The sequence below is a fragment of the Protopterus annectens genome, chromosome 7.part0 (genome assembly GCF_019279795.1).
Source record: "Protopterus annectens isolate FY-2018-M chromosome 7.part0, PAN1.0, whole genome shotgun sequence".
NCBI lineage: Eukaryota > Metazoa > Chordata > Ceratodontiformes > Protopteridae > Protopterus > Protopterus annectens.
This window is the reverse complement of record NC_056739.1, coordinates 1897485168-1897557256: the sequence shown is the minus strand read 5'-3', so window position 1 is coordinate 1897557256 and position 72089 is coordinate 1897485168.

Below are 72089 nucleotides of genomic sequence, written 5' to 3'. Positions count from 1 at the left end.
TCCATGAAGCATCTGCAGTCTTTCTATGAATTCCCTCTAACTAATATAGTAACATTCTTCTTCAGCTACATCATGCAACATCACTACTACTACTACTACTACTGCTACTACTGCTGCCATTACTGCTACTACTCTTACAACTACTACTACTGCCACTGATATTGCTACTACTGCTACTACTGCTATTTCTATCACTACTGCTACTACTACTATTACTGCTACTACTGCTGCTATTGCTATGATTAATGCTCCTTATACAGCTACTACTACTACTAGTACAGCTACTACTGCTATTGTTACTGCTGCTACTACTGCTATACTGCTGCTACTACTGCTACTACAGCTACTGCGTCTACTGCTACTGCTGCTATTACTATTGCAAGTACTACTGCTAATACTATTACTGCTACTACTACTGGAGCTCCTTCTATTGCTACTACTACTGCAACTACTGTTATTACTACTACTGCTACTATTACAGCAACTACTACTGCTACTACTGCTGATACTATTGGAACCTCTGCTACTACTGCTGCTTCTACTACTACTATTACTATTACTACTACTACTACTACTACTACTGCTACTACTTCTACTGCTACTAGTGTTACTACTGCTACAACCACTATTACTACAATTACTATGAGATTTAGCCCCCTTTGCTAGGTATAAATCTGAGTTCAAAGTACACCTGCATTTCATGCTATTGTAAATGCTTCAGACAGCAAGCAATAACACAGGCTCCAGTATAAAACATGCATGCCACTGCACCTTTCATCACAGTCACTACAAAGGGCCCACTCAAACATTCAGTCATAAATCTCAGAGCCTTCTCTATACACATTACCTGAATAAAATAATTCATATCTTGCACATTTTTTATCTCCCCAGCATAATGCATATAGAAACAAAGATAAATTAATATTTTTCATTTCTTGATCTGTTTTTAAGTTTGTTGTAACAGGCTGTATCTGCCTTAGCTTAAATATTTAAGCCTACTTTAGCAATTCCAGTAAATAATTGCTATGCATTTTAACATTTAAGAGGTCTAATTACCAGTACTAAACTCTAGTTTCTTTCTTGTGTGGTGAATGACAGGCAGGTAACTCCAGGACTTGCTTTTGCTTCAAGGCAGTTTCAGGCCAGTCATTTACAGAGATGGGTCTAAAAAATGTTTCCATCATATTGTTCTAGCATCGTACATTGTTATTGTGGAGTTCAGTTGAAAAGTTGCTGATTTGTGATTCAATAATAAAGAAAATGAAGATTTTGTCATTTCTTGATCTGTTTTCAAGTTCATTTTAACAGTATGTATCTAATTTAGGTAAGGTATTTAAACCCATAGTAGTAATTTCAGTAAATAATTGAACTGCATTTTGCCCTTTAGGTTGTCTAATTGTCAGTATTAAACCTTAGTTTATTTATTTTATTGTGAGTGACAGGATAATTCAGGACTTGCATTTGCTTTAGGGCAGTTTTAGGACAATCAGTTACAGAGCTAAGTGACTCAGAATGTTCTGCCACAATATACTGTCATTGCTCTATTCCATTAAACCACTGTTGATTTGTGAAAGTTCCAGTGCATACTACAGCCATAAAAACTACAACAACAAAAAGTAAAGATTTAACACTTCTTGATCTGTTTTATGTTCGTTTTATCAGCCTGTATCAGTTTTAACTAAGGTTTTTAAGCCTATATTAGTATTTTTTGTAAATAGCTGCACAGCATTTTGCAATTTAAGTTGTCTAATTGTTGATATTTAGCTCTAGTTTGTTTCTTCTGCGGTGAGTGACAGGCAAGTTCAGGACACGTTTGATTTATAGCAGTTATTCTTCTAAATTTCTAAGAATTTTCCTACTCTGCCTCCCTGTTCTAGTTATGCAAGTTCTTTTACTAACTGTGTCTCTTGTTAGGGTCTATATCAGTTCAACGAAGCAGCACATCATCGAATACAACAACCTCAGACTTCTAACCACGAAATCTAAAAGCATCGAAAGCTCAGAATAGCAAATTTTTTATCTCCCAGCATAATGCATATAGAAACAAAGATAAATTAATATTTTTCATTTCTTGATCTGTTTTTAAGTTTGTTGTAACAGGCTGTATCTGCCTTAGCTTAAATATTTAAGCCTACTTTAGCAATTCCAGTAAATAATTGCTATGCATTTTAACATTTAAGAGGTCTAATTACCAGTACTAAACTCTAGTTTCTTTCTTGTGTGGTGAATGACAGGCAGGTAACTCCAGGACTTGCTTTTGCTTCAAGGCAGTTTCAGGCCAGTCATTTACAGAGATGGGTCTAAAAAATGTTTCCATCATATTGTTCTAGCATCGTACGTTGTTATTGTGGAGTTCAGTTGAAAAGTTGCTGATTTGTGATTCAATAATAAAGAAAATGAAGATTTTGTAGTTTCTTGATCTGTTTTCAAGTTCATTTTAACAGTATGTATCTAATTTAGGTAAGGTATTTAAACCCATAGTAGTAATTTCAGTAAATAATTGAATTGCATTTTGCCCTTTAGGTTGTCTAATTGTCAGTGTTAAACCTTAGTTTATTTCTTTTATTGTGAGTGACAGGATAATTCAGGACTTGCATTTGCTTTAGGGCAGTTTTAGGACAGTCAGTTACAGAGCTAAGTGACTCAGAATGTTCAGCCACAATATACTGTCATTGCTCTATTCCATTAAACCACTGTTGATTTGTGAAAGTTCCAGTGCATACTACAGCCATAACAACTACAACAACAAAAAGTAAAGATTTAACACTTCTTGATCTGTTTTATGTTCGTTTTATCAGCCTGTATCTGTTTTAACTAAGGTTTTTAAGCCTATATTAGTAATTTTTGTAAATAGCTGCACAGCATTTTGCAATTTAAGTTGACTAATTGTTGATATTTAGCCCTTGTTTGTTTCTTCTGCGGTGAATGACAGGCAAGTTCAGGACATGTTGGATTTATAGCAGTTATTCTTCTAAGTTTCTAAGAATTTTCCTACTCTACATCCCGGTTCTAGTTATGCAAGTTCTTTTACTAACTGTGTCTGTTGTTAGGGTCTATATCAGCTCAACGAAACAGCACATCATCGAATACAACAACCTCAGACTTCTAACCATGAAATCTAAAAGCATCGAAAGCTCAGAATAGCAAATTTTTTCCCTGGGAAAAAATTAACGTTTATGAAAAACACACACACAATGCAAGCACACCAAACAAACAGCAATCCACACACATACACTTAAAATCCTACATCTAACCCTTCACTAAACTGTACATATAGTACTATCTATCTACTATCCTTAACCCAAACCCTAACCCTAAGGTCTGTCACTATCTCACACTCACCTCACCCGTGCCCTAACCCTAACTCACATACCCTGCCCTAACCCTAAAGTCTATCACTATCTACACTCACCCTCAATCAAGACCCTAACCCTAACTCACATACCCCCTAACCCTAACGTCCACACAATCGCACACTTATCTGAACCCAACTCAGAACTTTCTCTGACAGTGCTGAAAATAGCGAAGCCACAGAAACGGACAACCGAATTCTTTCCCTAGGAAAAAAATGTGGTTATCTGCAGCTTTGCTATTTTCAGCATTTGCTGTTTTCAGGTCGATATTAGACCATTTGAAGTATTAACACTTCGATGATCTAATATAGACCCTGTTGTTATCCACCACTTATGATAATTTGACAACAAAATGTCCTCATTCTCCTTGTTTGTTGCTTGTTGTCAGTGAGCAAACAAGTATCATTTTGTGAAGACTGTCCCCTTCAGCTACTTAAGTACGGTTACCATCCTGCTGTATTTCTTAAGAGACAGAATAATGAGTGTCCACCAACTAACCTGTGTTGCTCTTTTAAACTTGAGAACTCTTGAGTTGCCTGACCTTACTCTAATTTTATCTTTTGTAGCTCCACCTGGCTTCATCTTATATGCTACTAGTCAGCAGTGGAAGATCAGATTGGAAAGTTCTTCTTCATATAGATCTCTCTCTCTCTGTATATACATGTATGTATATAGTCAAACATTATTACACAAAACATTCCATATCAATTCTCTAGTGCAATATTCATGCAAGATGCACTTTGCCACCACCAGAGACTGGCCTGTTTCATTTACATCCTTAGCTACAGTTCATCTTATTTTTCCATTAGCTACACCTTAAAACTGGTGTTTAGATTTGAAAATGTAAGTTAATTCCATGCAGTGTATTACATTCTTGTATAGTCCATGATTTTCCTTATCTCATCAGTGACTGACTGCTTCATTTCCTATCCTGTCTCAACCATCCCCCCTTTTCCTTCTGAGTTCACTAGTTCCTTCCTCCTGGTGGTATTTTCACTCCGGTAGTATTCTGTTATCTCTTTCATTGTTGTTTCATTTTTCCTTCCCTTCTTTCCTCATTTTAGTCAGCTTCTGACATCTTCTTCCCATGTCCATGAAGTATTATAATTCTTGACCCATATTATTTTGTATCCTTCTAATTTGGAATGATGTTGGCTTTAACTTCATAGTCAGCAGTCTGATAATGTTCATTGCTCTCTGTTCGCAGATGCTGTCCTCTTTATTTTAAGCCCTATATACAGACTCTCAAAGTATGCTTTCATTCTTTTTGAAACATGTCCTTTCGCATTTGCTGTAGCCTTTTGTCCCGGGGGTCTATTTGTATATTGCACAGAAGGTGGGGGATTATTTCTAGAATCATCATTTCTGCTAGATTAATTCTACCAAACAATGTATGAGTCTTTCCCTTCCTTCTTCCAGAGAATTCCTTATATTTTTTCCAACTTCCTCTAGGTTTTTCCTGATTATATCTCACATCTTGTTCTCTAAATAAAGCCCTAGACACTCAGGAAACTCTTTTCTCTCACCTATTCCATCATTTTCCTTCTCTTTTCATAATCTTATTATCACTGTCTTTTTGTTGATGCACCTAAGTCCCATCACTTCATTAAACTTTTTGAATGTCTCTCTCATAAGGTCCCATTGCTGCAGCCACATCCTCTGCCATTAACATGTAGTCATCTGCATTGTATTTGACTTCAACTGTCAACTTTTAAATTCCAAGCATGAATAGCCCTGAGGTTAGTGCAATACCCCTTTTTGATCACCTTCTTCATACTTGTCTTCTGAGATACTCCTCCATTCATACCTCTCAACCTCTTAGAGCAAGAAATCTGGACAGAGCCATAAAAATTGAGGGACAAAGGCCTAAAAATAAGTTGATAGAATGAAAAGTATTGTATTAGTATGATTTTTCTAATGGGTATAAGTCTGAAACTCAAATGTATGTCATTATTTTTGAATTCAATCCTCAAAAATTAGTCAGTGATTCACCAGAAAAACAAAATTTTATGAGGAACAGATATAAATAGGGTCTATATTGAATCAGCGAATGCTGATTCATCGACCCTATTTCAGCGAACGCTGAAAATCCCAAACACCCGAAACAGCAAATTTTTTCTTAGGTAAAAAAAATCACTGGGCCAGTTTCAGGAGTTTGCCATTTCCTCCACTGTGGTGCAATCTCGGAGTTGGTATATTTAAGTGGGGGGTGTGGGGGGCTTAAATACTGTTTTAAGTTTTTGGGAAAAAAATCGCTGTTCCGAGTGTTGGGCATTTTCAGCAATCACTGAACTAGGGTCAATGAATAAGCTTTCACTTTTTTTAAGCGTTCGCTTATTTAATGTAGACCCTAAAAATATAAGTCATAAATTTGGACACTTGAAAACTATCCCTCCATTTATGAGTATTTCAATTTCTGGGTCTTGGTATATGACATGTCTCTAATATGTGAACTTTTCCCCTACCTGCACTTCAGGCAGTGTCTTCCATAGCAATTTCCTGATCACCATATTAAAGGCCTTCTGTAGGTCAAAGAGCAAAATCCCACCTTTCTTTTCCTGCTTCTTTATTTCCTTGTGCATAAATTCCAGTAGGTGCACCATTCTTTCCTCCTTTCTTTCCTTCACAAAGCCATTTTTCCCAGCTCGTATTATTTTTGGAAATAATTCATACAGTCTTCTTACCAATACCTTTGCTAAAATGTAGGTATCTACATTAATGAAAGAGATATGCCTATAATTTCTTACTCCCCACCCCCTTCTCCTTCCCCTTTATGTATTATTGGTACATTAGCCCTTGATACTTTTTGCCCACCACTTCCTGCCTACCCTGTTGATGCCATCCAGCAAAGTCTTCCCTGGGCCTGCTCTCTGAACTGAACATTGTGTTCTTTGGCAGCTGCCTAGGCTCGGACCCTCTTCCCCATCCCTGGCATCTGGCTCCCTCCCTTTTAATTTTGCAAGTTCATGGGCATGCTCTGGACCTGGAGCTTTTAAGACTTTCTTTTGCTCCCTTCCGGTGCCTCTCACACTAACAGATCACATGCCAACCCAGTACTGATATCATAATCTTTTTAAATTGCAGCATTCCCCTTCATTAGTCTCCTTTCCTCACTGTTGTTCACTCACCTTTGTGATAGCCAAGCAGCTCTCTCTCTCTCTCTCTCTCTATATATATATGTGTATGTATATATATATATATATATATATATATGTGTATGTATATATATATCTCAAGGGCAACCCCAGGCAGGTGCAAGGGGACACACTTGCACCCCCCCTGGAACCGGCTGGCTGGGAGATTAATTTTCTTTTAATTAAAAAAAATATATATATATTTATATATATATATATATATATATATATATATATATATATATATATATAATTATATATATGTGTGTGTGTGTATGTGTATGTGTTTTTTTTTTTTTTTTGCGTCCAGTCACACTGGTGCAACAGGTGTTTGTGACCTGTTTTCATCTTCTGTGTCTGTGCGACCGATGGTTTGTGTGTGTGTGTGTGTGTGTGTGTGTGTGTGTGTGTGTGTGTGTGTGTGTGTGTATGTGTGTGTGTGTGTGTGTGTGTGTGTGTGTGTGTGTAAGAAACAGATAGGTAGGGGTGTGTGGATGTAAGAAGTAGGTAGGTAGGTAGGTAGGTGTGTGTGTGTGTGTGTGTGTGTGTGTGTGTGTGTGTGTGTGTGTGTGTATGTGTTTAACTGTTTAAGAGGTGTGTTTGTGGGTGTGCGTGTGTGTGTGTGTGTAGGTAGGTGTGTGTGTGTGTGTGTAGGTAGGTGTGTGTGTGTGTGTGTGTGTGTGTGTGTGTGTGTGTGTGTGTGTGTGTGTGTGTGTGTGTGTGTGTGTGTGTGTGTGTGTGTGTGTGTGTGTGTGTGTGTGTGTGTGTGTGTGTGTATAAGAGGTAGGTATCATACCCCTCATCTGTCCAGGTTTTTGCAGAATGTCCAGATGTTTGCCCCATATTCCTCCTAAAAAGGATTGAAGTTGCTAAATAATGAGACATTTGAGTTTTAGACATAATATTCTTTACAAAAATGCATATTAACACAAATCATGTTATTCTAGCAATTTTCTAAGTTCATGAGAGCAATATTTATAATCTGTCCCTATTTCTTTTAGGCTTTGTCCAGATTTATGGCACTAAGAGGTTGAGGTGTGTGTGTGTCTGTGTGTGTGTGTGTGTGTGTGTGTGTGTGTGTGTGTGTGTGTGTGTGTGTGTGTGTGTGTGTGTGTGTGTGTGTGTGTGTGTGTGTGTGTGAGTGTGTGTATGAGAGAGACACAGTGAAATGCCCTAGTTAGCAGGTGGAATTTATTTTCAAGTGCATTTTCAAGGAAATGTCAGCTTCAACGGAAGATAAATTTACTGTTGCTCATGCTAGGTCTGCTTAAAATGTGCAATTGTTTTGTTTAGCAAATTGTATCACTACAGTGGTATAGAGTTTTAAAGCAGTATTAGTAGCATAGCAGGTTGCATACAGGGGCTGTAGGTTCTACTCCCACATCATGTAGATTTGTATTTTGTATTTTATAGGGTGAGGTGCTGCAGTCCTGAGTATGTCCTCCTTTGGATGAGATGCCTAGTAACTATGAACCTATTTTTCAGCATGCCACCCGTTCCCTATTGCAATATACCAGCTTACATTTTTTAAGGTAACATAGGCAATTTATTCTTCAATTGCAGCAGGCACTAAGTTTGTAGATGAAACACTGAAATATAAAGTTGTTTTTAGCAACAACCTCTTCATTAGTTTTTAATCTCATTAATGTGGAATTATTCAGATGACTTTTACTTATGCAGAGATTGTGCATAGTGACTGATATTGGTAGATTGCAATGACAGACATTTGAGTGGCCTTTTATAGTTGAAATGTCCTGAAATGGGCAGTTTGTCATTATTGGTTCGTATGTTTTGTTTCATTGCTTACTGGAAAAATGTTCAAAATTATCATTGTTTTTTTCCAAAAAACATTTTTATTTTGTTTTCATTTTAAACATACGCAAATGTTCACATAACAAATACAATAAAACAATAACAAACTATTTACAATGAAATGACAATCCCAAGAGTAAGTCCCAACAGGTAAGGTGAGTAGATAAATACAAAAATATCCCTCCAAACCAAGTAGAAGGCAGCTGTAGCAAGTAATAGTAACCAAACAACTCGAATCAGAATATAAAAAACCTTTAATAATGTAGCGTAAGCGCTTTCATAACATCAGTTACTTCCTCAGATGCATAAAAACAATGTATAAGCATCACATATATACATCGAGCACATATAAAGAAAGCAATCATGTTCCACATATTTCCTTCCATGTTTTAAAAACCTATAGACCAATTAAGATTTAAAAGGACAACAACTGAAACAACAAATGTGCATGTAAAAAAACTGGTATATTAAAACACATTGGCAAATCATTCTGTCATGCTATAAAAAACTTGTATTGATTTATACATCTATATATATATATATATATATATATATATATATATATATATATATATATATATATATATATATATATATGAAACACATGCAAGTCATCTTAAAAACATATTGATTCATCTTTTGATTCTCCTTCCTTTTAACACAGGTTTCAAGGGAACCATGTCATTCAGTCCAGAGCTCCTATGGGCTCCCATGCGTAGGATTCATTTTAACTCTTGTGTTTCTGTTTTATTAGTTATGTCCCTTATTCTAAAACTCTCCTGTGTAACTTGCAAGACCTGAAATTTAAATCGATGACTCCTTCTTCAGTCAGTACATGTTTAGCTATAGCACTATGTTCACGTTTCATCCTTGTACAGTAATCATGGTTCCCAATTCTTTCCCTCAACCTGTGATTTTTTTTGCCTATATAAAACTTAAAACAGGTGGTGCAATGGGCAATGTATACCAAGTTTTTTGTGTTGCAATCAGCTTTACACCTTAGCTGCCACAAATATCCAGTATCAGGGTGTCTAAAATATCTAGATCCATCTATAAATGAACAATAACTAGATTTCCCACATGCCAGAGTTCCATAAAAAAAACATGTCCCTATGGTAAGGATACCCTTGGATAACATAACTGCTGCTTCAAATTTAAACCATTCTTAAATGTGTTCCTAGGTTTCGTGCCAACTATCTTGACAGTTTCATCGTCAGTTAACAGAATATGCCAGTTCTTCTTAATCACTTGCTTCACAGCCTGTAAACCCTGTGTATAAGGTAGTACAATTGGAACCGTGTTAACCCCAGCCACTGTTCTATCACATCTATCCCCTCCTCCTAATATATAAGGTCTACTTCTCCCTCTTCTGTCTCTTTTCACGCATGCACAAGCACACTTAACTTCATTACTAGAACATCCTCGAGTGGTGAATGCTATTTCTAAATACTCAAGTCCAAGTTCAAAATCCTGCTGTAATGATGACAATCTGGAGACCCTAAGAACTTGTCCCTCAACGATGTTGGGGAACATATGTGGTGGATGCATACTACTCCTCTGTAAGAAAGAGGGTTGATAGCAATCCTTCCTATGTACACTAGTTTGTATCTCACCATTGTTCCTTGTAATAGTTACATTTAAAAAGTGGATCTCATCAGGAGAGCACTGATATGTAAACTTCAGGAAACTATTGCTGTTATTAAGATTGTGCACAAATTCATGCAAATATTTGCAGTTACCCTCATTCTTAGGCTCAGTCATCCATCCAGCCCCAGCTACTATAGGTCTAAATTTAGGTCTTAAAGGATCCTTATAGATCTTAGGTAAACCATGAATTTGGGGTACCACCTGATTTTCCACAAGAAAATACTCAGAAATCTCTTTACTTATGTGTCCTAAACTTAAACTATCTTGCAAAAGTGAATAAATCCTGTAATGCATATTCAAAACACTTTATTTATAACTTGGTAAGTTCTCAAATCAGATAACATCTCTGTCATTTCTGTATAATAATAGTTGGCATCTAACACAACCACTGGCCCACCTTTGTCAGCAGGATGAATAGCTATTTAACTGTTGTTCTGTAAAGAACTAATCGTTAAATGTTGTTGTTTGGTTAAATTATCCATACACCTATTATGCACTAATCTATGACCATCATATAAATCCCTTTCACATGCCTTAATAAAAACATCAATATTAGCTGGCATTGAAGGAATAAATAAACTTTGCTTCTTATACATATTAAAAACATTTGCATCCTTCATTCCATACAGTTTTTTACAAGTCACATTACGTGCAAACAATCTGATTTGTGTTAAAATGTCAAAAAGAGCAATGTCAGCATTGGGTATAAAACTCAAACCCTTACATAACAGTTGAGTTTCCGATGCATCTAGTTCATATTGTGAAATGTTCCATACGAGTCCCAATCTCCATAGCTCCATATTTTCTTGATAGTCCTGTTTTGCGATAGAATTGGCGGCTCCTTCCATTTCTGACTGTTCACCGGAGTCCCACCATTGAATGACCTTTTCTGCGTTGGCTGAATTGGTAAAGGAAACCCAGGAAAAAGCTGAATCAGGCTGCTCAGTTTGCCCAAGTAAAGCTTTGCATCTTACCACAGGCCCTTCCTCATTGGTTATGGAGTTCGTATTCCCACCACTGCTATTGGACATTTCAGCTACAGGGGTGGAGCACACAGGACCAGGTAGTTCACTCGATTCGGTAGAAGGTGCTGCCTCCCGACTGGACGGTGGAGAATGGTCAGTCCTCTCATTGGATAAACTAGTACTCCTAGGTGGCTGATTGGCTGTGGAGCTCGCAACTCCTGGTTGGTGCCGTGGCCAAGTGAATACATGCTGTTGAGAGAAATCATTAACATCTCTCACCAGCTTCTTCATCTTTTTGCAAGCAACTTACTCCCATAAGCATTAACTTTCTCTGTTAACTCACAGAGATAGACATCCGCTCGCTCATCACCTAACAGACATTTGATTTCCGTCTGCTGTCTCACCACGTTGTCAGAAAGATCTTTCTCTATTGGTTGAAAAAAAGTCAATCAATAGTTGTATGTACTGGTTACTAGTGGCAAGATTAATTTTCTGCCACTATGCTAACAATGACGGATACACATTGCCATATGTAGGCATGTTCAAAACTCTAAGCCCCCTAGGATCAACACCTTTTTTGAGGCATGCGCCAAAATGATAACGTTGGTATTGCAGTCTTTTGTATTTGTAGACATCATTTTCTAAGTTCCGTTTCAATTCACGTACCTTCACATTAGTTGTCATGTCCTGCAAAGCATCATCGGGTAGCTCAGGTATTTCACCAACAAGCAATAGCTTATACCTGTCAGTTAGGCATTCAGTCAGTCTCTTGTTATTAAAAACTTGCTTCATTGAGTTACCATTTTCACCAAACATATTTTTGGTGCCTTCAGCCATACTCACACAATACCTGTATAGCAAATATGAAATGACAATCCCAAGAGTAAGTCCCAACAGGTAAGGTGAGTAGATAAATGCAAAAGTATCCCTCCAAACCAAGTAGAAGGCAGCTGTAGCAAGTAATAGTAACCAAACAACTCAAATCAGAATGTAAAAAAACTTTAATAACATAGCGTAAGTGCTTACATAACATGCATATATAATCGATGCAAGGTTTTTATAGCATGAAAGAATGATTTACCAATGTGTTTTAATATACCTGTCTTTTTACATGCATATTTGTTGTTTCAGTTGTTGCCCTTTTAAATCTTAATTGGTTTATAAGTTTTTAAAAAATGGAGGGAAATATGTGAAACATGATTGGTTTCTTTATATGTGCTTGGTGTATATATGTGATGCTTATACTTTGTTTTTATGCATCTGAGGAAGTAATTGATGTTATGAAAGCACTTACGCTACGTTATTAAAGGTTTTTTACATTCTGATTCGAATTGTTTGGTTACTATTACTTGCTACAGTTGCCTTCTACTTGGTTTGGAGGGACATTTTTTGCAAACTATTTACAATATTTACATTTATCCATGATAAACAATCATTTTATCTATGAGAAGTTATCAGTATTTGTTCAAAAGGTTTCCCAGTTTTTTTCCATGGTATTTTTTTATGAGGGATGTTATGAGTTCTATAACAAATGTTTTGCGGTTCTTTTTTTACAAACAACTTTTGCTAAATTAATAAAATTTTTAAACATCAAATATTGTTTACTTTTCAAGTTCAAAGTAATAAATTTTCTAGCAACTGCAAGAATTGACCAGAGTAACTGATTCAGAGATTTAAGTATTACATTAGGTACAGGAACATTGAATAGGATTAGTGAGTTAAAAATGTTACAGTTATCAGACCATAAAGCATTTACAAAATATCTGAAGTCTCTCCAGTATTGAAAAACATTTCTACATTCAATGAACATGTGAATCCAGTTGGCCTCTAGTAATTCATCATCATATGAATTACTAGAGGCCAAGTAGTTAGTAGTTAGCATGCCCAGAACTTAGTAGTTTATAGGCCATTTTGGGCTAATTTCTATCTCTTTCATTTCCCTGCTGTAAAAACCGCATTTAGGTTCATAGGTTAGTACTAGGCTAACTGTCCTGGTGAGCCATTTTAAGCCTAGCCAATTATGCCCTGTGAGATTCAAACCCTGTACCTTGTGTTTGCAAGTCAAACACCTTAACCATTAGGCCACCCTCCCAACCCACGGTTTTGCACATCTGGGCAGTGCCGGTTAGCTAGGGCTAAATTATTCCTGGCTCCACCAAGTCTCCTCTTCAGTTTTTCCCTTGAAAGTAGTCTAACTCTCAACCTAAGCACTTAAAAAGCATCCTACAGTCCAGCACTTGCTCAGACCTAATAGCAAACACTAATATACCCCGACACTCGATTGCCCAGCAGGGCAAGGCTTATTATTCACCCCTCACCAACCAAGTGACTAAGCAGCTCACCCTACTATTCAGGCATGACCAAAGGGCAATTTTAGGTATACTCTCCAGTCCAGCTGGTGAACCTGGGTATCCTGAGGCAATGTTACAACTGCCACTTGTACACAGACAACACTCTCCCCCTACCACAAAACAGTGACATATTCGAGAGATGCAATTATATAGCTAAATTGGAAGCTAAGCTCTCTCCACCCAAGACTGGAACAGGCAGTCATGAAGAGAAGGTTAACACTTGCACCACACCTCCAGCCTCACATAGACATACTAAACCAGCACTGGCAAAAAATGCACATAAATATACAAAATCATACTCGGAGGCTCTAAATAAAAACCTGCAAAAGCATCAGAGACCGCCAAAGCAGACAATCAAAAAACCTGCACCTCCTGTCACAAACCAGACAACACGTAAAACACAAAATCAGTGTGCCACACAATCACAGCCCTTAAGGCAAAATACCATACCTAACACACTAGTAATAAGTGACTCTATAGTTAGGCACATTGACGTCCCACTCACTAGGCTGGACAAGGAGAAGGTTACTGTTAGCTGCCTGTCATGAGCCAGAATCTGTCACATAACACAAGCACTCAGGTCACTCCAGAACAAGTACAAATATGACTGTCATTGTTCATGTTGGTATGAATGACCTGAGACGTACCGCCCTGGACTACATGAAAAGAGACATGGAAGAGCTCTCTGATCGTGTAGCCCGGGCGGGTATGATCCTGACCCTGAGTAGCATCCTGCCCTCACCTAGAATGATACTGCAGTATAAAGAAAAAATGATCAATTTCAACAATTGGCAAAGCTTCTGGTATCATTCAAAGGGGATCCAGTGTCTATCAGCCTGGAACGACATGCTCGACAAGCCTCGTTGCTTCGCAAGAGATGGCTTGCACCTATCACCTCTAGGCTTTTGAATACTGGCCAAGGCTCTTGCTGCCCCCATAGTGCCTTTTTTAGGCAAGGCTCAAAAGTCAAACCCATCTCTGTAAGCAGCACAAATAAAAAAATGAGGGTTATGCTACGCCAGGAGTTTAAATCTCAAAATGCATGTGCTCAAAGCACTCCTCAGTATGGAGAACGTCGACATCTGTGCAGTAACTGAAACCTGGTTCAAGGCTCCACAAAGCACCCCAGCACTACCGGACTACAACTCATACCACACATTTCATCCTCAGAACATGGACCGAAACACAAAAGGACGGGGTGTATCCATATTCATCAAGGATACCTACACCTCCATGTTAGTGGCGCAGCATGACACCTCTGATATCATCCATGTGAAACTAACATCGGGCAAATCTACAATGCAAATTGTGGCCTAGTACAGATCACCCTCCATGACCCAGAACCACCACTCCACCTTTCTGGAGACACTGGAAAACATGAAGGTCCTACCAAAAACCCTGATATTGGGCAATTTCAATTACCCTAAAGTTAACTGGGAAAACTACTCAAGTACAAACTCCCAGGTCCAGCGCTTCCTGTAATTTATCAACTCAAATGCCGTGGATTAGTTGGCAAACTCCCCTACCAGAGGTGAAAACATATTGGACCTGGTCATCACAAACATGGGCGAAAGGTGTTCCGCACCCGAGGTCAACCTGTCACTGGTTGTATCACACCATAAACTAACCACTCTGGATGTCCACACCACACCACCACCCCCAACTAAGGAAACCACAGTGAAAAACTTTGCTATAGCAAACTTCACCTTACTTAAGACAGAGGTGGTAAGTTTCACAGCCCCCATGCTAAAGGATAACAGTGTCCAAGATGCAGGAACCTTCACAAATGCACTCTATGAGCACCTACAAGGATGCATGGATCATGCCATCTCTAGCAAAACCAAGACTCACTCCCCTAAGAGAAGGAAACCAGTCTGGTGGACCCCTGCCATAAACAGGCTATACAATAGAAGGAGGAAACTAGTTCAGAAAAAATGCAAATCCCAAGAAGGAAAGACATCCCTGATCAGTATCAGTAAGAAACTAAGGTCCCTCATAAAATCATCCAAGGCTAACTTTGAAAAAAATAGCCAAGGATTTGAAAGATAACCACAAAGCCTTCTTTAGCTATGTCAAGAATCTAAGTGGCAACTCACAGATATGCTCTGAGATAGTGCAAAATAGCACAAAATATACTGAACCTACTGATATTGCCAACATCCTGGCAGATAGATTCAGTGCAAACTTCACACCTCTCTCTCACCCAGAAAAGGGCCCACAACAATACCGGAAAAGTTTAGTATCCTGGAAATCACAGATGTACAGGTGAAAACAGCCCTTTCAAAAGCCAAAAGCACAGTGTCAATGGGGCCAGATGGTGTCCCAGGCTGTGTTTTGCACGAACTACAGAACGAACTAACCCCTCACCTAAACACACTGTTCAACCTCAGCCTCTCCACAGGCTACATGCCCATAGAATGGTGCACAGCAATGGTTATTCCACTCCACAAAGAGGGGTCACAATTGACCCTGGTAACTATCGCCCTATAAGCCTGACTAGCCTAGTCTGTAAGGCTATGGAGTGCATCATCATGGAACTCATTAACAAAGACATTGGGAACCTCCAAACACTTGACCTGACCCAGTTCGGCTTTGTTAAGGGCAGATCATTCCTACTAAACTTGGTTGACTTCTTCAAGACGGTCACCAAGGCAATAGATGAGGGGAAGGTGGTTCAAACAGCCTACCTTTACCTCGCCAAGGATTTTGACACCATTCCCCACTCAGGAATTATAGAAAAACTCACCAGCCTGAACATAAACCCATACGTCACGAGATGGGTTGCCAACTGGCTTACAAACAGAACTCACACGGTAAGAATAGCGGGCTCCAGGTCCAACTCTAAACCAATCTCAAGTGGTGTCCCACAAGGCTCGGTCCTGGGACCCCTACTGTTCGGCATATACTTCTCAGAAGTACAGGCAAACACAGGAGGACTATGGCTAACCATGTTCACCAATAACTACAAACGGGGAGCCATAATTCACTCTCAGGCTGACACAGACATTCTCCAAAAGGGCCTTACTATGACGGACACCTGGTGTCAAAGTCATGGTCTCAAGCTAAATGTCAAAAAATGCATAGTCATCCCATTTGGGAAAAAGAAAACACCCATGAATTACCACATAGGTGACAGTCTCCTTAATACAGAAGAGGTAATAAGAGATCTGGGGACCCAGGTAGATAGTAATCTCTCCTTTGAGAGTCATATTGCCAAAGTAGTTAGGAAATCCTTCTATATAGCCCATCTAATTACTAAAGGGTTCGCATCTAGAAATAAAAAGGTTATAGTGCCCCTCTACTCATCACGCATCAGACCCATCACAGAGTACAATGCCCCATTTGGGATGTACCTCACAAGACACTTCCAACAGCTGGAAAGACCACAAAAGTACCTCACCAAGAGGATTATTGGCCTCAAACATATGTCCTATGCAGCCCGACTGGAAAAACTCTGGCTGTACTCAATGGCATATCGCTTACTCAGTGGTGATCTCTGCCTGACTTACAAAGCCATGTCCAACTCAGAATTGATGTACATGCTCCACCTAAAGAAATCCAAGTCACTGCGAGCCACTCACTCTAGTGAGCTAAACCTCACCCCAACAAAAATAGAACATGCTGGAGGGATAGATTCCTGTCACAGAGACTCCCCATGCTTTGGAACAAAATTCCTAACTACATTAGGCAGAGCCCCTCACTAACACTCTTCAAGAGAAACCTTGACTAGTGGATGGGTAACAGAAAATACACCCCTGGCATCACTTCATTGGCTCTTCTTGACAGACGCGCAGTTAATTAATCAATGGGGCGGTGAAAGCTGACACACTCTGGATAGGCTTATAAATGCCCTTGGGCAGATAGCCTAGTACCTACCTATGAATCTATGAACATTTCCAGCATTTACTTTCACTGTTTTTGAGTATAAGATTTATTTTATGTGGAGTATAGAAACTTCTATTCATAAATTTCCATGTATACAATCTCCAATATAATGAAGAAGAGGTACCATACATAGAATTTAATATATTTTTGGATTTATTTGATATTTGTTCTCCATTAATCTTTACATAGTAATTCCAAAAATCTGAGTATCTTATAGACAGGAGAGATACTTAATTTTTGATTATCTGACTTTTCAAGACATCTAATAAAAAGACAAATCAAACTAGGTATAGATTCAGTCTCTAGGTTGATTGATACTCTCATTTTGTTTTCTATAAACTGCCATAATGAGTGTATAAACAACCAACTGTCTTCACTATTATCAAAACTACATAAAAGAGAGTTTAGTGGTTTAATACTCTTATTTTCAATAAACTGATGCCAGAATATCACTTCATTTTCCTTTCATTTTTGCATCGCATTGCTGTTGAAAGAATTTAGGCAATCAGGAGAGTATGCTATAGGAATATAAGAATTAAAAATTCTTTAAGGTTATAATTACAATCAGTTATATTTTTAAAGTTATTAAATATTTTATTAATGCGATAAGAAAAATTATCAAACTTCTTATTAAATAAAGTTCATGTAAAAGCCAATGAACTCTACTTATTCCATACTGTTCCTTAAATTGATTTTCTATAGTTCTGACATCAGTTATATGAATCTCATGTATTGTTTCCCAGCCAGATATATAGGTAGGTATGATCCAATGTAATATTACATTAATTATAACTGATTTGGAATATAGATCTAAGCTAGGGAATGCTACCCTATTACTGTTCCAAGCTCTAATGTGCCATTTATATACAATCCTAGGTTTTAAGGGGAACCATAAAAATTTAAGTAGCATGGAATCTATTTTTTTAAATAAGTTTTTGGGAGGGGGTAGTATCAATGACTGTATATAAAAAAAATTTAGGTAAATTGTCTTTAAGGGGAACCATAAAAATTTAAGTAGCATGGAATCTATTTTTTAAATACGTTTTTGGGAGGGGGTAGTATCAATGACTGTATATAAAACAAAATTTTAGGTAAATTGTCATTTTAATTAAAGAGAGCCTATCCTCCATTGTGAAGAACATTTCATTCCATCTTTTGATTGATTCACTAATGGTGGTTATTAAATTATTGTAGTTTAGTTTATCAGACTCTTTCTGGGTGGCCGCGGTGGTGCAGTGGTTAGCGTTGCTGCCTCACAGCAAGAGGTTCTCCGGTTTGATGCTGGGGTGCCTTTTGTGCAGAGTCTGCATGTCCTCCCTGTGGTTGTGTGGGTTTCCTCCAGGTGCTCTGGTTTCCTCCCAAAGACATGCTGTAGGTGGATTGGACACCCTAAATTGGCCCTAAGTGTGCATGTGTGTGCCTTCTGTGGAAGGTTGGGCACTGGGCTGGCAACTCGACAGCATAAAACTCCACTGCCAGTCATGAGCAGACAGGTGATCCACTGTGGTGACCCCTAACTGGGAAAAAGCCAGAACAAGAAGTTTAACAGACTCTTTCCATGTAATCTTTATACTGACACTCAAATATTCTAATACATCATTCTCCCAATTAAACAAGCTATTCTCTCTTAGTTTTTTGTTGATCTTTTTGTTAATTAGTAATGTTTTGGATTTATTATGATTAAATTTAAGCCCTGAAATTCTTTCAAACTTGCTTAAGATATTTATAACATCATGCAAAGAACCATCAATATCACCCAACATTAACAACATATCATCAGCAAATAATTGTATCTTAGGACAACAGATCTTACTAATTTGAAAGCCTTTTATATTTTGCATGTTTCTGATATATGTAGCAAAAGGTTCCATTGAAAGAGCAAACAATAATGTTAACAAAGGACAACCTTGTCTAGTTCCCTTGAGGGTTTCTAGTGGTGAGGATAGACAGGATCTGATTTTCACATAAGCTTGTGCCCCACTATAAATTTTCGTTAACAAGTTGACAAAATCTGAGGAGAATTCAAAACCAGTCAGAATACTTTGTAGGTAAGACCAACTAATAGAATCAAAACCCTTTTCTATGTCTAGGCTGATAATAGTATTTTTTATCTTATAGACAGGAGAGATACTTAATTTTTGATTATCTGACTTTTCAAGACATCTAATAAAAAGACAAATCAAACTAGGTATAGATTCAGTCTCTAGGTTGATTGATACTCTCATTTTGTTTTCTATAAACTGCCATAATGAGTGTATAAACAACCATCTTCACTATTATCAAAACTACATAAAAGAGAGTTTAGTGGTTTAATACTCTTATTTTCAGTAAACTGATGCCAGAATATCACTTCATTTTCCTTTTATTTTTGCATCGCATTGCTGTTGAAAGAATTTAGGCAATCAGGGGAGTATGCTATAGGAATATAAGAATTAAAAATTCTTTAAGGTTATAATTACAATCAGTTATATTTTTAAAGTTATTAAATATTTTATTAATGCGATAAGAAAAATTATCAAACTTCTTATTAAATAAAGTTCACGTAAAAGCCAATGAACTCTATTTATTCCATAGTGTTCCTTAAATTGATTTTCTATAGTTCTGACATCAGTTATATGAATCTCATGTATTGTTTCCCAGCCAGATATATAGGTAGGTATGATCCAATGTAATATTACATTAATTATAACTGATTTGGAATATAGATCTAAGCTAGGGAATGCTACCCTATTACTGTTCCAAGCTCTAATGTGCCATTTATATACAATCCTAGGTTTTAAGGGGAACCATAAAAATTTAAGTAGCATGGAATCTATTTTTTTAAATAAGTTTTTGGGAGGGGGTAGTATCAATGACTGTATATAAAAAAAAATGTAGGTAAATTGTCTTTAAGGGGAACCATAAAAATTTAAGTAGCATGGAATCTATTTTTTAAATACGTTTTTGGGAGGGGGTAGTATCAATGACTGTATATAAAACAAAATTTTAGGTAAATTGTCATTTTAATTAAAGAGAGCCTATCCTCCATTGTGAAGAACATTTTATTCCATCTTTTGATTGATTCACTAATGGTGGTTATTAAATTATTGTAGTTTAGTTTATCAGACTCTTTCTGGGTGGCCGTGGTGGTGCAGTGGTTAGCGTTGCTGCCTCACAGCAAGAGGATCTCTGGTTTGATGCTGGGGTGCCTTTTGTGCAGAGTCTGCATGTCCTCCCTGTGGTTGTGTGGGTTTCCTCCAGGTGCTCTGGTTTCCTCCCAAAGACATGCTGTAGGTGGATTGGACACTCTAAATTGGCCCTAGGTGTGCATGTGTGTGCCTTCTGTGGAAGGTTGGGCACTGGGCTGGCAACTCAACAGCGTAAAACTCCACTGCCAGTCATGAGCAGACAGGTGATCCGCTGTGGTGACCCCTAACTGGGAAAAAGCCAGAACAAGAAGTTTAACAGACTCTTTCCATGTAATCTTTATACTGACACTCAAATATTCTAATACATCATTCTCCCAATTAAACAAGCTATTCTCTCTTAGTTTTTTGTTGATCTTTTTGTTAATTAGTAATGTTTTGGATTTATTATGATTAAATTTAAGCCCTGAAATTCTTTCAAACTTGCTTAAGATATTTATAACATCATGCAAAGAACCATCAATATCACCCAACGTTAACAACATATCATCAGCAAATAATTGTATCTTAGGACAACAGATCTTACTAATTTGAAATCCTTTTATATTTTGCATGTTTCTGATATATGTAGCAAAAGGTTCCATTGAAAGAGCAAACAATAATGTTAACAAAGGACAACCTTGTCTAGTTCCCTTGAGGGTTTCTAGTGGTGAGGATAGACAGGATCTGATTTTCACATAAGCTTGTGCCCCACTATAAATTTTCATTAATAAGTTGACAAAATCTGAGGAGAATTCAAAACCAGTCAGAATTCTTTGTAGGTAAGACCAACTAATAGAATCAAAACCCTTTTCTATGTCTAGGCTGATAATAGTATTTTTTTGTATTTGCATGCTATGTCTATTAATGATAGTAATTTAATAATATTATCTTGAATTTTTCTGTGAAGAATGAACCCTGTCTGATCATTATGCATTAGAATAGGTCATCATCATCTTCTTCCGGCTGTTCCCGTTAGGGGTCGCCACAGCGGATCATCTGTTTCCATTTTTTCTGTCCTCTGCATCTTGCTCTGCCACACCAACCACCTGCATGTCCTCTCTCACCACATCCATAAACCTTATCTTAGGCCTTGCTCTTTTCCTGTTACCTGATAGCTTCATCCTTAGCATCTTTTCCCAATATACTCAGCATCCCTCCTCAGCACATGTCCAAACCAACATAATCTTGCTTCTCTGGCTTTGTCTCCAAACCTTCCAACCTTGGCTGACCCTCTAATATACGTATTCCTAATCCTGTCCACCCTCGTCACACCCAGTGCAAATCTTAACATCTTTAACTCTGCCACATTCAGCTCAAACTCCTGCCTTTTTGTCAATGGCACTGTCTCCAACCCATATAACATAACTGGTCTCACTACCCTCTTGTAAACCTTCCCTTTCACTCTTACTGGTACTCGTCTGTCACAGATCACTCCAGACACTCTTCTCCACCCACTCCATCCTGCCTGTACTCTCTTCTTCACCTCTCTTCCACACTCACCATTACTCTGAACTATTGATCACAAAGTATTTAAACTCATTCATCTTCGCCACCTCTACTCCTTGTATCCTCACCATTCCTCTATCCTCCCTCTCATTCACACACATATATTCTGTCTTAGTCCTGCTGACCTTCATTCCTCTTCTCTCTAGAGCATAGCTCCATCTCTCCAGGGTCTCCTCCACATGTTCCCTACTCTCACTACAGATAACAATGTCATCTGCAAGCATCATAGTCCACGGGGACTCCTGTCTGATCTCATCTGTCAACCTGTCCATCACCATTGCAAATAAGAAAGGGCTCAGAGCTGATCCTTGATGTAATCCCACCTCCACCTTAAACGCAGCCATCACTCCCACTGCAGACCTCACTGCTGTCATACTACCCTCGTACATATCCTGTACCAATCTTACATAATTCTCAGACACTCCAGACTTCCTCATACAATACCACAATGCCTCTCTAGGCACCCTGTCATATGATTTCTCTAAGTCTACAAAAACACATTGCAACTCCTTCTGACCTTCTCTGTACTTCTCCATCAACACTCTCAGAGCAAACATCGCATCTGTAGTGCTCTTTCCCGGCATGAAACCATACTGCTGATCACTAATCATCACTTTTATTTCCTAGAATCTATGAATCTGCTCCTGCAGCTCAGCTTTAATTGCTGCTTTATCTTAACCTAGATCTTGCAACTTCCCTTGTAGCCTTTCCACTTTGGTGTATTGCTATTCTAGTTTATTTCAAGGAACTCGCATCTTGACCTACTGTGATTATCTTTTCAAACCAAATACACAGTTTCCTCTCCTTATCTGCAGCTTTAAAGGCAGTCATCTATCTTTAGTTTCTGCTCATTTGTTTTGTCTTCTCAATTGCTTTTTCTCCCATAGAACCCCATTTCTAACCAAGTTTCTGCAGGTCCTTTCCAGAACTTTGGGCTTATATAGCCATCTTGGATGGATTTTTTAACACTGTCTGGGAAATTCATTTCGCCTTGAATTAATTTTCTTTAATCCTCTAAACATCTAAGCACTGGGCAAAATGGAAGGTCAGCCTGCTAGTCTTACCTCTTTTGTCAGCCTTCTAACACTAGATCTCCTACGACAGTGTACAAACTGCCCTATGCTCACAGACAACAAATGTATACTCAACTCTAATAATTCCATCTGTAAGAGGTGTAAATACCCATTTAATCTTGTGGCTTCCCTCTCATCTGTAAACTTCTCAAATCTCAACAAGATTTCATATACTGAGACTGTAAAACAATCACTTTCAGAGCCTTGATGAAATAAGAAGATTAAATCTCAGAAACAAATCAAATCACTCATCCACCTCACATATATCTCCCATAAAGAGTGACCCAGAGCAAAAACACTCCAAATTCATCACTTTGAAGCACAGCAGCAATAACAATGTTTTAGTGATAGGTGACTCTGTTGTCAGGCTCACTGACAGGTCACTCACAAGGCTGGACAAGGGTTAGTGAGCTGTCTTTAAGGTGCCAGTATCTCTGATATTACAATACAACTATGATATGGCAACAGTGCAGGCGTGAGTGAATGACTTGAGATGTAGAACCCTAAGGGGTATGGAGAGAGACATGTCAGAACTTTCCAGGCATGTTACAAATGCAGTTAAGACACTAGTCCTTAGTGGAATCATTCTTTCACCTCAATAATTGAGCTGGTGTCATTCCAGGAGGCATCTAGTATGTCAGCATGGGATGAGATGCTTAACAGTCCAGCTGCCTGAACTCATTACTGCCAAGTGACGCCTCCAGGCGTTTCTGCAGTTACCTCCTACTGCTCCTCTAGGCGTCAAATATTGCCTGTTCATATTTGCATTAATCATTCCAAAACCATGTTACATACAAGGCATCAGAATATTTTATCCTGAAGCATACATGATGGCAAACACAGTTGTTTTGATATTTGAGCTCTGTTAATGAGCATTTGTTAGAACTTAAGGTGACAACTTCATTTTTTAAAGGCTGAAGCCACACCCACTAGGAGTTAAAGGTATACACTCAAAAGAGCTCTACTGGAGGGACTTTCACATACTGACTAAAGCATATGTTGCCTCCTACTACCTTTTTTTTAGGAAGAGCCCCATTCATGGACATTCCAATGTAGCAAACCTATCGGTCCCAACCTTGAACTGCATGAAGGTGGCTCTCCTTAAAGCCAGAAGTGTAAACAGTAAGTTGCATGATTTTGAGGCACTCCACTATTTGAAAAACAACCACTTCTAAATAATAGTTACTGAAACTTACTTAAAATGTGAAGAGACCATTGACTCTGTGTCAGGACTTTGTACTTTTTATGCTTTCAGCCCCAACGGCAACTGTGGTGCAGTACCCATATTTGTCAATGAACATATTGCCTCAAGGTAGATTCTTAGAGACTCATAAACTGAACTCACTGAACTGGAGATCAATCTAGGTAATATTAATTATCAATTAATAGCTTGTTACAGGGCACCATCTTTGTCTCCTGATGGCCATGAAAGATTCCTCAGTGCTGTAAATAATCTTCCATTAGCAAAAGCTCTCTTATTTTTGCTGACTTTAGTCTTCAACATTCTGGGAAAACCTATACCTCCAGTGTAGGATATGCCCAAAAATTCCTAGACTTAAACAAAAATTCCCCTTGATCAGCTGGCAAATAAATGTAATATAGGACATAGCGTTCTTGATCTGATTCTTTCAAATATGTCAGCTTTTTACATTACACCTTTGATATCTCCTTCCCCAGTGCAATCTGACCATAAATGTGTCACCTTCTCCACTGAACTCTCAAAAGCTTGTACAGCAATCTTCATTGAATTTATAAACTACAAACATGTCAACTTCAACCTACTATGTGAAGAAATGTCAACATTCAGTTATGACTATACATCCCCAGACCTTAATACAACATGGAGTTGTCACACCTGTTATTTTTTATTTCTTCTCTCCTGAATTATTTGGAAATTGAGCCCCTCATTCAGTTCTCTGGTTGTACATGTGTCTGGTGTGTTTTTGGGGCATTTTGCAGAGGTCAGCAGTATTTCTTTAGAATGTTAGCACATCCATATGCAGGTGAGAAGAGTAGGTATTTAACAGACTCTGATGCCCTGCTTGCAGCCATATCCTACTTTTGCTGATTGGGTGAGAGGCTCGACATTACTTTGATGATAATAAATTAAGAACAAGAAAATAATGCAGACAAGCCAGTGACATTTAATTAATAAATATAGAAATCTTGGTGTGTACTCTTTTTTTTTTTTTCTTCTTGAAAGGATTTCTGGTTGCTGCTGCTTGTTGGAGTGTGTGCATGTGTGTGTGTGTGTGTGTGTGTGTGTGTGTGTGTGTGTGTGTGTGTGTGTGTGTGTGTGTGTGTGTGTGTGTGTGTGTTTTCCTAACAGGCAGGTAACCGGATATTATCTCTTAACTGTCCTTGATTCATGCCAGATTTTTTTACTGTCCTTGTAAAATGTTTGATTTTTTTTATTTTTGAAAATCAACAGTCAGTAATGAAAGACATTGGAGTTTCATATGTCTTAATGTTCATAAAATACATGCTGATATTGCAAAACCTGTCATTTCACTAACTTTTTAAGTAAATTAGAGTAATACTTAAATGTTCCTGGATTTTGGGCCTTACCCCTCCCCATTACTTTAACTTTGCCCAGAATTCTTGAGCAAATATGTTGAGATGTATGATAAACACATACCACTGTCAGTGTTTCACAAGTTGTTCCTGATGTTGCCTCATATTTTGGTCTGTTCTTTGAAAAAATATGTCCTCAGTGGGGTATGATAATATACCTATTTTCTTATTTAATATTATTAAAATGCCCTTGCAGACACACTTCTCAAACTGTTTAACTCTCCTCATAAACTGTAATTTCAATAATCTTGCTAGACTTGACAACCAACAGTTCGGTTTTATGAAAAGTAGATCCTGTCTATTTAATCTGGAAAATTTCTTCAAAAGAGTTATGGAAGATGAAGATAGTGGCCATGCACTGCATAAAGTACATCTTGACTTGGCTAATGCCTTTGACACCATTCTCTATGCTGGCATCATACAAAAGCTACTTTAAAGATCAACCCTATGTGGTAAGATGGATATCAAATTGGCTGAAAAAAAAAAAACAGAATCTAGACAGTGCAATCTGCATGGTCATCATCAAAAACTATGAAAGTGACCAGCACTGTCCCCAGAGCTCAGTGCTAGAACCTCTCCTTTTTGGTAATTACTTCTCAGATCTCCAAACAGATGGTCAAGACTTCTGAATAACAAAGTTGACAGACAATTGCAAATTGGGGTTTGTTGTTAAGTCACTCTGTGACACCCAATCCCTCCAGAATAAACTCACCATAGTATATTCTTTGTGACATCAAACTATCTGTTAAAACAAGTATAGTATACTATAATCACATTTGGTAGACAACCCCCTCCTCTCATCATACTGTCTAGGCAACACATTTCTAAAAATGAAAATGTAAATAGGGAAGTAGCTACTTCAGTTGATGGGTTCCTCTGTTTTGACCATCATGTAACAACAGTTGTCAGTAAATCCTTTTATGTAGCCCAGCTAATTGCCAAATAAATATCATTGATGTCTAAAGAGGTAATCATTCCCTTATACTCAGCAATAATCAGGCCAGTTATCAAGTACAATGCCACCTTTGGGATGTATCCCATTAAACATATCAAGCAGTTAGAAAGAACTCAAAGGCTTCTCACCAAAGAGATATCAGGCCTGAAGTCCCCTGAGATACAAAGAGAGGCTAGAATGTCTAACCTCTTATTCGGTGTCTTATATACTGTTTTACTCATGATGTCATTAGAGACCCAGTTGTCCTGGATCTCCTGTTTCTCTGAAACTCCAATATCTCTACCAACACTTGAACCAGGGACCTAAATTTTCACCAACAGATAAAGCACAATGGAAGGATAAGTTTATAATGCAGCGCCTCCCAAACCTCTGTAATAAACTTTTTCTGCATGTTAAGCAGTTTGACTCACTATCTTACTTTAAACATAAACTAGATGACTGGAAGGGAACCAGTGATGGCAGATGTCATTGGACTGCAGGGTTGCAGCCCCCCCAGCTGTGAAGAAAATAAAGAAAAGAACATTTAAAAAAAAAAATATTTCTAAATTATTTTAATTTGCTGGCTGGATCCTTTGCTTATCTGCGAGTCCGACTGTCTCACTATTAAAGTCCCGGAACTCGAACTGCATATGCTAGGTCAGTTCTGTTTTTTTTTTTTTAAAAAAAACTAGTTTCTGTAAATCTGGACTGCTATAAAAGCAGTCCAGATTAAGGAGAGAAGGCATCAGTGTGATGCCCAGAAGTATATGCTGTTTAACCAAACAGTTAAGTGGAAGGGGATCGGACTGCCACGTCCTCAGTCACGTACGTGACTTGGATGGCTGGATGGCTACTGATTGGTTCTCACTCTCTTCCCACACTTTGCATGCTGGGAAAAAGAGAGTGATAAACAGTCAGTAGTAAAAGTACTTTGGTTGCTTAAACTTGCTTTATGGAGTGCTCATAACTTTGATGATCGGACAGACGGACAGTGATTTTAAACAAATGTGTACAGAGGGTAGGTGTCCTTGTCCATGTGTTTTCTTTTACTGTTGTTAACATTATGCTCACAGTCATGGAGTTAGTTGAGTAAGAAGCAGTATAGGTAGTAACAGCTGTTTGTTAACTTGTCAATTAGGATAGGTTTTCTAGTATATCAACTCCTCCAGCTTATTTGAGCTCTTGTCCCTCTCTGCCATGGTTTTCATTACCAAAATGAGTTTTCTAGTGCTGCTTTAATGTTTTACCTATTCTTTAAGGTTCAGCAATAGACCAGAAACAGCCATAACCGCAGTGAAGTAATTTACAATGCTAAATTCTCAAGAACCTTGACTTTCTAAATGACTAATTTCTTTAAGCAAGTGTCATCTATTGGTACCCATAGGTAGCATTAATATTTTAGCTACCAGATACAACTGGAAAGGATTCCATAGTGTCTTATACTGTTTTACTGTTCGAGTCTAGATAAGACCGTATGTTTATTTAAAATTAAGAAAAAAAATAAAAGGAGAAGAAAGGATGAAGAAAGAAAAAATTATTTCTAATACTTTATCAGATTTTAAACAGTGAATGCAATTATCAAATGCCCTACATATTTGTGAATAAACGTATTTTATTTTCATAATTTTCCTTTCCCTCCTTTGAAATTTGCACTTGTGATATCCTTAAACAGAAGAACGTGAATTCAAGTGATCTTTAACATTTGCATGATTTTGTTATTTAATATACTGAGAGAAATACATTTAACTAGATAGCATATGCCACACCTTTCAACTATCCCTGATTTTGACTCAAATTTTAGGTCTGGCCTCTTAGTCCATACTAAAACTGGTGACACTCGGAGATAAAATAGTTTGAGTTGTAGACTTATTTTATTTCAGAAAATGTATATTAAATCATTATCTTATTCTGTCAATGTCTAAAGTTAATAGTATTGATATTTTAAGTGTCCCCTGATTGTCCCTGATTCTGTTGAGATTTGTTCCTGATTGACGGTCATGGCATGCACACACACACACACACACACACACACACACACACACACACACACACACACACACACACACACACACACACACACACACACACACACACACACACACACACACACACACACACACACACACACACACACACCTATATCTATATCAGTATCTACAGACAGAGAGCAAAAGAGAGCTAGGGAAGCACAGTGCCACAGTGGAGTGCCTCATAGCAACAGATTCCCTGGTTTGCTTTTTGGCTCGGGTGGAGTTTGCATGCCCTTCGTATGTTAATGTTATTTTCTTCAGGGTGCTCTGGTTTTCTCCCACATTACCAAAACATGCAGTATGTAGATTGAACACTCTAACTTGGCCATAGCCACCCGGTGGTGTAAATCTTGGTTCTCGATGATTGTCACTGTTAAATTGACACCCCAACCCCATGTGCAAAAATAGGAAAAAAGGGGTTGTGGATGGATGATTATATATGGATATATGTGTGTGCGCATAATGTATGTGTGTGTGTGTGTGTGTGTGTGTGTGTGTGTGTGTGTGTGTGTGTGTGTGTGTGTGTGTGTGTATATATATATATATATATATATATATATATATATATATATATATATATATATATATGAACAATTTAAGCTCACATTGTGTTACTTGATCTGAGTTACATCAGCGTCCATTTAAGCCCACGTTGTGTTATTTGACACTTGTTACATCAGTGTCCTATCTCTGGAAAGTATGTGGCCGAAAGTGGATTCGACCAATATTAGGAGGCAAGAAGCTGAAAGTTAAACACGTCCCTGACTTGGGATGCTGATGTTGCTATAAGCATTCTCAAAGCTGTTTGGGGATTTGAAACTAAATATTCTTACTTCATGTGCCTGACAACTATGCACTGCAGTGAAAATCTGCTTCTCCTATTTTGTAAAGCAAAAAACCCAAAAAATTAAAAAAAAATAAAAATAAACTGTACTAAACTTCTGACCCATTATTTTCTTTCTCCAAGGAAAGACTCCTTCTTTGTGTAGGGCCATTTTAATTAATTTGGAGGACAATTTTCCTTTTAAGCTGTATTGAACACTACTGTTAAAACATGAAATACTGCAACTGCACCCCTTTTAGTCTTCATTTACAGACGAGACTTTGATTATGCTATAAGCGCAATGACCTTGAGTCCCTACAGCTGATCTTTTACAGTTATGAAATAGTCTTTAATGACAGCATTGTAAATTAGAAACTGTTATAACAATAATTACCAACTCATTTTGTATGGGAAATTAATGACTCTGCAGTCTTCTTTATTAATTGTTTATGTAACAATTGCTGTTAACTTTTGAAGTTTAGCCAGCTCCATTGAAGTAACTTCAGTCACTGTCCTATTTAGCCTATTTGTGTGGCATAGCAGTTTCTTTTATTACTTTTAAAGTTAAACAGTTATCTGATAACTATTTTATGTAAGTAATAATGTTTTAATATGTTGTCTTAGGAGCTGTTTTTGGTAACATACACTTTGAAAGACACTTGTGTCTCTCTGGAACCCATGGCACCTTAAACTGTTAATGTTTAGTTTATTGCCTATGACTGATTCTTTAGAAAGACATACATTCCTTTATATATGTCTATTTTTTGTGTCTGTGTGTGTAGTGTGTACAGATTTTTGCATCACATTTTTGTTCTGTTTTTCATAAAATTGTGGTTTTCTGGCAAATTAGTGGCAAATCATTAAAGATTGAAGTTAGAAAATAATGACAGACATAGGAGTTTCAGATTTCATACTCATCAGAAAATTCATACTAATGCAAGACCTACTATTTTATTAACTTTCTAAGTTTGTAAAAGCAATATTTATAAATTCTCCTTATTTTGGGCCTTTGCCCCACTTTTATTTATGGCTTTGTCCAGATTTTGTGCTCTGAGGTTGAGAGTATGACAAATGTGTCAGGGCCATCACCATCAGCCAGAGACATTTCAAACTGTGACATACTTGTTGTACCCCACTCCCCCATATAGTGACTTTGGATGTGTCCAAGCAAGGCAAGGAGCAGTTATGCAGTATAAGTGTGCAGACAGAGTATCCCCCCATCATCTGTCCTTGATTTTGCAGAATGTCCTGGTTTTCTGTCATATTTTTATACTGTTGATTTATGTTCTTATTATTCAGAAAATGCATGTTGTTGGCTGCATGTTACTTGGTACTTTTATAAAGCTGAATATAAATTATAAATAAAACTCAGTGCAAGGAGAAATGGAGTGGTTTGAGTTGAGTGCTGCTTGTTTTTTTATACTTGATTTTGACTGGCATTCCAGTAATGTATTTGAAAAGTAATTTATTTTTTCATGCCTCAACCTTTTTGTTTCCATCTAGATATTAAGCAACATGTCATGATGTAGCCAATGCACTGAAATTTTTTTTTTCTTCTCCACTTTATTTTGTCTTGATTAGACTATCATAATGATGGTTTGGCACCCAGGGCAGCATCTTTAATTAAAGTCCCAGTTTTTGTGGTTTTGAGCATAGATAAAATTACCACTTTGAACCTGTTTTTTAATTCCAATGAAAGTATGCTAGCAAATATACTTTTTTCCCCTCTAAGAATGAATGTTTACACATTTTGTAGTCTTGGTTTCTGCACTTAAAGTAGCGAAATGTAAGGTAACTTGTTGAGTGACATTATGCACTGAGACGAGCTGCTCAATTTTCAGTTTCAGCCTCATGACAGTGAGTAGTAAATTATATATATAGAAGGTTTTATAGTATTTTAAGCTAATTATTTGATGAGATGAACAAATTAATAATTAACTATATACTGCAATGGTTTAATACACTCCAGTGAATCATGCTAGCTTCAAGCTACATCTGCTAAAAGAATACTGAGGTAGTTAGATAAACATTCATCGGCATATGTTATGGTTAGAGTGAAGAACACTATCTGTTTGGTTGGATCATTGTGTGTGGGGGGGCTTCCCTGTGATAGTTGGAATGAGCCTTTTTCAGACAAGACCCACTTCAGATGGCACCAACATTTACAGAAAGTATGTAGAGTATACAAGAGATAAGAGATTATACACAGTGTTAGCTGAATAGGTAGCTACCCTTATTTGATGCTGGAAGATCAGAAGGCTGTGGATTCTATTACCACCCCATGTTAAACAAATTTCAGGCCAAATTAAATGGTTTGAGTCATCAAATGATTTATTTAACACTTTTGAATGAAGCTGGAGACAAAAGTCCCCCAGATTTACTTTTACTATTCCTCTGTGCTGGGCTAGCTTAGTCCTGTACGGAGGCGGCCGTGTAGGAGCAGGACGGCAGAGCACTATGCATATTAATGAGGCATGCTGCTTGAGCTCCTAATCTTACATGGAGCATGTAAGAGTACAGGGGGCATGTCTGAGAGCAGAGCTCTCAAAATATACATGCCCCTGCAATGAAGAACAGCAGAAAGGGCTAAGAAATGAGTAAGACCACTCATAGGTTTCTGCATATCCCCACCAACAGTCTCCCTTGTGTACAACAGCAAGTATACAGAAATAAAATGAACAAACCCTTTTTTTTAAAAATCCGATTAAAGCTAACCGTAGGTGCATGGGTGTGTCCATCGCTTAGCTATGGTTAATGCAGCTTAAATGGCTGAAGAGGATAACAAGGAAGATATATGCAAATGAAGCAGCATAGCAATAGTGTAGTGGGCAGAGCATTCGTCTTACGAGCAGGCATTCCTGGTTCAAGTTCCACTGCAGCACATTCCATTTTCCATGGCAAAGCACATTATGATCACATTATGGTATCATCATGGAACCTATAAACAATGACATTGGTAATCTCCAAACTCTGGACCCTACCCAGTTCAGGTTTGTAAAAGGCAGATCATGTCTCCTAAACCTGGTGGTCTTCTTTGAAGCGGTCACCAAAGCCGTAGATGAGGGTAAGGGGGTTCACACAGCCTATCTAGATCTTGCCAAGGCTTTCAACACCATTCCCCACTCTGGAATTATAGATAAACTCACTAAACTAGGTATAAATCCCTATGTCAGAAGATGGGTTGCCAACTGGCTCACTGACAGAACTCACACTGTGAAAGTAGCAGACTCTAAATCCAACTTCAGACCAGTGACAAGTGGATTACCACAGGGTTCAGTCCTGGGTCCTCTCCTGTTTGGTATCTACTTCTCTGAAGTACAGGCTAACACAGAAGGTCTTTGGCTAACAAAATTCGCAGATGACTGCAAACTAGGAGCCATAATCAAAACTTCTAATGATGTGGACATCCTACAAAAGGGCCTCACTGAGACAGATGCCTGGTGTCAAAGCCATGGCCTCAAGCTCAATGCCAAAAAGTGCATTGTCATCCCTTTTGGTAAAAACTCCATACCCATGAACTACCACATAGGCAATAGTCTTCTTAACACTGAAAGTGTGATAAGAGACCTTGGGAAACAGGTGGACAGTAGTCACTCCTTTGATAATCACATCGCTACAGTAGTCAGGAAATCCTTCTACATGGCACACCTCATCACAAAAGGTTTCTCATCCAGGAAAAAAGAGGTCATTGTTCCCCTCTACTCATCACTCATTAGACCCATGATAGAGTACAACGCCCCTTTTGATATGTACCTCACAAGACATCAACAACAACTGGAAAGGCCACAGAAATACCTCACAAAGAGGATTACCAGCCTCAAACAGATGCCCTACACAGACCGCCTCAAAAAACTCCAGCTTTACTCTGTCGCATATTGCCTACTCAGTGGCAATCTCTGCCTAACATATAAAGCTATGTCAAACCCAGAGCTGTTGGACATGCTCCACTTAAGGAAATCCCAATCTCTCTGAGCTACATGCTCTAGGGACCTAAACCTTGTCACCACAATAAACAGAACATGCTGAAGGGATAGATTTCTGTCCCATAGACTTCCCATACTCTGGAACAAACTGCCTATCTATATCAAACTAAGCTCCTCATTAGCACTCTTCAAGAAAAATCTTGATGATTGGATGGGAAATAGGAAATTCGCCCCGTGGATCACTTCTGTGGCTCTGCTTGACAGGGGCACAGGAAAATAATTTTCTTCGGTGGTAAAAGCCAGAGTACCATTTGGCTAGGCTTATATAGGCCCTAGGGCCAATAGCCTAGTACCTACCTATGAACCTATGACTAATATTTATGTTGCATAACCCACTAAATAATATATAGTAATGAACTGGAGTACTGCAGTAAATGCACATGTGAGGTGTTAGTATCATAATGAATAAAACACTAGTAAGCAGGTTTAAGTACCAATAAGCAGTAGTAAGCATATTTAAGCACTAGTAAGTGGGTTTAAGCCCATTTGCATGGGGGTAAGCAATGCGCACACATGTTAAGCAATTTTGAAGCTGTCTCTCTGTAAGCATATGTAACCGGAGGTTAGCATTGCTTACTTTTGCGCAAACCTGCTTACAAATGCTCAAAAGTGCCCTAATCACTCTGTATCCTACAGCCCTTGTTTTGCCCATCAACAAAATAAGCAGCCTTACAGGTCTTGAACCCAGAATCCTATACACTATAGTCACAGTAGTTAACCACCAAGCCATCACAGAAGTACAGAAGAATGAGGTATCAGCAAACAAGTCTTTACCATAGTAAAATCAAGCTGAACCTGTGAAAGGAATCAGTATACAAACATATGTGCCTCAACCCACTACATAACATAAATATGTGAACTGGAGTACAGCAGTAAGCCCAGAAGTCAGGTGTAATTGTAATAGAGTGTTGAAGTCCCCAATAAAAGACAAGGACCCAATACAGTGTATGTACACATGAATCATGGATACCAGGCATACATATAAGGTGTAATGAATAATAAATCAATGCTTAAAAGGAACTATAATGCAAAATCTAATGTAAGCAATGCTAATCATTGCACAGGCCAGCTTAGGAGGTGTAAGCAATGTGTAGGCTCACTAACTCAGTGTGCCCAGAGGTATATCCCTTTAAACAATGTCAACCCTAGGTAAGCAGGTTTGCCCATAGCTTGGCCTTTTCAAAACTGGCCAATCACAGAAAAATGTGGGAAATCAGCCCTACTTAAACCCAAGAGGCAGGAATATATCTCATAACCGGTTGTAGCTTCCCCTTGCAGGCACCATGTCATGAAGGGGAGAAGGTGTGCGCTTTCGGGCGCAGTGCTGGTGCATCCAGGAGTCCAGAGTCATGGCAGGACTCCTTGTCAAAGACCATGATCAGAGACTGCTGCAGGGCCAGTACCAGGGCTCCCAATATAAGGCAGAGGCCTGGGACCATCTTGCCCGTGACCTCACCAGTGCCACTGGCAAACCCTGACCTGGTGAGCAGGTCAGGCATCACTATGCCGACCTGAATAAGTGTAAGGGGGACCTCTTGGACCAGTGGATCCAAGAGGCTAGAGTGGAAGGGGATGTCCCAGCTGTGTGTAAGAATAACCCCACTATGTGTGTAATAATTGCCAGCTCATGTATATCATGGATAAGAATGGCTAAATATTCCTTTTATGTCCCCCACAGCTGCAATGGAGTGGGCCATGAACCAGAAGGCCTACATCACTCACCTGGCAAAGTTGTGATGAGAGGCAGGTCAGTAATACTCATACATTACTGTCATAGGAAATAAAACTAAAATTATTAGTAAATGAATTGCCTGTATAAAACCTGTATTTTTCAAGGCAAGTACTGCATACACCAGGGAATATGGCAGGAAGAGTCTCATATAGTTTGTATGTAAATAAAGTGTAATAGTCTGACAATAAAGTTCTAACTGCTGTACTGCATGTGTATACGCTGGTACCATATGGTAATGTAGATTTGCAATCATGTAATAATACTGTTGTATTAAACACTGTTACCCACACTGTGTACCATAAATAGAATTTGTAGGAATGCCTGTATATGACTGGTGTAATCCCCAGAGGCCATTTAGTACAACTGAGAGACACATAGACAGAAAACAGGGAAAAGGCAGACAACAAAACCTGAATAGCACATGCAGCTGTGATGTGAACTGTTACAATGTTAGTTCACACAGCGATGGTTCGAATCCTGGCAGTGAGAGTAGTCTGCATACAGAATCATACCCCACAAATGTACTGATATATGTCCAGAATGTCTAGTAAAGTGGCCCATATCTGGTGCCTGTCAACCTGTCCCCCTGTGAAATTAGTGAGATGATCCCAGACATACAGGCAGCAAACAGGAAATACAACTGATTGACACTTATCTATGAGAACAAAGCTGGCACACTAGCAACTCCCCAAAACCATATGAGAGTAAGAAGTCACGTATGTCCCATTTACACTCCCATTTTGCCAATCTGTGGCCAGAGTGTGTACAGTAACAGAGTGAGATGTATGTGCATAATAGTAATGTGTAATCTGGTACTGTGTGTGGCAACATTCAGGTAGTGCTAACAAACAGTTCTCCCACAGGTCTGTCAGATACCAACACTGTGCCCAGAAATACAAGAATGTTCCCTGTACTGGTACTGTTTACATTGATATTGTATGGCATTGTGACTGATGCAGTTTCTCTGAATAATGATGTAGTAGTCATCACTGTTGCCCACATTGTCCTACAAAATATAACTGTCTAGGATATCTGTATAAGAGTGTTGTAATACAAGGTCAGAATGCCAAAGCACAGGAGAATTATAAGACAGAAAGCAGATAGGAGATATACAGCAATATCTATACAGCACATACAACTCTGATGGACAGTCTTTAAGTTGTAGGGGACACAGCCATGGTCTGAATCCTGGGAGTAGAAGTAGGCAGAATCATAACCCACAACTGTACAGATAAGACCAGGATGTCCAGTATATGGGCCCGTATCTGCTGCCTGTTCCCCTATCCCCCTGGGAAGTCTGTGGGATGATCCCAGATGTTTAGCCAGCCAACAGGGAATACAAGTGATTGTCAAACATCTATGAGAACAAACCTGTCACTGTAGCAACTCCTGAAACTGTAAGGAGAGTAATAAGCCAAGTATGTCCTATCTACACCCCCATGTTGTCAAGCTGTGACCAGAGTGTGTATAGTAACAGAGTGAGATACATGTGCATAATACTAATGTGTAATCTGGAACTTTGTGTGGCAACAATCAGGTAGTGCTAACAATCATTGCTCCCACAGGTATGTCGGATACGAACACTGTGCCGAGAAATAAAATCCTTCATACCCTGTACTGGTACTGTTTACTCTGGTATTGTAGGGAATATTGAGTGCTGCAATTTCTCTGAATAATAAAGTATCACTGATCACTGTCACCCACACTGTGCTACTTAATATAACTGTGTAGGAAAGCATGTATATGTGTGTGCAAAGTCAATAAAGGTTGAAGAGGGCAATAGTCTAGATATGTCCCGGTACACCTGCATGTGGTCAAGACATGGCCAGAGTCTGTGCAGAAAGAGTTGGATAGCTATGTGCACAACATCAACCTGGAATCTGGGAGTATGTATAGAAATAGTTAGTTAGTGTTAACAAACATTTCCTCCACAGGTATACCAGGTAAGAGGTGTATACTGCAGGTAAAACCAGTCCATGTATAATGATAACAACAGCCATATCACTGTCCAAACTAAGGCTATAGGGTAGTGTAGTAATACTTGTAAGGTACAGATAACAGCACTGACTAGGAAAGTAATGTGGACTACAGGAATATACTAGTTGTTAATTGACATCTTTCTCACCCCCCATCATAAGGCAGATCGTGTCTCCTAAACCTGATAGACTTCTTTGAAGCTGTCACCAAAGCCGCAGATGAGGGTAAGGTGGTTCACACAGCCTATCTAGATCTCACCAAGGCATTAGACACCATCCCCCACTCTGGAAATATAGATAAACTCACTAAACTAGGTATAAATCCCTATGTCAGAAGATGGGTTGCCAACTGGCTCACTGACAGAACCCACACTGTGAAAGTAGCAGACTCCAAATCCAACTTCAGACCAGTGACAAGTGGAGTACCACAGGGTTCAGTCCTGGGTCCTCTCCTGTTTGGTATCTACTTCTCTGAAGTACAGGCCAACACAGAAGGTCTTTGGATAATGAAGTTTGCAGATGACTGCAAACTAGGAGCCATAATCAAAACTCCAAAAGATGTGGACATCCTACAAAAGGGCCTCACTGAGACAGATGCCTGGTGTCAAAGCCATGGCCTCAAGCTCAATGCCAAAAAGTGCATTGTCATCCCTTTTTGTAAAAACTCAGTACCCATGAACTACCACATAGGCGGTAGTCTACTTAACACTGAAAGTGTGATAAGAGACCTTGGGACACAGGTGGACAGTAGTCTCTCCTTTGATAATCACATCACCACAGTAGTCAGAAAATCCTTCTACATGGCACACCTCATCACAAAAGGTTTCTCATCCAGGAAAAAAGAGGTCATTGTTCCCCTCTACTTGTCACTCATTAGATCCATTATAGAGTACAATGCCCCTTTTGGTATGTACCTCACAAGACATCTACAACAACTGGAAAGGCCACAGAAATACCTCACAAAGAGGATTACTTGCCTCAAACAGATGCCCTATGCAGACCATCTCAAAAAACTGCAGCTTTACTCCATTGCATATCACCTACTCAGAGGCGATCTCTGCCTAACACACAAAGCTATGTCAAACCAGAGCTTTTAGACATGCTCCACTTAAAGAAATCCCAATCCCTACAAGCTACATGGTCTAGGGACCTAAACTTTGTCACCACAATAAACAGAACATGCTGGAGGGATAGATTCCTGTCCCAGAGACTTCCCATACTCTGGAACAAACTACCTATCTATATCAAACAAAGCTCCTCATTAGCACTCTTCAAGAAAAATCTTGATGATTGGATGGGAGATAGGAAATTTACCCTGGGGATCACTTCTGTGGCTCTGCTCGACAGTGCAACAGGAAAATAATTTTCTTGGGTGGCGAAAGCCAGGTTACCTTTGGCTAGGCTTATATAGGCCCTAGGGCTAATAGCTTAGTACCTACCTATGAACCTATGAACCTATATATCCAACAATAAGCTACATAACTACCCCAACCAGTCTGTAATGTCTCCAGTGTTCTGATTATGCCATATTGGTTAATAAATATTTATATTTGTTTCCATGCATGTGCTATATTTAATTATTCCAACATTGATGGCACGGTGCCATCAATGTACCTGCATGCTGTTGTTATTACCACTGTGGCCCATATATGCATCTGTTCTGTTTGCTATGCAACTGTTCCATATCTGGTGTCTGTGTTAATGGGAATATCTATGCATGCTGTTATATCTAACCCTGGAATGTGTTGATTATTACTAACCCACATATGATGATAAAATCTAAACACTATAGCACATTTGGGAAGGCCGGTCCCAGCGGACCCACCTGTCCCACCTCAGCTGGCCATGGCACTGGGCACCAGCATGTCTGGGGCCAAACCTGGGACCTCCTCGTCCATTGGTCTTGCACCACCTTTGGGTGGAACCACCTCAGTGGATGGGGCTTGCCCCCTCTGGGAGCCGGCATGGGCAGGTACCTATTACCCATCACCAGGTCCAGGTCGTGGTGCATAGAGAGCTCAACCAGCAGCTTGGAGATCTTCTACGCCAGCTCGAGGGACGTGTGTCATGACTAGAGTGACAGTCTGACTCTACGACTCAGAGCCCAGCACAGCCACCATTGGGGCTGTGAATATGCAGTGGTGACTGCCCATGGGTGGGGACTTCAGTCCCACTGTTTTTACTAAGGGGCTCATGGGCTTCCGATTTCCCAACACCCCTTCCCATCAAGGCGTTTACCCCCACATGTGTCATATACTGCCCCTGCATGTGTCTTGTTTAACTAGTCTGTTAACCTACCCAACCTAACTCCCCACATATACTTACTACCCCTCCCCAACATCCCACTCTCACCTTAAAAAAAAGGGCAATCTGTTCCCAAAAAAAAAATCACGCCCCATACATAGCTGTCCATTTCGCACGTGTCCACTGGACACATGTAATCAGGTCAAACTGACATAACAACATATTATTGTTGTCCTCACCCCTCTGTCAGGGGTTTGAGTGTCCAAATCTACCTCCAAATTCAGTGTATATGCACAACTGTTGCTGTAGAAGAAATGGACATCTATGGACCTTCCCTACACCCTTCCTGCACATTCCTAGTTATTTTCCTACTGTCTTTCCCTCTTTGTGCCCCTTTTTCACCACTTTCCTATCTACCCTTTTTTTTCTTTTAAAGAAATGAGCATGGGGGTAAGCAGGAGTAAACACTTTTAAGCAGCAGTAAGTGGGTCTAAGCCTGTTTGTGTGGGGGTAAGCAATGCCTACACAGGTTAAGCAATTTAGAAGCTAACTGAGTATAAAAAACTGTAACCGGAAGTTAGCAGTGCTTACCTCTGTGCAAACCTGTGCAAACCTGCTTACAACTGCTCAAAAGTGCCTTAATCACTCTGTATCCAACGGCCCTTGTTCTGCCCAGCAACAAAATAAATAGCCTCTGCAAGGCTTGAACCCAGGACCCTGCACACCATAGCCAAAGTGATTTGCCACTAAGCCATGTCAGATATACATAAGCCTGATGTTTTCACAAACATATCCTCCAGCCCAGTCATTCAACAGTACAGGGAATGTATTCCAATATGTATGTGTGTGTATAGATATTATTATCTAAATAGATATAACATATCTATATATGTAGATATAGATATAATATAAAATTATATATATAAATGTAAACATATATACAAACAAATGGATACATCTATAGATGTATATGTCTGCATCTATATGTCTACATATATAGAGCAAGTTATGTATATGTAAGCAGATATATGTATCTACATAGGCATATACAGACATACATATGTAGATAACAATGGAACATAACATAAACATATATGTCTACATGCACCATTACTGAGGTTAAGAGGCCCCAAACAACATACGTCTTGTAATGATTAGGTACCCCCCCACAGTCAAACACGTCTGCCCTGCAATACACTGCCAACTGTTCCAGCCCTGATACCCAGGACCTGACACGACATGGGCACAAGATGTTAACAGTACTTCATCCCACATGTATGATATCAGGCTGGTATCAGTAACATATCATGCAGTACAGTCTGGCTCTCATAGGGAGTGTACAATGTGGCTGCAATCAACATCCCTAGGATACATATCCACAGACACATATATGCCGATACAGATATATATATATATATATATATATATATATATATATATATATATATATATATATATATATATCATAATAAAACCGACTAAGTGAACTAATGAAGAAAAATAACAAATGACTAAAAAACTTCAAAACTAAACTAGGACAGTATGCAAATAAACTCACAGGCAAAACAGTTTCCTTAGCGCTTTCATCCTTTATTCAGTGTATAGGACTTCTTCAGAGAAACAATACATACAAATGAAAAACAGTAAATGTGTCTGTTTAAATAGTTAAAAGCATGTGGAACAATACAGTGGAATTGTTTAGAACCAATCAGTAATTACTAACAACCTGTAACAGCCTATAGATTCAAAAAATAATAAACCAAAATAATTAATTCTTCAGAGAAACAATGCATACAAATGAAAAACAGTAAATGTGTCTGTTTAAATAGTTAGAAGCATGCGGAACAATACAGTAGAATTGTTTAGAAGCAAACAGTAATTGCTAACAACTTGTAACAGCCTATAGATTCAAAAAATAATAAATCAAAATAATTAATGTGTACTTCTAAGCTTCATATTATGTTCAGCTCTCTGTTTCTATTATTGGTTTTTTGGTTTAACTCTTTTCTATAGGCTGTTTGCTATGTTTTTACTATTTGATTGGATATTTGTTTTACCAACCCTGTCTTGCTCAGCTTAGTAGTACACATTAAGGCCACATGACAATGGTCTGCATTGTGGCTCAGGGATGTTGTGTTCTGATGAAGCTCATATTTCTGATGAGTGAAAGCGCTTAACGTTTGTGTACGTTACAATATGTTTATGTACGTTTTAACTGTGGATTAAACATTCTAGCTGATTTTACACACAGTGGCAGTTTTGTGTGTTGGATGCATCAAGCGTTTTGGAGTGGAGTTACAGTTTTATTTGGTGGACCGAACGCTTTTGCTTTGTTGATTCTTCAGAGAAACAATGCATACAAATGAAAAACAGTAAATGTGTCTGTTTAAATCGTTAGAAGCATGCAGAACAATACAGTGGAATTGTTTAGAACCAATCAGTAATTACTAACAACTTGTAACAGCCTATAGATTCAAAAAATAATAAACCAAAATAATTAATGTGTACTACTCTTCTGAACAAGACAGGGTTGGTAAAACAAATGCCCAATCAAATAGTAAAAACATAGCAAACAGCCTATAGAAAAAAGTTAAACCTAAAAACCAATAAAAACAGAGAGCTGGACATAATATGAAGCTGAGAAAGTGAAGGAAAGGTCTGAAAGAACGTTAATGACAATAAAAAGAAGTACAAGAATGAAAATATCCAAACAAAAATAAATGTACTAATATATAGAAGGCTTAAAACTAAAAACAGAAACAAACAGACAGACAATAACCTAGCAAATCCAGCGTAAAGCACATCTAATGTTAATACTGTCATTGAGTCCCGGTGCCAAATCGGCACCTAATTGAAGCTGCCATAATAATTCCTTCATTTCTAAGAGAGTGTTGCAATCACCAAAAAAGGGTGAAAGTTTATCTAATACAAAGAAGGAAAAACCTGTGAAGTTTGAACATCTTGTGCTATGATAGCCTAAGGCATTATAGTCGTCTTTTTTTCTGATCGCTGCCAGGTGTTCCTTCATTCTATCTGAAAGCTTTCTAAAAGTCTTTCCTATGTAGAAGGATTGACAATGTTTGCAGACAGCTGCATACACTATCCAGTCAGTGTGGCAGTAATAGAACTGTCTAAAAATCACCTTGTAACCACAATGTGGAAAAGTGTAAGAGCTGCCACACAAAATATGTTGACACACAACACAATGACCACAGCTAAACATTCCTGGAGGTTCCTATTGAGTAGAAGGGTTAACCATCTGGTATGGACGATCCCTGTTCTCAAAGCTGCGTCTTAGAGAAAATGATTTTTTGTAAGCAAAAGAAGGTTGTGGTCCAAGTACTTGTTTCAGAGTTTCTTGACTGGAAAAAATATTCCAATTCCTGGTAATAATATGTCGAATAGCATGCATGTCTGTGCTGATAGGCAGGGGGAAACTGCATAGCCTATTAGAGTTAACATTACAATTTCCACTTTCTGTGTAGCCAAAATGTAGAATGGGCTTGTGCATAAACTCCCTTTCATGCTGGACTCTTTCTAACTCAGTATCAATGAGGTTTGTAGGGTAGTTTCTGGCTAGAAACATGAGTTTGAGAAAATTAGCCTCTACATTAAACTCATTATTATCACTGATGATGCGTGAGAGCATAATGAATTGTCCTCGAATCACATTCCTTTTAACAAAAGGCGGATGCTGGCTGCTGTATTCAAGAAAGTTGTTTCTCTAAGTCTTTTTACGGTGGATGGATGATTCTAATGTGTTAGTGGAGGGATAGAAGCTAATGACAGTGTCCAGGAAGTTAATGGAAGTGCCTTTGCCAGAGATAGTGAAATCCAAGTAACTGATGCTATTCATAAGCTCAGTTATGAAAGAAGACAAATCATTTTGTGATCCCTCCCACACAAAAAAAATGTCATCTATGTAACGCCTGTAAAGGCGTACCGACATAAAGCCAGGAAGATGTATCAGTCTCATATTCCCATGTACTCAATATGAGATTAGCAAAGGAGGGGGCCATTTTTGACCCCATTGCAATAAAGTATGAAATAAAATTCAAGAATACAAAAACATGAAATTATATAGTCAAATCCTAAATAAAAATCAGAGAACATACAATATTCTGGTCCAAAAACACACACACAACACAGAAAAATAAATAAAATAAATGTGCACACACTTTAAAGCACAAAAGCACAACCAAAATGAGAGGACACAGTCAGAAAGAGCAAGGGAAAGGCAAAGCACAGGCAGCAACACAACACAAACTAAGCTATGGCACAACAAAATAACATACAACAGGAGATAGACCCAACAATGACAATTTTTTAAATATTGATTTAAATTGATAGATTGTTTTACACTGATACTTAATGTTTATGTCTTTGATGTATTAAAACATCTGTTTACTGATATTTTCAAATTGGTATGTATTAATAAAATTTTGATGGTTGTTTAATTTAGGATACATGAAATTTTTTGATTTAATAATTTCGGTTTTAATTTAATTTTTTTAATTTTTTTAGAACAATTTTGGAAATTTTTTTTAGAATTATTCACTTTTGAATCACTTTTTTATTTACTTTATTATTTTATTTAGGATATGTGTTGATCAATTTGAAAATGTACACCAGGTTGTTGAATTTAAAAATATTTTTTTTGATTCAGTTGATTTGGTCTTAGATTCAATTTTTTTTTTTCACCTTTAAATATTTTTCCAACATTTCATCCACATTATTCATGATCCAGATTTTTTGAAAAACTTTCAGAATTCTAGAAGAAAATTTTGAAAGAAAAAATTTTTTGACAAGAAGATCAGAAGTTTTGTGAGTTAACATTTTCTGATCAATATAGGATCCAACAATGGAGACAAAAAACCAAAGGGAGTGGTCATCATTTAGTAGTGATTACCTAAATAGGATGACATTATTATTACATTATTATTACAAGACAAAAAACTTAGTATGAATGAGTTAATAGAGCATATATTAATATAGACTTGACATGAGGTGAATAGAGCATATGCTACATGGGATTCAAATATTTTCAAATTTTTAATTCTGTGGAATTTTGAATTATATATTCTTTTTTTTAATTTCAAAAATTCATAAATTATACCATCTCCCCCATTATTCCAATTGTGTCAGACAAAGGGCTCTAATAACCTTCTTTTAGTAGGGTCTATATAGATCTATATAGAAAAAACATTTAAAAAAAGTTTACCACACATTCTCAGAGACTCTTTAAACTGTTCACATGTTGAGAAGTTTATTCTCAATAATTTTGAATTTTGATTGAAAATTAAATCTGACCAATTTAGATGTCAAATTCCTTTTGACCACTGCAGATTTTTTCTGTCTTTTTTCATGGACAAGTTCATGTCAATACAAGGGACAATGTCTCAAACAATTCAAACAACAGAACAATTAACAGAAATGTTAGAATAGATTCTGTTAACAGAGAATAGACTTTTTTATTTCTTAGAATAAATTAAAAGAATAAAAAGGGGAAAATAATAGGGAAGCTAGATAGTACGATTTTAGCTGAATTAGTCTTAGTCTTTTAAGCGTGTGGGAATCTTTTTTTGCTAGTTTTTTTTTTTTTATTTTTGGGTTTTGCTTTATATTATTATTATTTTCTTATTTTTTTGGGCTTATTTGATTTTATTATTATTTTTTTATTTTTTTTTTATTTTATTTTTTTGGATTTTTCACTATTTTTATTTTAATAATAAAATTTCTAGATATTGAATTTGGAATTTCTAGATATTGTATTGAGAATTGAATCTATATATATTGAAAGAAAACTCATTCAAAATCATTTACATTTCATTTACCGCCATCCATCCGGTTCAAAAGAAATCATCAAAAGAAGGCCAGATGGTTAGGCTGTGGTTTGGCTGTATATTATTATTTTTATGTGGAATTGAAAAAAAAAATGAACATGTTCATCGCTAGAGGTTACCCTTTTTTTTTATTTTTTATTTTAGTTTAAAAATTAAAAAAAAAAGGTCTATTTATTATAAATATATTATTTTATTTTATGGTGGATTACCAAGTTTGACAGATCAATTCAAGTATACCTAGACATGATACATTTATTATTCCAAATTATGACTATTAGATGTGATGTCCAGGCCCATTGTAACTGTAATATGGTTGTTATTGTTGTACTTTTGTACACTTGTTTAAGCATTCTATATTGGTAAAACTATTAGAAAGTTAAAAAACACGTATTATAGAACACAACACATGATATAAAGACACACAACACAACAGTATGTTATACAATCATAGTAATAATTGTCCCAATTTAAAATTTTTTCTGTTTTTGTCATTGATGAATACCACAGAATAGACAAAAGAAAAAAAGAAAAAAAAAAAAAAATTGGAAGCAAAAATTGCTTATTACAGGCATGGCAATAGTATGGCCTGGCATGGCATCAATGAGCAAATATCTATTTTTTCAAAGCATTAATTCTTTAAATTAATATCTCATTTTATATTTTTATTTAAATATTTATTTATTATATATTATTATCATATTAGTACTTTATAACATGATTTATTTATTTATTGTTATTTAAAATTATTCAATTCATTGGTATTTATTTTATTTTATACAGATTGAAATGCAAGGACTATTATTCTATTGATATTTATTTATTATTTTTTTTATTAATATATATAATATTTATATGTAATATCCATTATATATATATTTATTACATTTTTTTAACATTATATTAATGGATTATGAGTTTATATTATACCATGATTGTTTTAATACAACATTTAATTTAAAATTAAAAAATTAAATTAACAATAAAAATTAAATTTAAATTTATATTAATAACTCTCATGATTATTATACAACACTACATTTTTTATTTTACAACTTCAAACATAAACTTTTTTTATATATATCTATATATATACTATATAATATATAATTAATTATTTTTCTTTGAGGTAACTGTCTGTTTTACCTGTTCTGTTTGTCCTGTGCATTGGGTTGTTTTTTTTTTCTGTTTTCAAACACATGAACTGTTCTCCTCGTACCTGTTTGTAGATCTTTTGGTTGAAGTGGAAGAAATTATTATTAAAAACCACTTGAACAAGTTCACAAATTGTGTTAACTTTGGCTGTGGAGAAGCCAGCGTACTTGGAGAGAAAGAGTCTAACAGCTTCCATTCCTTCTTGATGTGGGATGTTGGTGTATAGCGCCACAACATCGAGGGTAACTAGCAGGTATTTGTTGGGATTAGTGTTTGCTTTGTAAAGATGGTTTAAGAAATCCCAAGAATCCTTGAGATAAAATTTGGTCACCTGTACTACAGGGTTAAGGATGGTATTGAGGTATTCTGATATCTTCTCAGTCTTAGTACGTTGGTTGGAAATGACAAGTCTGAAAGGGGGGTTTACTTCATTTTTGTGCACTTTAGGGATGCCGAACATTTTCCCTAAGCTAGGGTTATGGACAAGCATGTAAAGATATTCATCTAAAGAGATGTATTCTGATAGTTCGAGTTTTTTCAAAATAGAATCAATTTTATTGAATTGTCTGTTTACTTTATCAGTGTTCGTGGCTATAAAGAAGCACTCATCAGTAAGTTCGGCTTCAATTTTATGAATGTATTCATCTTGTGACATGAGCACCGTTCCAGTGCCCTTATCAGCTTTCATTATTCTTAGTGTATGATCATATTTAAGACCCTGTAAAGCACTCATTTCATTGGTGGTTAAATTGAACCATTTGAAATCATTGTGCTGGTTCAGAACCTGTCTGATGTCATGTTCACATACTTTCATGAAGGTGTGAACTGCTTGATTTAAAGTAGGGTTGAACAGACTCTTGTTTTTCACAGTGGGGTGGTGATTATGACTGTAATCTGAGTCTGAATCTGATTGTTCACTTTCTTTATCGCTATGGTTGTGATGCCAGATCTTCAGGTTGAGTTTTCTTGTGAAAAGTCTGAGTTCAAGTAACGCATCCGTAATGCTGGCTCTCTGCCCTGGGATGCATGTGAAACCTTTGTTAAATAACTACATGTGTGCTTCTGAGAAAGTTCTATCCATTAGATTAAAAACTGGGCATGAGAGAAACTCTAGTTTGATGGTGCTGTCATTAGTTGTTAAATCCTGCGAAGGCTCCTGGTTCTCATGGGTGTCCACATGGGAACATGACTGTGTCCTCTGATTCTCTCTCTCCTCCTTAGGCCAAATCTGTTCTGAGTCCTCGGTGTGTTCCTCTAGCTTGATGGTGCTGTCATTAGTTGTTAAATCCTGCAATGGCTCCTGGTTCTCATGGGTGTCCCCATGGGAACATGTCTGCGTCCCCTCATTCCTTCTCTCCTCCCACTGCCAAATTTGTTCTGAGTCCTCGGTGTGTCCCTCACATCTCAATGGCCCAATTCTAAAAAATTACTGTTGCGATTATCATTCAAAAGAGGCATATTATTAGCCATAATATTGGGGTCATTGTGACTAAAGGAATTGTTCTCTTCCAAGATGCCTTCATGTAGAAGGGAGGATACAGTGGGTAACGCATCCTGTGGGCTAGGGCTGTTAATTAACTGTTGTGTCTGTTCTGTATTGGTGGCAGTTGAAATAACATCCGTTAGAGGTGTTTGATCCCGTGACTTTTGTTTATATTGAAAGAAACATTTTCTGTTGCCTTTGCTCCTTTTATTAATATGGATAGGGTACGCTGTGTTTTCGTCGTACTGTTTTAGGTCTCTGTATAGTTTATTTCTCTTTCTATTCAACAGCATTTCATTGTGTCTTTTGATTTTATTACCGATTCTTTCAAACAGATGGCGAGATTGGTGGAAATCATTGTGCACTAAAATCTCATTGTGTAAAGTTTCTATTTCATCCTTCAGCCCCTTCAGTTTTATATCATTGTTGTTAACTAAAATTTTGAGTGTATTGATTCCTGCATCATTGTACACTTTAATCAGTTCATTGTGAAGCTGAGAGCCAGCTGTAATGCCATTCGGGAATTTAAGAAATCTTAATCCTAGTGGCACTATGTTGTGATGGATGCAAGTGTTGAGATAGTAACTATCATATTCGATATTTTCTAAAAGAGTCAAAGATCATTCCAACGAGTAAATTAGGTTTTTGCACATCAATTTAGGGCTATCATTGTTATCATTCCTGAGGGTCTCCGGATTCTCAAGAAAAGGGTTAGTTTGTATTAACTGAAGTACTGATCCAGATGTCTGTAACGTATCAGTGGAGTTTTTAATTCCTTAGATGTTCATTGTTAGGTTATTAGAATGTCCAAGAGGAGTAAAACATTGTGAAACCCGACTTTGGTTAAAACTAGTGTTAAAGTCTTGGTTGTTAGAAATGCTTCCTGTTTGTTGGAGAGAACTATTGCATTGTTCAAGTAAAAACTGTGCTCTGTTATTAGCCTGATTTATGGAAGACAACAGATCGGCTAACTCCATAGACTGCGTGCGTATAGATATTTCTAAATTATCATGGCTTGTGGAGCCAGGCTCTATCCTGTGGTTATTCTCCATGTTTAGTAAATTGGAACTGTGATAAATCGTAATAAAACAGACTAAGCGAACTAATGAAGAAAAATAACAAATGACTAAAAAACTTCAAAACTAAACTAGGAGAGTATGCAAATAAACTCACAGGCAAAGCAGTTTCCTTAGCGCTTTCATCCTTTATTCAGTGTATAGGACTTCTTCAGAGAAACAATGCATACAAATGAAAAACAGTAAATGTGTCTGTTTAAATAGTTAGAAGCATGCGGAACAATACAGTAGAATTGTTTAGAAGCAAACAGTAATTGCTAACAACTTGTAACAGCCTATAGATTCAAAAAATAATAAACCAAAATAATTAATGTGTACTTCTAAGCTTCATATTATGTTCAGCTCTCTGTTTCTATTGGTTTTTTGGTTTAACTCTTTTCTATAGGCTGTTTGCTATGTTTTTACTATTTGATTGGATATTTGTTTTACCAACCCTGTCTTGCTCAGCTTAGTAGTACACATTAAGGCCACATGACAATGGTCTGCATTGTGGCTCAGGGATGTTGTGTCTGGAGTTGCCCACACAGGTGATTATTGTATTCACCATCCAGTCAACTGGGTGATTATTGTGTGCAGCAAAATGCTATGCATTGCTTGCCATGTATGTGTTTCTTATTCCATGATATGGACAGTGTCTGGGATGTGCATACCCCCCACATGCATGTACAGTGACATGTGGAACTGTACCTGGGGTGTCTGGCCCTTGTTGTGCACACAGATTGTTATCAGTCCTGGCCTCCTGTGGCGGGAACTGTTAATGGACAGCAGGTTGACCCTGCACCTACATTGATACCATGATACTGATATTCCCTAGTGTCAGTGGCATCTTTTAATATAGGGCTTGTGTTTCAGGCATGGTATGTCCTTTGTGGGTCACATTTGATGGCACCACAGGTGTTGCGGGTGTCCAGTTTGGAGCATGGGGGAGGTGCGCTGTCAGCATGTACATGCCTATTGGACTGATGGACAGAGTGCCATGCCCTCTGTAGCCCACTGCAATCACACCATGATTACTATCATTGGGAAATATGCAGGGTACTTCCAACATAGCAGCTGTTGCCTAGGCAAGTGTATGTATGTGTGTATGAGACATGGGTTGAGAGTGTTCCCTGGGTAATACAAGGGTTGCTAACATTGTTCAGCTGACATTGATGTCACATTTAGGGGTATGGATCTGCACCCCAGCCTCTCGGCTATTTCACATCTGTTATCCCTCTACGGTGGATATTGTGATATATACTTGGGCCACCATATAAGAAGTTTGCAAAACCTGCTCCACATTGAGTCCAGTTGTCACACACTCACAACTACCTCCACACAGGATAAGAATGACAAACACACACACACACACCTGTTATGTCTGGGATTAGAACTCTTACCTAACTAGTATATTACATTACAGCACTAGGCAGTTATAGGACATGCCACAGAGATTATCGGAGTACTCCTTCCCCAAAGGTATATTTCACAGTGAATTACATCAGCAGGATTGCCAAAGTAGGACATTTGAATTGTACTGAGTGTGACTAGCCTAAAATGCATGGCTCCCTACACAGACATAGAAACACACGCAAAACATCCACAACTGCCTTGTGTGGGAACAGAACCCCTACCAGAGTTCTATATCACACTACTGCATGATGCTGTTATAGGTTGCAACACGGGGATTGATGGAATGCCCCTTCCCTAAAGGTGTATTTCACAGTGAATGACAGCAGGATTGCCAATGTAGGGCATTTGAATTGTACTGAGTGTGACTTGCCCAAAATGCATTGCTCCCTACACAGACATAGAAACATACATAAAACATCCACAAATGCCATGTGTGGGAATAGAACCCCTACCAGAGTTCTGTATCACACTACAGCATGATGCAGTTATAGGACGCACCACTGGGACTGCTGGAGTTCCCCTTCCTCACAGGTGTATTTCAAAGTGAATGACATCAGCAAGATTGCCAAAGTAGGATATTTGAATTGTACTGAGTATGACTAGCCTAAAATGCATTGCTCTTAACACAGACAGACACACACACACACACACACACACACACACACACACACACACACACAATTGCCATGTCTGGGATTAGAACTCCTAGCTAACTATTTTAGCACACAACAGCAGTGCGCAGTCATAGTACACACTGCAGAGATTACTGGGTTACACCTTTCCCAAAGGTGTATTTCAAGACGGATGACATCAGCAGCCTTGCCAAAGTAGGGCATTTGAATTGTAGGGAGTGTGACTAGCCTAAAAAACATTGCTCTCTACACCGACAGGGACAGACACACACAGTTGCCAAGTCTGGGATTAGAACTCCTACCTAATTATTTTATCACACTATAGCAGAATGCAGTTATGGGATGTGCTACAGAAATTACTGGGCTACAACCTTCCCAGAGGTGCATTTCAAGGTGGATGACATCAGCAGCCTTGCCAAAGTATGGCATTTGAATTGTAGTGCGTGTGACTAGCCTAAAAAGCATTGCTCTCTACACAGACAGACACACACACAAACAAACACACACACACACACACACACACACACACACACACACACACACACACACACACACACACACACACACACACACACACACACACACACACACACTTGCCATGTCTGGGATTGGAACTCCTACCTAGCTAGTTTATTACACTACAGCAGTATGCAGTTATAGGTCGTGCCACAGAGATTACTGGGCTACAACTTTCCCAAAGGTGTATTTCACAGTGGATGACCTTAGCAGGCTTGTCATAGTAGGGCTATGGGGAGGGCAGTGTGTGTGCATGGGCCATAACCCATTCATCTAGATGTTTACACACCACATGTGGGCACACTGAAGGTCATATTCCACAGATACGTGTATACAGCTGCTAGATGATTACTTCCTTGTACAGTCATGTTGCACAGCTAGCATTTGCACCACATAGTCTATAATGCTGACAGATACTGGTGGCTAGTATCTACAGTGAGTGACATCTGAACCTCATGTGGTTGTGGCCCTTTGGCTGTGTGCTGGGTGGGACAGGCCTGGATGGCTCCTTGTCACAGCCACCCTCTTCCACATATCTATGTACGTCTATTTTTGGCTTATTATAGTGTGTTGTCCTTAGATATATGTCTGTATTCCTATCCATTGTGTGTGAAAAGCATGAGTGGTGCATACTGAGGAGTGTCTGCACTAACATCTGTGACTGCCAGATATGTCTGGTCCACTGGTGTTTGCAGACATGACCTTCATTTGTTTAAGTGTGTGAGCATGCCCAGTATGACCTTTCAGTATGTTGTTGACTGACATTGCCTTCATTTCGCTGTATGTGAGCATGCCCAGTATGCCCATCTGTATTGAATGTGTGGATTGAGTCCAGCTAGTTTGTACTGCAGTGCAGGCCTTTGTGTTGTACACCTACAGTTAGCATACCATTTCTGCAGGGTATCTGTTGATCATTTGGCAATATGGGGACAAACTGTGCAGGGGATAGTATGACCTGTAGGTGATTGCGTCTGTGCTGCTTCAGCTGCATGGTACTGCTGTTAGCAGAGATATTCAGACATGTACTGTTATACACAGTGTTGTTTTCTGTCCTCGTACTGTCAGGTGGATATTCTTGCTCACAGTGTTGTCTTGGGGGACAAGGGTAACTGCAGCTGTGTCCGGTATTGTGGGCAGACACCTACGTATTCATGGTAAGTTATGTCATTCTGGAGGGGGAGCTGCAGACACTTGGTGCTGGGTTTGTGTATCCGGTTCAGCACCTTGATACAGTGCTAGCAGAAGATCCCATACTTATACGCCCATCAACATGACAGTATGAGCTTATCTTGCTGTGGCAATGCCTCACAGCTGTAAGATTCACACAGGTTAGCCAGGGGCAGGGGCCATGGGTAGGGACATTTACCCTATCGTGGTGTACAGGCAGGTGTGTAGCCACCCATGTATGTGTTTGCAGCCAGGGATAGTGTGTGCACACAGCTTGGTGTCAGACCCTGCACATTCCATGCTGTCCATGCTTCCACCCCCCCATTATTCTAACCTCTTCTATACAGATACACTGATACACTTGTAATAGGTGACTCTATTGTCAGGCACACTGATGTCCTGCTCACCAGGCTGAACAAGGAGAAGGTCACGGTGAGCTGCCTGTCGGGCGCTAGGATCTGCCACATAACACAAGCACTCAGGTCACTCCAAGGCAAATACAAATATGACTCGGTCATTGTCCATGCTGGTGTGAATGACCTGAGACATACCTCCCTGGACTACATGAAAAGAGACATAGAGGAGCTCTCTGAGCATGTAGCCCAGGCCAGTATGACCCTGACCTTGAGTAGCATCTTACCCTCACCAAGAATGATGCCACAATATGAAGACAAGATGATCAATTTCAACAATTGGCTTAAGTATTGGTGTCATTCAAAGGGGATCCAATGCCTGTCAGCCTGGGATGACATGCTCGACAAGCCACGATGCTTCACTAGGGATGGCTTGCACCTGTCACCCATGGGCTTTCGGATATTGGCAAAGGCTCTTGCTTCCCCCATAGTGCCTTTTTTAGGCAAGGCTCAAAAGACAAACCCACCTCCATAGGTATCACAAGGGATAAGAAACTAAGAGTAATGCTACTCAATGCCAGAAGTCTAAACCTCAAGATGCACACACTCGAAACTCTCCTTAGCATGGAGAACATTGATATCTGTGCAGTAACAGAAACCTGGTTCAAGGCTCCCGAGAGCACCACAGCACTACCAGGTTATACCTCATACCACGCTTTTCGGCCCCAAAACTTGGACCGAACCCCAAAAGGAGGGGGAGTATCAATATTCGTCAAAGATCCCCCTTACCTCCAGGTTGGTGGCACAGCACGAAGCATCAGAGACTATCCATGTGCAACTAACAGTGGGTAAAACTGCCTTCCAGTTTATAGCCTGCTACAGACCACCCTCCCAAACCCAGGAACCCCACTCGGCCTTCCTGAGAACACTGGAAAATATGAAGGTCTCTCCAAACACCATTATATTGGGCGACTTCAACTACCCAAACATAGACTGGGAGCATTACTCTAGCTCCAACACCCTAGCCCAAAGGTTCCTAGAATTTATAAACTCAAATGCTATGGAACAACTTGTTACCACTCCCACAAGAGGGGAAAACATACTGGACCTGATCATCACCAACATGGGGACTTTATGCTCCAGATGAGAAGTGTATCCCTCACTGGTAAGATCAGACCATAAACTAATCTCACTGGATATTCACATCCCGACCCCACCCCCTGCCCAGAAAACCACAGTGAAAAACTTCTCTAAAGCAAATTTCACACTTCTCAAACCGACGTGGACTCCTTCAAAGCCCCCGAGCCTGTGGAAAATACAGCTCAGACCACAGAATCCTTTTTAAACGCATTCTATGAACACCTTCAGGAATGCATGGATCATGCAATCCTAAATAAAACCAAGACCCAATCCTCCAAAGGCATAAGTCCTGTCTGGTGGACCCCAGCCATAAACAAACTATACAATAGAAGGAGGAAGCTACTACATGATAGAGCAAAATCCCAAAAAGGGAAGGCGTCATTGATCAGTATTAGCAAAAAACTATGGGCACTCATAAAATCATCTAAGGCCAGCTTCGAGAGAAAAATTGCACAGGACACTAAGGATAATCACAAGGCTTTCTTTAGTTATGCTAGGAACCTGGGTGGGAATTCCCAGATATGCTCAGAATTAATCCAAAATGACAAAAAATACATCGAACCCACAGACATTGCCAACATCCTAGCTGACAGGTTCAGCGCAAACTTCTCCCCCCCTCCCCACCAAAAGGGCAAATATCTATCCCAGCAGAGTGCTGCCCCCCTGACATCTCAGATGCTCAGGTAAGAGCTGCCCTCTCCAAAGAAAAAACACAGCATCAATGGGACCAGATGGTGTCCCGGGCTGCGTCCTACATGAACTCCAAGAAGAGCTAAACCCAAACATAAAACTACTGTTCAATCTCAGCCTTACTACATGATATGTACCCAAAGAGTGGCATACAGCAACAGTGGTCCCTCTCCACAAAGGTGGTGCCTCAATGGATCCTGGAAACTATCGCCCCATAAGCCTGACTAGCTTGGTCTGCAAAGCTATGGAAACGATCATTATGGACCTCATAAATAAAGATATTGGGGACCTACAGACACTGGATCCTACCCAGTTCGGCTTTGTTAAGGGCAGATCCTGCCTCTTAAACCTGGTTGATTTCTTTGAAACAGTCACCAAGGCCATTGACGAGGGGAAGGTGGTCCACACAGCCTACCTGGACCTCACAAAGCCTTTGATACAATACCCCACTTGGGCATTATAGATAAGCTCACTAGCTTAAATATAAACCCCTATGTCACTAGATGGGTTGCAAACTGGCTCAAGGACAGAACCCACATGGTTAGAATTGCTGGAGCCATGTCAGACTCCAAACCAGTTACAAGTGGCATCCCACAAGGCTCAGTCCTGGGACCTCTTTTGTTCGGTATATATTTCTCAGAGGTACAGGCCAACATGGAAGGACTGTGGCTGACCAAGTTCGCAGATGACTGCAAACTGGGCACCATAATCGACTTTCCAGCCGACACAAGCATCCTCCAAAAGGGCCTCATAGAAACAGACAACTGATGCCAGAGCCATGGTCTCAAACTAAACGCCAAAAAGTGTATAGTCATCCCCTTTGGCAAAAACAAAGTGCCCACAAATTACCACATAGGTGGTAATCCATTAAGTACAGAAGAAGTAATTAGGGACCTGGGGACCCAAGTTGATAGTAATCTCTCATTTGACAACCACATGGCCAAAGTGGTTAGAAAAATATTTTATATAGCCCACCTAATCATGAAGGGATTCACATCAGGGGAGGTCATTGTGCCTCTTTACTCATCCCTCATCAGGCCCATAATTGAGTACAATGCCCCTTTTGGGATGTACCTTACCAGACATCTGCAGCAACTGTAAAGACCCCAAAAGTACCTCACCTAGAGGATCAAAGGGCTCAAACAGATGCCATATGCTGCCTGGTTAAAGAAACTCCAGCTCTACTCAGTGGCATACCACCTGCTCAGAGGCGATCTGTGCCTGACGTATAAAGTCATGCCCAACCCGGAATTAATGGACATGCTGCACCTCAGAAAATCCAAATCCCATCGAGCTACATGCTCGAGAAACTTGAACCTCAGCACTGAAATAAATAGGACATGCTCTAGGGACAGATTCATAACCCAGAGGCTCCCTTCACTCTGGAATAAAATCCCAGTCCAGGTTAGGCAGAGTCCCTCATTGAATCTCTTCAAGAGGAATCTTGATGAGTGGATGGGAGATCATAGGTTTACCCCAGGTATCACTTCTGTGTCACTGTTAGACAGAGGCACAGCATACTAACCTCAAAAAAGGGCATAGCAAAATTAATTTAAAATGGGTGGCGAAAGCCAAACACACTCTGGCTAGGCTTATGAATGCCCTAGGGCAGATAGCCTAGTATGAACCTATGAACCTATGAACATTATGCATACATTCTCTGATACTTTCCCTAAGGGTTTCACCCCATAACAGGTATGTGCTATTGTTGATCCACAGTTCATGCAGTGGGACATGTTGGACATGTTACTGTGGTTTGTCCACATGGCCTTGAATATGGCTTATGTGGAGTGTGTTATGTTGTTATTTGGATGTCCATGACATAACATGAATTGGTAGTACATGTGATACACAGGCCTTTGGCAGATGCCTGTGGGGCATTAGGTGTTGCTGCATGCTAGATGTGGCAGGTCGTTGTATTCTGTCAGTCCTACAGTCTCAGACCACCATACAGTATATTCCTCTGGGGTTACAGGGTAGGTGTGATAGGTGTTCATGCCAATATCTCCTAACAGTCTTGCTCAGGTGGTGTGGATGCTGGCAGTGTGCTACCTACAGCTAGGGACACACCTGCATGGGACTCTTGCACTGCATGCTGCAGTCTTCCGCTATTGCCATATACAGATGGGGTCTTACTGTACCCATTCCCACAGCAGGGATATGACCAGAGAAGTGCCTGTGGGTGGTGTTTGCATGAGCTAGATGCATGTGTGCTATGGACACTACTTGCATCTGACACACAGATATGCATTGGGCATTCCAGTTATGCTTGCATGTCCAGGTACATCAGCTGTTTCCCCAATACATCAGTCCTACCTCCTTTGTGATCTGCGAGTGTTTGTGCAGACAACTCCAGTATCCCCTACTACAGGACCAGATAATGTGATGCATACCTGTATGTACTTTTCCAATGGGGTGTCCATTTCACAGTGACACAATATATACTGTATGTCTGGAATACTTTCCCCTGTGTACTGCTTGTACATCTAGCCCAACAGCCATGCCGTGTTAGTCTTTCAGATGGTGACCCATATTACCACCATACATTTGCAATGGCTTACTGCTAGCTTGTGTTATACTGATGGTTATTGTGCATGACACTGCAGTTGTGAGGACTTGTCCCTGTCATCAGTGGTAGTTGGCAATGGCCACCAGACTTACCGCAACATACATACATACCGACCACTCTCACATGATATGAGACACACACCAACCTAACACACAAATACCTGCATATTGTACAAATGCTACAGCCTATCCTGCTACCTTGGCCATCTCTGTGCATCTGTGCTCCACTGGTATTATACCTGCACATACATGTTACTACATCTCTACATAAGGTTGTGGGGGGGGATACACCTGACTGTTATGACATGTGTACATCAGATGGGGGGGCACACCAGACCATTATTACATAATTAAATAAGGTTGGGGGAGCACACCTGACTGTTTCTGCATTCCTACACAGGATTAGGGGGGCACACCTGACTGTTTCTGCATTCCTACACAGGATTGAGGGGTATACCTGACTATTTCTACATTTCTACACAGGATTGAGGGGCACACCTGACTATTTCTACATTTCTACACAGGAATGGGGGGGGGCACACCTGACTGTTACTACATTTCTACGTAGGATGTTGGGGCACACCTGACTATTTCTACATTTCTACACAGGATTGGGGGGCACACCTGACTGTTATTATATTACTACATAGGATGGGGAGGCACACCTGACACTTGTACACATTTGCTATAACTGTACTGGTATGTCAGGTACTCCATTTCATTCTGTATTCCAACCTATCATGCTGACTAGAGGCATATCAGTGTACTACAGATTTTAGCTTTGATTGACTTACATATTAGTTTCTGACTTCCTAGTCTTCAGAACTAACATCCCACTGCCTGACCTGCTGTAGTCTGTCTGTGTAGGCCGGGGGGAGGTTACCCATAGGCATCATTCAGAGGCCATAGCACAGCTTTTGTTTGTGTTTGTCTACACCTATCCTGCTGGCTGTGACTGTTGTTGGGTATACTAACTGGACAATCACAACTGAAGACACGGCTTTAATAAAAATGATGTTAAGAATAGCAGCAAACAAATCCCATGCAAAAATCAGATAAAAAAGGACAAGCGCTTTCGCATACAGCTTCTTCAGATCCTATAAGAAACTAAAAAACCATGAACATTTTTAAACTAACACTTGACCTATCAAAAACAAGAGAAAATTGCTCCAAAAAACAATGACATCATTTCCTCATACAATCAATGCAACTTCCTACGTGCCTTAAGCCTCCACCCACTCAAAATGGGTTTGATATTAACCTGACTATTCAACCCTGGATGCTTATAAGCTTGCATCCTAATAATCCATTCTAGCTCCATCTGCTTGGACACTGCAAAACCGTGTCTTCAGTTGTGGTTGTTCAGTTGGTATATGTTTTTTTCTGAAGTGTGGTTTTCACCTAGACATTCAGTATGCACTGGTTATTTTCTTGTTTGCACTGTTGTTGAGTATATGAACCCCCCTGACTAACATGTGTGAGTCACTTACCTTGTGGGTGTCCCAGTATTAAGGGTGGTGCTGCAGGGCTGCCTATGTCGGATGCACATAATACACCCTCTACACATGGTAGATCACAGGTAGTGTCATGTTTGGGATCGCTTTTACTGTATGTGAGAGTCAGAGAGAGGTGTTATTCCCTGGGTCCCTCCTGTGTCTGTGTACGTGCTATGCTTTGCCTCTTTTCCAAGGCCAGGGCATACTGGGCATGCCTCCTTCTGCCTACTGGGGCAGGCTCAAGTTGTTCCTCCTCCGAGTCACTCTGTGCCTATGCAGGCCTTGGCAATATTGGGGGGCTGTGTGGCCCTACCCCGTGCTGTTCCTGCTGCAGCTGTTTCCCCAGGATCATATTGTGTAGCATCACACATACAATAACAATTTGGGTACATGTAGCTGGTGAGTACTGCAAGGCTCCACCGGATGTGTCCAGGCACCGGAACTATGACTTGAGCATCCCAAACACACAATCTACTATAATTCTTGGTCTGTGCGTGTGCCTCATTATGGAGTTCTTGTTCGGGTATGTGTGCATTTCTGATGGGTGTCATCAGCCACGGCTCCAGTGCATATCCAGCATCCCCCACTAGGTGAACGTGAGGGATGTCCCCATTGGCAAATCTCTGGTACAGCTGCATCAGATGCCAGATGTGGGAATCGTGATAGCTTCCAGGGCAGCCAGCACACACATTCATTATTATACCCTGGGCATCGCACATGACCTGGCAGTTGATGGAGGGGAAGCCCTTGCAGTTGATTTAGACCCTACCCTGCTCACCAGGTGGTGCTTTGATGCATATGTGCATGCAATCTATAGTACCCACTACCTCAGGGTATTCTGGTATTTGGTGGAACAGTTGCATATTGCTGGCCAATGCTTCATGGGTGTTGGGGAAATATATGTGGTCACCAACATGTGCTGACATGGCATCCAGGAACTGGTGGAGTACCCTGGATGCTGATGCCTGTGAGACCCCATCATATCCCCAGTTGGCCTTTGGAAGGTACATGTAGCTAGTATTCTTAGGCCTACACATACCTTGGTATCCACTGGGATGGGTTCCCCTCTGTTAGTTCTATGCGTCAGGCATGGCCGGCACAGCTCAACAATTTGCTGTAGGAGGTCCCTGTCTACCCTATAGTGCTCTACTATCTCCAGCTCATGTAACCCCTGGTAGTTTACCCTGGGTCTGTACACTCTTCTCCGTCTCCTCACTGTGGGTTGGTCAACAGCATTTACATCCTCACCACCCTCAGCTCTTCCACAAGTTGTTGTATGATAGCTATTGTAGCCCCTATCATTTTGTTGTTTTGTTTGTTAACCGTTCCCCGCTTGTATACACCGGTAGTGTAGAGTGTGGGAAAAACCAGAGGGGAAGGTGTTTGCATAGTTTATAGTAGTGTTCTAGGCTGGGCTGGTCTGCTGCCTGTGCAATTAGCTGATTCTGATACATTTCACCTACCAGCTATGCTAGTTCTCCTAGATTACCTAACTGTTTTGCCTTCCCATTGTCTTCCTGTTTAAGCCTGGGGTTGCGCTGTGCAAACAGAGTGCTCATATGTGCTCTGAGGCCTTCACTGATTTTCACTGATTGCCTCTCTGGTTTCTTTGCATTCCACCTGGTTTACACCCCTTTGGGCTATCTCCGTCCCTCAATACTAAGTCTATATTAGAATCCTGCTGAGCATGGAGCCATCTTTAAATTTCTAGTCTACCACCAGGACACAAGTGCTCTTCAGCAATTACATTCTGCTTGCTGGTAAGCCATTAGACCTCAGGAATTTGTTTAAAGTGTTCAGATTTGTAAAGTAATACTTACTTTTTGCTGTATTTGGATCTATACAACTAGTATTATTTTTTTCTGATTCCTGACTACTGATCTGCTTATTTGTTTATTTAACTGGTTGATTCTGTCATTCAGGAATTGTGGTTTTACTGACACTACCACTGCAGCTATGTTGTCTCTATGCTACTATGATGTACTAAAACTGCTGTTATAACTGTAATGTAAATACAATTGACTTAGTGTTGGAGTTAGTAACAGTATTTACTGATTTAGCACTACAGTTGTCTCTGCTACTGATTCAACTGTGCTGTTAAGTGTTCATTTTCCTTTTTCTTGTATACACAGGATAATTGGCTGATAAATGTATTGTGCATGATTTATTAACCTGTTTCCAAACTAAGTTATGGCACTGTGATGTGGTAACTGTTGAAGCACTCTCACACTGTAGCAGTAGCATCTATTCTCCTGCTTTATCCACACTATCCCCAGATTTGTATCTTTTACACTCTCCTATATCCTCATTACTTCCTTTGACCTATCAGTGTCTCCTTCTACTAGCTTTATCCTCTCTTTTTTCTCTCTCTCTCTTCAGAGCACACTCAAGCAAATCTGCAGTCTGCGGCTACCACTCCACCCATACAGTATAAGAAGGAATCAGTACTGCAAACTAAACAAGGATATACATTTTGAGCCTCAAGAGCAGGGTCAGTCCACCCAGGCATTCTACTTGTATGTTTTATGAGAGTGAAGCTATTATATTACCAGTATTTCTTAGTAGTTTTCAGCTTGCTAGTAAAACTTACTGTTGTAGCCTTGTGCCTCCCCCCAGCTAGTACAGTAATCCTAACTGTCCAACAGACAGTATACATTTAATTCAGATCCCTGTGACTAAATCAACCATCAAGTAGCCCTCTCAGTGCTTTCTGCCTTCGTTTGTATCACTTGGAGGCCCACCTGTTTATTTGCATCTCTATACATTCTCCTTCATTGCTAATGTATCTCCCTAATCTAATATGTGCACAAACTGGTTACTAATCAGCAAGTCAATGTGAAACCACACTCCCAACCTTAATAAACTTTGCTGTCTCTTCTCTCCTTCCCTTTATAGGTAGTTTGAATTATTATTTACCCCCCTCTGAGGCCTTCACTGATTTCCACTGATTGCCTCTCTGGTTTCTTTGCATTCCACCTGGTTTACACTCCTTAGGCTATCTCCCTCCCTTAATACTAAGTCTAAATTAGAATCCTGCTGAGCATACAGCCATCTTTAAATTTCTAGTCTCCCACCAGGACACATGTGCTCTTCAGCAATTACATTCTGCTTGCTGGTAAACCATTAGACCTCAGTAATTTGTTTAAAGTGTTCAGATTTGTAAAGTAATACTTACTTTTTTCTCTTGTCTTGGTGGGCTCTGCCCCAGTACGTTCACCCTCGCTAACGCTCGGGATCTCTCCACTCCCCTGCCTTGCCCACTATTCCCTCCCACCCCCACTACCTCTACATTTATAGTAATCACAGCCACACCCACAGCTCACCCTCACATCACTTCCACCAATAACAGCTCCTCAAGTCATATTACATTATACCACACCAACTTGCTCCACACAAAATACTCCCAATCACTCTCATTCTCACTAGGCATTTTTTACATCACCCACACTACTTCCCCATCCACATATAGTGCAACCCTATAATTCCTATTCAGACCCCCCACCTAGAACCAACTTAAACTTTATAACCATGACTATCACACAACTAAGTCTAGTCTGTCTTCTCATAATTCTTTACAACACCACAAGTTATCACTATAGCAATATCCTTAAACTTAGTAGCACAACACTACATTATGCACTCTCATATACAGACACCACACATTATAATGATATCTGCTCACAATTGTTCAAGAACTACATAAAGGACCAATTCAGAACTAAACACATATTTTCTCATTCCTACTCCAAAAAACACAATACTTTCTCACACTCCTCACCAAACTCCAACATCTGTATCACCATTTTAACACCAGGCTCATCATAAGTGGGGATATCCACCCCAACCCAGGCCCAAATTCATCCTGTCCAACACAAACTGCTCCAACACAAATGTCAGAACATAACACACCCCCTTTCTTCATCCCTGGGCAAATCAACAACAGCAGCAAAACCAACCATCTTTTAATGCTAAATATTAATATTAGAAGTATCAAAATAAAATACCTGAACTCCAGGCCACAATAGCACACTACTCCCCAGACATAGTTGCTTTAACAGAAACCTGGCTAAATAAAAACATAGCTAACTCAGAAGTTCTTCCTACCAGCTACAATATCATTAGACAAGACAGACCACTTTGTAAAGGGGGTGGAACTGCCTTACTGTACAAGTCCAACTTAATTGTCCGCCAATTACCAAACTCCTACCCCTCCCCCAATAATTGGGACATACTTATCTCACAACTTCAACTTTACCCTAAAAAGGTCATCACCACAATCGTGATCTATATTCCACCTGGTAATACACCTGCTAGCCTTGAAAACTTCTTATCCTGGTGTTCTTCCATATACTTACAAGAAACCCTTATTCTGGGGGACTTCAACCTAGATTGGTTCACCTGTATATCAGAACCACCAAGTAATCTAATAAATCTCCATAGCTACCAGCAGCTAGTCCAAATTCCCACCTAGAGTGCACCCTAGCTCTCAAAATGCCCTACAGCTATTTATCCTTGAACCCCTTTGTGTAAATATTGTAAATAGATTCTTAACTCTCTTCTCTATGTGCATATATAATGCATTTTCTCAAATTACTCTATAAGAATAGCTTTATAATTGTATAACCTTTTTAGAATAACCTTAGTGAAGTTGTATTTGACTATTCGTAATAATGAATGTTCCTATTGTACAAACTGGTCTCCTCAATGTATCACTTATATTTTTCATATTTTTGTAATTTGTATTTTTGGAGCTTTTCTCCCCGGACCTCCACTGAAAATGGATCCTCTGGGCCCAGTGGACTTCCACGGTAATCAAACTGGAAATAAATAATAAATAAAATAAATAGATGTGATAAAAAATCTAAAAGAGAATCCATCTTTGACTGGGTCCTAACAACCCCTTATTGTACCCTCACACAGGCAGTCTCCCAGACACCTTAAGTGACCACAACATAATATACTTTAGACATAGTAGAACAAGCATATGCAAAACCACTAACTATATATCCACCAGAAACACAAAAAAATTCTCTCCTGAGGTCCTTAACACTTTACTCTGCAACTGTGACTGGACCCCCCCCCCTAAAAACCCTCCCACTTGACCAGGCTGTAGCATATTTCAACAAAGCATTTCTACAACACCTAGACACTGTCGCTCCATTGAGAAAACTCAAGGTTAGAACCTCTACAAACCCCTGGCTCAGTAAAGAAACTAAACAAATCCTCAAGTCCAGAGACACTGCCTGGCTTTACTATCAAAAAAACAAAGAAACACAAAGCCTAACTAAGTACCAAGAACTGCCCAACAGTGCATTAAAATGCATTAGGCTGGACAAAAAATCTATCCTTAGTATTACAGGACAGTTCCTACCTCACCATCCCCACCAACACAAATAACACTAATACAATATTTACCCTCAAAACATTTTCCACCACTTCAATCAAAAGCATGCTCTCCAAGCTAAAAACCTCATCAACAGCAGCCGACCTACTCCCTAGCTATTTCTTGAAACTCACAGCAGATGCTATTGCTATCCCAGTCTCCACTCTCATAAACAGATCAGTTGTTGAAAACTAAGTGCCCAAACTCTGGAAAATATCCTGTGTTACACCCATACATAAAGGCAGGACCTCTACTGAACTTAATAACTACAGACCCATTGCTTTACTCTCCCCCCTGGCCAAAATCCTAGAAAAATGCATCCATACCCAGATGCTAAACTATCTCTTAGACAGCAACATCCTGTCACCTACTCATCATGGTTTCAGACCTGCCCATAGTACCACTACAGCCCTCCTCTGCTTCACAGACACAGTAAACCGTCTCAAAAATGAAGGCCTACAGTTGTCTCTTTTTTTGGATATGGCCAAAGCATTTGACACAGTCGCACACCAAATCCTGCTAAACAAACTAAACCAATATCACCTATCAAATTCCACTCTTACCTGGTTCCAAAGCTACTTAACTGACAGATACCAAGCTGTGAAATGGGAAAATTCTCTATATCCTCAGCTGCCCATAACTATAAGAGTCCCACAGGTTTCTATCTTATGACAACTACTATTCACAGTCTTCACAAATGACCTCCATACCTCCACACAGCATGTATCTATCATTCAGTATGCAGATGACACTACCTTAATCTGTGCTGCACTAAACATTCCCACCCTCCTGCAAACAACTCAGCTAGCATTCTCTGACATTGAAAACTACCTTACCAAAGCCCAACTTATCCTCAATCTAAAGAAAACTCAGCTTATGATTATAACCAATTCTAACAAAAACACTGATAACAGTCAATTCACTATCTATTCCACAAATGCTACTCCAATCACTCCAGTGGCACAGGCTAAGCTATTGGGAATAACCATAGACTCCCTCCTAAAATGTGATAGTCATCTCAACTTAAATATTAAAAAAGCACATGCCAAACTGGGATCACTCTACCTTATCAAACCATTTCTTACCAACAACACAAGATCAGCTATTGCTCGCTCCCACCTTCTATCCACCCTACTCTATGCATCTCCCATTCTGACTAATCTCAGCAAAACTGAATGAAGCAAAATGGAAGCCTGCTATAACATAATTGCCCACTTTGCTGCAAATTGCTCATATAGAACTCATCACTGTACTGCTTTTAGACAGCTCCACTGGCTTGAACTGCCCAACCTCCTAACCTACAATCAGCACTGCCTCTGTCATTCTATTACCTCCCCAGTAAGTGTCCTGCTCTCAAAAACCTAGTACAACATCACTCAGCCAATAGCCTCTTAGATCATCAAGCAAGCTGCTACTAGAAGTCACCAACAGCTACAATAGCTTTGGAGATGCGCTATATAGTAGTTCAGTGGCTAAAAAATGGAACTCTACCCCCACTAGCATTCAAAACACATCCTCCAAAGCCTCCTTTAAAGGCCTCATCAGGCAACATCTCAAGCAAAGTTGGCAGTGCCATGATTGCTCGCCAGGCTAGTGAAATCTGATAAGGTATACATACTAAATCTACAGTACTTGATAATAGTTTTCAATCTTACTCACAAACACTGGCTAATCTACAATGTATGTACTGTACCTGTGTACTCTGCATGTATTCTGCGTATGTTCCAAATTCCAGCTGTACACCACAAATCTATTAATTACCTTCATTTTTAAATTAATATTTTTTGTTTGTTCTCTCCACTGTAACAGTTGATGTGCCACATACCACTGTAAAAACATGTCTTTTGTAATTTGTGTGTATACTGATCATGTCTAAATAACTAAATGTATCTGTAATTTTTCTTTGTGAAGCATTTCTCCCCAGGCATCTGCTGAAAAAGGGCCTTTTTGACTCAGTCAGACACCCCCGGTTAACAAATGTAAAATAAAATAAAATAAATAAATATGTGCACAGAGCTGCTATTTCCTGGTTTAACTTTTTTTTTTGCCTTTAAAACCCAGTGCGTGGTGTGCACACCCACTTAGACAATGTAAAGAGTGCTAGGCAGACTCAGACACACCCCCTTGCTTAGCTGTGCTTAGCTAGAAGCAAACCTGAGTCACAGGACTCCAATCCACTTACAGTATGCCTGACACAGCCCCCTACGATTTCAGCTAACTCCTAGGCTTGCACCAGGCTATTCCTGTTCTTACACTGTTGGGACCTGACTAGGCATGCTGGGGGAAACTGGGATTCACTATCATTCCCCTCATTTGCATAGGATTGCCTGCTAATGCACAGTTACATGTCTCACACTGAGTCTCCCCCCTTAGCTACCACTACTCACTGGCCATGTTGTCTTCTGTCTGCCATTAACTTTAATGGCAGAATAGTGATTTTACTTAGAATGCTTATTTTAGGTTTATTTTCTTATTTTCCCCCAATCCCATTTGCATGCTGCTGCCCTACGCTTAAACAGCTGAGATCGGCTAAAAAATTTTAAGTTGATTTTTTTTTATTTTTTTAAGCAGTTTTCAATGCCAGTGGCCTTATACTTGGCCATTGGCATGCTTCCTGACTGATATGCACCCTTTATTTGGAGCTGTCATGGTTCCGTTTTGGAATTTGCAGAAATGTACTCAGTTACTAACCGAGTACATTTCTGCAGATTACACTAGTCCTGCATGGCCGGTTTTCAGCATCCTGGAATGCAAGATCGCAAATTCACCTCATTTGCATGGATTTCTCCTGCATATAGGGTAATTTGGGCTTAGTCCATGCAGGACTAGTGCAGGAGTGCTCGTGCACACCCCTGCAGGCTATTCCTGGATCGCACGGCAGACATATAACCTGCTGGAGCTCCTGCACTAATCCTGCACACTGTGCAAGGCTTGCAGAATCCATGGGAGTATCTGTGTAGGATGAATAGCTTGCTAGTACCAACAGGAAGACAGGATTGTTTTTTATGGCTTTAAGACAGGGCAGGGGCATGCACCTGCACTGGGGATTAATGTTTCATATGTTTCTTTTAGTGTACTTTGCTGTGATCATATTTGTCATTGCTTATGGCTTAGTGTAGATCAGTGCACCTTCCTGGTTTGGAGCAGCAAGCAGTCAGTAGTGAAACACATTTATCTAAAATAGCTGTTGATGTGCTTCCTTCTTAACAAAGGGCCTGAATGTGTTTGAGACCATAAGAGCAAAATTAATGGAGTGTGTGTGTGTGTGTGTGTGTGTGTGTGTGTGTGTGTGTGTGTGTGTGTGTGTGTGTGTGTGTGTTTATACAATATATGTTTATATATATATATATATATATATATATATATATATATATATATATATATATATATATATATAAAATATTTAAAAGAAATAAACTTATATTAGTAATAAAACAGTGTTTATATTTTTCTCATTTGTATTGTTGTACTTTAACATTTTTCCCAGAACAAGAAAGAGGTCTGATTTGAGTGTAATAACAGTCCCCTGGATTCAGCAAGCTCTGCATGGAGTGCAGGAATAGTGCAAGAACTGCTGGACGCAATATGGCCGATGAGCGATCCAGGAACGAGCTCCCGGGACATGCACGAGCTCTCCTACACTATTCCTGCATGGACACCACTGATATATGCTAATTACCTAATTTGCTGGTGAAAATCATGCAGATGAGGTGAATTAGTGATCAAACAAGCAGGCAGGCATCTGTGCCGGAATAGTGTAACCTGCAGAAATGTATTTGGTTACTAACCGAATACATTTCTGCAAATTACAAAATGGAGGCATGACAGCCGTAAAGAAAGCATGTATTCAATGTAGTAGGCATGCCAATGGCCATGAAAAATACTTGCAAAAGTATAAAAAATAACTTTTATTTTTTTTGGCCGATTTCGGCCGTTTAAGCATAGGGCAGTGGTGTGCAAATGGGATCGGCCCAAAAATGAGAAAAAAAGTTGGCAATAAGCTTTTAAACCCAAATCAGCATTTTGCCGTAATAGTCAATGGCATGCATAAGACAACAATACCAAGGAATAGTTGTTGCTAAGGGGGAGGGCTGAGTGTGAGTGTGGTAACTATGAATTAGCATTCTGTTTTATGCAAATGAGGGGATTGATACTGAATCACAGATTTACTGTCAGTGTTAACTTCCACCCAACCGTGTAGGTGCAGCAACACCATTGTATAAGTATAAGAGGTGGATGACCTCATAAGGGGGAGTGTCATGCATGCTGTAAGTTTATTGGAGTTTTGCCTAAACAGGTGTGCATGCCACCACCAGGTTTTAGAAAAAAAAACCCCAGGAAATAGCAGCTTTTTTCACATCTGAGCACAGGGTATGAGCGCCATGCCTCAGGGCTTAAATGGGAAGGCAATGGGAAGGAAAACAGCAGTAAGAAGACAATCAAGAAGAACTAGCATAGCTGGCAGGTGAAATTTATCAGAATCAGACAATTACACATGGAACAACCTAGCACACTATTATAAACTATGTAAACACTCTCCAGTCTGTTTTTCTCACAAACTACACCACTGGTGTACACAGATGGGGACATTTTACCTGACAAAACTAACAAAAATGTTATGGGCTGATGTCGCTCTCATACATCAATATGTGCAAGAGGCTGAGGGTGGTGAGGATGTGAATGCTGATGACCAAACCATAGTGAGGAGAAGGAGAAGAGTGTACAGACCCAGGGTAACCTACCAAGGACTACATGAGCTGGAGATAGTGGAGTGCTATAGGGTGGACAGGGACATTCTACAGCAAATTGTTGAGCTGTGCCAGCCACGCCTCACACATAGAACCAACAGACGGAAACCAATCCCAGTGGATACCAAGGTACGTATAGGCTTAAAAATACTAGCCACAGGTACTTTCCAAAAGGCAATAGGGGATATCATGGGGATCTCACAGACATCAGCATTCAGGGTACTCCACCAGTTCCTGGATGCCATGTCAGCACAGGCCGGTGAGCACATATATTTCCTCAACACCTGTGAGGCGTTGACCAGCAATATGCGTCTCGTCCACTAAATAGCAGAATACCCAAAGGTAGTGTGTGCTATAAACTGCATGCACATACAAATCAAAGCACCACCTGGTGAGCGGGGTAGGGTCTACACAAACCACAAGGGCTTTCCCTCCATCAACTGCCAGGTCATGTGCGATGCCCAGAGCATTATCCTGAATGTGTGTGCTGGCAGTCCTTGAAGCTATCACGACTCCCACATCTGGCATATGACACAGCTGTACCAGCCATTTGCCAGTGGGGACATCCCATATGGCCACTTAGTGGGGGATGCTGGCTACACATTGGAGCCGTGGCTGATGACACCCCACAGAAATGCACACACACCTGAACAAGAACTCCATAATGAGGCACATGCACAAACCAGAATCATAATAGAGCATGTGTTTGGGGTGGTAAAGTCATGGTTCCGTTACCTGGACATATCCAGTGGATCCTTGCAGTACTCTCCAGCTACATGTACACAAATGTTCATAGTATGTGCCATGCTACACAATATGATCCTGTGGAAACATCTGCTGCAGGAACAGCATGGGGCAAGGCCACACAGCCCTCCACCATTGCCAAGGCCATCACAGGCACAGACGGACTCTGAAGAGGAACTACCTGAGCCTGTCCATGTAGGCAGAAGGAGGTGTGCCCAGTATGCCCAGGCCTTGGCAAAGAGACAACGCACAGCACATACACAGACACGGTAGGGACTCAGGGAATGACACCTCTCTGACTCACACATACAGTAAAAGAGATGCCAAACATGACACTAGCTGTGTTTACAATGTATAGGAAGTGTATTATGTGTATCCAACATAGTCAGCCCTCCAGCACCATCCTCAATACTGGCACAGCCACGAGGTAAGTCAGTCTTCCCATCAATTGCTGAATGGAGTAGTATGTTCTGATAGTTGTATCTATGGTATGGAAGTGAGCATGCAAGGGAATCGGGTGGCTGAATGAGATGACAGATAGTGGACACCTATATGGGCAGCATGAAATCCATAAAAAATACTGCTGTCAGCATACTAGGCAGTACTAGACAAGGTGACAAATCCCACTGCAGTACATGTGGTGGCCCAAACATGTATCCATAGGACACACACATGCATGTCAGTGAGGCTCACATACCCACCACCAGCCTCAGCCAGCAGGACAGGTGTAGATGACCATAAAGAAAGGCTGGACTAAGGCCTCCAATTGATGACAATAGTTAGCAGCCCCCCTCCAGACATACACAGACAGACTACAACAGGTCTGGCAGTTGTATGTCAGTTCTAAAGGGTAAGATGTCTGAAACTGAAAAGTAGGTCAATAAAACCTAAGATCTGTGCTCTTCTGATATGCCTCCAGTCTGCATGATAGGTCAGAATACAAATTGAAATGGAAATCAACAGAGTACCTGAAATACCAGTACAGTCAAAATAAATGTTTAAAGTCTTCAGGTGTGCCCCCCAATAATCCTATGTAGAAATGCAGTAACATGAAAGTGTGAGGTGTAATATCAGTGGAGCACAGATTACCCAAGCTGGCCCAATCTACAGGATCAATTGTTGCATGTGTACAATAGGCAGGGGTCCATGTGTTAGGTTGTCATATGTTCAATAGTGTGTGGAAGTGGTCAGCATGTAGACATGGAGAGTTATGTCTCGGTGGCCTATGGGCAGAACTGTGGATGACAGGGCCATGTTCTGACAACTGCAGTACCAACCACAATGCTTCTCAGCAATACCCATATCAGCAGTCGTCCATACTCACTGTCTAGATGTCCATATCTGTCACCATCTGAAAGGTGGACATGCCATGAATGTGGGTCCATACATGCACACAGTACACAGGTGGAAGTACCCTAGACAGAGTGCATAACATGTAACTGTCAACTGCACAACTTTGGAATTGTACATATAGGTTAGGAGCACATTAGTTGTCCATGTAGTATGGAATATTGATGTAGTCTGGACAATCACTGGCAGACCACAAAGGGCACAGCTATGAAGTAATGAGAGACTGCCAATGTCCCTGCACAAGGCAGCATAAGGGGAATGTCCCAGGTATATCTGTGAGCCAGCTGTAAGTAGCTTCCATATCACACATGCACTCAGCTCACCCCACCATCAGCCACAGGTTTATCACAGGTCATATCCTTACTGTTGGGAATGAGTACAGTATGATCCCCACTTCTGTATGCGAATGCCCACAGAATGCAGTATGCTGAAGAGGTGTCCTATGCAGGTGTGTCCCTAGCTGTAAGCAGCACCCTGCCTGCATTCAGATCAATGGGTCAATATGTATAGGAACTATTGCCATTAACACTTCGCACACTTACCCTGTCACCCCAGGGGAATCCACTGATTTACAGCCTAGGAATGTAGGAGTGACAGAATGCACTGGCATGCTACAGATGGCCTGCATCACTATCAAATGGCCTACAGTCCTATGTCAAAGGTCTGTGCCTCAACCGTAGTGCCAATGTATGGTATCTCATGGGGTCCCAAATAAACTAACACAGTCAAAAGAACACAAATGTAAGGCCATGTTGACAAATCCCAGTAGTATGCCCCCCATGTCCTACTGCATGAATTGTGGACTAATCCATAAATACCGCTGGGATGAAGGGCCAACTATAGGGATACTTCCCAGATATTGCTCGCATAATGTTAGGATGAGGATAGTATAACAGAAGTGGGGTGGTGTAGATGCATAGACATCATAGAGTGTGTAAAGTCTGAAACTCTGATGTGTACCCATACTACCCCTGCTTGCAATACCAGTAATGGGCAGCTACAAACCTGCTCATAAACCACAATGTGAAGGAGAACTGACCAGATATATGAGCCCTGCCTCTGGGTAACCTGGCTGAATTTGTACAGCTGAGAGGTATGGCCACAGCAGGATATGCCCATTCTGTTAAGTCAATATATGTACAAGAATGGGATCCTCAGCCACCATAC